The sequence below is a fragment of the Drosophila miranda genome, assembly GCF_003369915.1.
Source record: "Drosophila miranda strain MSH22 chromosome Y unlocalized genomic scaffold, D.miranda_PacBio2.1 Contig_Y1_pilon, whole genome shotgun sequence".
Lineage (NCBI taxonomy): Eukaryota > Metazoa > Arthropoda > Insecta > Diptera > Drosophilidae > Drosophila > Drosophila miranda.
Window position 1 is genome coordinate 18,462,319 of NW_022881603.1, and position 60,072 is coordinate 18,522,390.

At 45.1% G+C, this 60,072-nt stretch overlaps 8 protein-coding genes, 1 long non-coding RNA gene and 2 pseudogenes across 9 annotated transcripts; 5 read left to right on the top strand and 6 right to left on the bottom strand.

Moving 5' to 3' along the window:
* Positions 1–17,431: 17,431 nt before the first annotated feature.
* On the bottom strand, positions 17,432–22,479 carry LOC117190461 (major facilitator superfamily domain-containing protein 6-like). Its single transcript, XM_033395533.1, has 6 exons — positions 22,311–22,479; positions 20,643–21,056; positions 20,130–20,578; positions 19,796–19,992; positions 18,538–19,725; positions 17,432–18,483 (listed from the first exon to the last, which is right to left on the bottom strand). Exons 2-6 carry the CDS (start codon positions 20,876–20,878, stop codon positions 18,301–18,303), a joined length of 2,253 nt encoding a protein of 750 aa, XP_033251424.1. The 5' UTR covers positions 20,879–21,056; positions 22,311–22,479; the 3' UTR covers positions 17,432–18,300.
* A 1,791-nt stretch (positions 22,480–24,270) lies between these two features.
* Positions 24,271–25,162, top strand: LOC108159948 (attacin-A-like). Its single transcript, XM_017293606.2, has 2 exons — positions 24,271–24,624; positions 24,690–25,162. Exons 1-2 carry the CDS (start codon positions 24,320–24,322, stop codon positions 25,093–25,095), a joined length of 711 nt encoding a protein of 236 aa, XP_017149095.2. The 5' UTR covers positions 24,271–24,319; the 3' UTR covers positions 25,096–25,162.
* Positions 25,163–25,344: 182 nt separating this feature from the next.
* On the bottom strand, positions 25,345–27,318 carry LOC117190462 (26S proteasome non-ATPase regulatory subunit 11-like). Its single transcript, XM_033395534.1, has 3 exons — positions 26,780–27,318; positions 26,210–26,716; positions 25,345–26,146 (listed from the first exon to the last, which is right to left on the bottom strand). Exons 1-3 carry the CDS (start codon positions 27,092–27,094, stop codon positions 25,703–25,705), a joined length of 1,266 nt encoding a protein of 421 aa, XP_033251425.1. The 5' UTR covers positions 27,095–27,318; the 3' UTR covers positions 25,345–25,702.
* A 78-nt stretch (positions 27,319–27,396) lies between these two features.
* On the top strand, positions 27,397–27,852 carry LOC117190463 (annotated as a pseudogene).
* Positions 27,843–30,297, bottom strand: LOC108159946 (AF4/FMR2 family member 4). Its single transcript, XM_017293603.2, has 2 exons — positions 28,356–30,297; positions 27,843–28,289 (listed from the first exon to the last, which is right to left on the bottom strand). The coding sequence occupies exons 1-2, from the start codon at positions 30,115–30,117 to the stop codon at positions 27,916–27,918; spliced, it is 2,136 nt and encodes a 711-aa protein (XP_017149092.2). The 5' UTR covers positions 30,118–30,297; the 3' UTR covers positions 27,843–27,915.
* A 522-nt stretch (positions 30,298–30,819) lies between these two features.
* LOC117191251 (gametocyte-specific factor 1 homolog) lies at positions 30,820–31,922 on the top strand. The gene is made up of 4 exons (XM_033396170.1): positions 30,820–30,889; positions 31,201–31,481; positions 31,544–31,669; positions 31,733–31,922. The coding sequence occupies exons 2-4, from the start codon at positions 31,311–31,313 to the stop codon at positions 31,910–31,912; spliced, it is 477 nt and encodes a 158-aa protein (XP_033252061.1). The 5' UTR covers positions 30,820–30,889; positions 31,201–31,310; the 3' UTR covers positions 31,913–31,922.
* An 883-nt stretch (positions 31,923–32,805) lies between these two features.
* LOC117189992 lies at positions 32,806–33,478 on the top strand. The gene is made up of 2 exons (XR_004473618.1): positions 32,806–33,038; positions 33,104–33,478. It is a non-coding gene; the product is annotated as an uncharacterized LOC117189992 (long non-coding RNA).
* A 467-nt stretch (positions 33,479–33,945) lies between these two features.
* On the top strand, positions 33,946–34,459 carry LOC117189991. Its single transcript, XM_033395076.1, has 2 exons — positions 33,946–34,117; positions 34,192–34,459. The coding sequence occupies exons 1-2, from the start codon at positions 33,989–33,991 to the stop codon at positions 34,402–34,404; spliced, it is 342 nt and encodes a 113-aa protein (XP_033250967.1). The 5' UTR covers positions 33,946–33,988; the 3' UTR covers positions 34,405–34,459.
* LOC117189990 (trafficking protein particle complex subunit 5-like) lies at positions 34,365–35,263 on the bottom strand. The gene is made up of 3 exons (XM_033395075.1): positions 35,044–35,263; positions 34,668–34,977; positions 34,365–34,613 (listed from the first exon to the last, which is right to left on the bottom strand). Exons 1-3 carry the CDS (start codon positions 35,217–35,219, stop codon positions 34,515–34,517), a joined length of 585 nt encoding a protein of 194 aa, XP_033250966.1. The 5' UTR covers positions 35,220–35,263; the 3' UTR covers positions 34,365–34,514.
* Positions 35,264–35,598: 335 nt separating this feature from the next.
* LOC117189989 (kelch-like protein 40b) lies at positions 35,599–37,065 on the bottom strand. Its single transcript, XM_033395074.1, has 3 exons — positions 36,895–37,065; positions 36,164–36,833; positions 35,599–36,091 (listed from the first exon to the last, which is right to left on the bottom strand). Exons 1-3 carry the CDS (start codon positions 36,963–36,965, stop codon positions 35,816–35,818), a joined length of 1,017 nt encoding a protein of 338 aa, XP_033250965.1. The 5' UTR covers positions 36,966–37,065; the 3' UTR covers positions 35,599–35,815.
* Positions 37,066–37,165: 100 nt separating this feature from the next.
* On the bottom strand, positions 37,166–46,079 carry LOC117189988 (annotated as a pseudogene).
* Positions 46,080–60,072: the final 13,993 nt, after the last annotated feature.

Here is a 60,072-nt window from a genome sequence, read left to right on the forward strand (position 1 = left end):
CATATGCGCATGCAGCGGAATTCTTTCGTCTCCTTATGTCGCAATCTCTCGGACTCGGCTTAACAGCGTCCCCGAGCAGCTCTAACGCTCTCGGGCTATCATACGCTCTCGCTCGCGTCTAAGCTTGCTGCATAGGGCCCGGCAATTTGGCCCGTCAGCTCTTGCATGGGCAGTCTTGAGCTAATCGTCGCAGCTATTAGACTAACATCCTCGCATCAATCGTTCGCCCCAATCATCCCCATATGTACATACGCGATAAGTTGGTTTACATATGCAAATAAATTGTGAACTATAAACAGCCTCTCGACTTTCATTAACTTCAAATTGCAACAGTTGTTAAAAACCCTTAATAGCTAAACAGTATCTTTATAATGTAATAATCATAACTCGAAAATAACAATATCCTTTATGTATACAGTATTTATATAGATAGCTATAGATGAAATCAGTAAAAATATCTCCTAGGTACAGATACAGTGTAGTTTCCTCTTCGATTTTGGTTTCCTCTGCGACTCAGCGGAGCATGACATCTGGGGAAGGGCCTACAAGGTGATAATAAAAACGAGGGGGAACGTTGTGAGTTGCTGCGGACACCGCAACTCTACAGTTATACCCGATACTTAGTCAGTATTGCTCTCCTCCGGCAGACGCCGCTAATATTAAACGACACGACAAAGAGTGCGTGCGAGAGAGACAGAAAATCAGTCTGAGCGTGACGTCGGGCGCTGCGTAGCCACTGCAAATTGATTTGTTCCTATTGGTTATAAAAATGATCTGATCTGATCCAGATTCAGCAATCTGATAGATATGGTCATTATCTATGATTCTGCGTTTTTAGTTTTCTCGAATGTGCAATATTGTGGATGCAACAGATTTTCGTCCTTTGTGTGGGCGGAAAGGGGTGGGGCGAAATTTTGAGATACACGTTTTATAGTAAGATCTAACAGGAGTGCGGATACCAAATTTGGTTACTCTAGCCTTAATAGTCTCTGAGATTTTTGAATATCCCCAGATTTTCGTCCTTTGCGGGTTCGGAAGGGGGTGTGGCGAAATTTTGAAACAAACTCGTCTCGGTCCGATATATTAGGAGTGTGGATACCAAATTTGGTTGCTCTAGCTTTTGTAGTCTCTGAGATCTAGGCGCTAATGTTTTACTCTAAGCAAAGCCGCCTATGCTACGTGTGTGTTAGAGAGAGACAGGGCGAGAAAAAATGAAATTGTTTTCTTGATGCTGGCTATAATAATAATACGATCCAATTCAGATTCCGCAGTCTTAAAGATATGGTCATTCTCTACAATTCTACGTTTTTGGTTTCTCATATCTTTAAAATTGTGGATGCCACAGATTTTCGTCCTTTGTTGGGGCGGAAGTGGGCGGGGCGAAGTTTTGAAATATTTTTGTAGCAGTGACATATCACAGAAGTCTTGTTCCAAAACATCGTTGCTCTAGCTCTTATAGTCTTTGAGCACTAGGCGATGAAGGGGACGGACAGACGGACAGACGGACGGACAGACAGACAGAGCTCAATCGACTCGGCTATTGATGCTGATCAAGAATATATATACTTTATGGGGTCGGAAACGATTCCTTCTGGACGTTACACACATCCACTTTTACCACAAATCTAATATACCCCAATACTCATTTTGAGTATCGGGTATAAAAATTAATGGGGAGAGGGCAGTTCCAGAGAAGGGGAAAGAATAGGGAGAGCGAGCAAATTTGCAATATTCTTGCACATTTTTCAACTTTAACAATTTATTAAATGGGTCAAAAGCCACTAAAACTTCATTTATCATTGCATGAGCAGGCAATGCGCCACGCCCCCAGAGCCAACAGAACCACCCACCCACCCTCAATCCCACAGCCGCCCCCCTTCGAGGCCAACCGGCCAGCACGTCAGCCCGTTGAAATGCCAACAAATCGCAGAGACGAATGAGCTTGGCCAAACTTGAAGCGCTTCCGGAATGCCACAACTATTTTTTTCCACCTACCACTTAGCTGTAGGAACAGAGGTAAGCTGGCACTTTGGATACACACGTCGTCATGTGCAGGTTGCAGAAAAAACCATCCATTGATCCACAATGAATCGTAAGTATCTTTTATATTGAATCCTTTGGATATAGGATGATGATGAATACAGAGTATTTCCTGAGGCATGTACTTATCACCTTCATTTTTTATTTATATGACTTTTCCAGTCCACTTTTAAAAGAGAATGAAATGAAAAGTTACAGTCATGTGTCGGGGTTTGAAAAGTTACTAAGAATTCCACATCGCGTGATGACCCAGTATATATGTATGTAGATACCGTGATTCCCAATCTGAAAGCGAAGCATAGTTCTAAATTTACACGAAGAAGGCTTTAAGATGACATATCCTTATATCCCTTGAGTCCAGAACATCTACTGGCTTTCATTAGCTTATCCAATCAATCGATTGCCTTTTGAAATGCCAGTTGTTGGACGGTGCGTGGGTGTCCTTGGGGTATTGCCTGTGATGGGTGTTCGGTCGGGGAACAAAAATACGAGAGTCCTTGTGGATCGCGTTGTTCCTGGAACAAGTGAGCTTGTGGAAGCTCTTGAGGGCGCAACTGTCGGCTCCTTGAATATGAATTCCGAACGCCTTGTTGTGGACTTCAGAGGAGATCTGGCCCGTGCTGGGGTTGTTGGCTGGGATGGACGCACTTTCGGAACCATTGGACCATTGGATGGCACCCGTGGACGGATCGGTGATCTGGTCCTCAAGGTTGGACGGATTGTAGGTCGTACGTTCGGTCGCGTCGGTAAGAGTCTTGTGGGCATTCGCGACCAAATCAGAAACGTCCGCGTTGTCCGTATGGCAGTTGTGGGAGACCTTGTCGTTCTGATGCTGGGAATCGCCTGTCTTGTGGTGGTGGCTACTGAGGATCTTCTGGTTGTGCGCATTGGTTGAGATCTTGGTTTTGGTGTCGTCCGTCTAAGGCTCGGTCTTTGGTTAACTGATAAACGTCTCGTTGCTTTCAGTGCAACTGGGGTCTTCTGGTGAGTCTTGGAGCCGGTCTGAATGGCGCTGGAGCTCGCCCAAGTGAATCGGGAAGAGATATGGATTGTGCTGCTGGGGGCTTGGGTGGTGAGGAGGCCGTTCCATTTCGCTGAACAGCCAAGCAGAGTCCCAAGAACACGATCCCCAACGCGTAGCGCATTGTCAGTGTTTTGTGCGACAGGATTACGGATTTATTTATCTGGAGACGAGTCTGGAAAGGAAGAAGAGTCTTTCAGTTCGAGTAAACACAGCTGGGGAAAGGTAAGACAATAGGTGTCCGATTTGGTTGTTGTTTTCTTTGACTTATTTTCTTCACTCGGCTGTTAAACGTTAATTAAACATACATAAATACATACTCGTAATTACATGATTTCTTGTGTTTGTTCGGTTCGATTTTGTGGATCGGTATGTATATTTTTTTAATTTTATAGTATAGTATAGTATATCGTATCTATGTATATAGAAAGATATTTTGCTCAACAAACATAACGCGAGTGCCATTGTACAGTATGCATAATACTAAAGTTCATTTGCCCGAAAATCTGGTGCTGTACACAAGAACTAGCATAGGTATCTGTCGGGTCAAGCAGCTTAAATATTTTAAATTATTGCCAGTGGTGCGGCCCAAAGGAAGCGCATTTTGGTGTTGTCGTTTCCAATGCCCCCACTGCAAAGATCATTTGCTACCGCATATGCGCATGCAGAGGAATTCTTTCGTCTCCTTATGTCGCAATCTCTCGGACTCGGCTTAACAGCGTCCCCGAGCAGCTCTAACGCTCTCGGGCTATCATACGCTCTCGCTCGCGTCTAAGCTTGCTGCATAGGGCCCGGCAATTTGGCCCGTCAGCCCTTGCATGGGCAGTCTTGAGCTAATCGTCGCAGCTATTTTGGTTTTCTCATATCTTTAAAATTGTGGATGCCACAGATTTTCGTCCTTTGTGGGGGCGGAAGTGGGCGGGGCGAAGTTTTGAAATATTTTTGTAGCAGTGACATATCACAGAAGTCTGGATCCAAAACATCGTTGCTCTAGCTCTTATAGTCTTTGAGCACTATGCGCTGAAGGGGACAGACAGACGGACAGGGCTCAATCGACTCGGCTATTGATGCTGATCAAGAATATATATACTTTATGGGGTCGGAAACGATTCCTTCTGGACGTTACACACATCCACTTTTACCACAAATCTAATATACCCCAATACTCATTTTGAGTATCGGGTATAAAAAGGGAACTAAAACGAATAACCAAAGTAGAAAAACAAAAGTGAAAAAGTGAAGGAGACCCAATGATATTGTAACGAATGATATTATGAAAATCATTGCAATCAACTGTTGAATATTTTAATTTTTACACACAACAAGATATAGGAACAAAAATGATAGACAAAAATGTTGTGGAGACAGACGTACATATTTTCAAATACCTACGAAAGCAACCAGAATGCAAAAGATATGAAATATACATATATATATGTATATATGTATATGTATAGTATATGGAAGTTGACGCACCAAAATCGAAGAGGAAACTACACTGTATCTGTACCTAGGAGATATTTTTACTGATTTCATCTATAGCTATCTATATAAATACTGTATACATAAAAGATATTGTTATTTTCGAGCTATGATTATTACATTATAAAGATACTGTTTAGCTATTAAGCGTTTTTAACAACTGTTGCAATTTGAAGTTAATGAAAGTCGAGAGGCTGTTTATAGTTCACAATTTATTTGCATATGTAAACCAACTTATCGCGTATGTACATATGGGGATGATTGGGGCGAACGATTGATGCGAGGATGTTAGTCTAATAGCTGCGACGATTAGCTCAAGACTGCCCATGCAAGGGCTGAGACAGACGTACATATTTTCAAATACCTACGAAAGCAACCAGAATGCAAAAGATATGAAATATACATATATATATATGTATATATGTATATGTATAGTATATGGAAGTTGACGCACCAAAATCGAAGAGGAAACTACACTGTATCTGTACCTAGGAGATATTTTTACTGATTTCATCTATAGCTATCTAAGGGGATGATTGGGGCGAACGATTGATGCGAGGATGTTAGTCTAATAGCTGCGACGATTAGCTCAAGACTGCCCATGCAAGGGCTGACGGGCCAAATTGCCGGGCCCTATGCAGCAAGCTTAGACGCGAGCGAGAGCGTATGATAGCCCGAGAGCGTTAGAGCTGCTCGGGGACGCTGTTAAGCCGAGTCCGAGAGATTGCGACATAAGGAGACGAAAGAATTCCTCTGCATGCGCATATGCGGTAGAAAATGATCTTTGCAGTTGGGGCATTGGAAACGACAACACCAAAATGCGTTTCCTTTGGGCCGCACCACTGGCAATAATTTAAAATATTTAAGCTGCTTGCCCCGACAGATACCTATGCTAGTTCTTGTGTACAGCACCAGTTTTTCGGGTAAATGAACTTTAGTATTATGCATACTGTACAATGGCACTCGCGTTATGTTTGTTGAGCTAAACCTCTTTCTATATACATAGATACGATATACTATACTATACTATAAAATTAAAAAAATATACATACCGATCCACAAAATCGAACCGAACAAACACAAGAAATCATGTAATTACGAGTATGTATTTATGTATGTTTAATTAACGTTTAACAGCCGAGTGAAGAAAATAAGTCAAAGAAAACAACAACCAAATCGGACACCTATTGTCTTACCTTTCCCCAGCTGTGTTTACTCGAACTGAAAGACTCTTCTTCCTTTCCAGACTCGTCTCCAGATAAATAAATCCGTAATCCCGTCGCACAAAACACTGACAATGCGCTACGCGTTGGGGATCGTGTTCTTGGGACTCTGCTTGGCTGTTCAGCGAAATGGAACGGCCTCCTCACCACCCAAGTCCCCAGCAGCACAATCCATATCTCTTCCCGATTCACTTGGGCGAGCTCCAGCGCCATTCAGACCGGCTCCAAGACTCACCAGAAGACCCCAGTTGCACTGAAAGCAACGAGACGTTTATCAGTTAACCAAAGACCGAGCCTTAGACGGACGACACCAAAACCAAGATCTCAACCAATGCGCACAACCAGAAGATCCTCAGTAGCCACCACCACAAGACAGGCGATTCCCAGCATCAGAACGACAAGGTCTCCCACAACTGCCATACGGACAACGCGGACGTTTCTGATTTGGTCGCGAATGCCCACAAGACTCTTACCGACGCGACCGAACGTACGACCTACAATCCGTCCAACCTTGAGGACCAGATCACCGATCCGTCCACGGGTGCCATCCAATGGTCCAATGGTTCCGAAAGTGCGTCCATCCCAGCCAACAACCCCAGCACGGGCCAGATCTCCTCTGAAGTCCACAACAAGGCGTTCGGAATTCATATTCAAGGAGCCGACAGTTGCGCCCTCAAGAGCTTCCACAAGCTCACTTGTTCCAGGAACAACGCGACCCACAAGGACTCTCGTATTTTTGTTCCCCGACCGAACACCCATCACAGGCAATACCCCAAGGACACCCACGCACCGTCCAACAACTGGCATTTCAAAAGGCAATCGATTGATTGGATAAGCTAATGAAAGCCAGTAGATGTTCTGGACTCAAGGGATATAAGGATATGTCATCTTAAAGCCTTCTTTGTGTAAATTTAGAACTATGCTTCGCTTTCAGAGTGGGAATCACGGTATCTACATACATATATACTGGGTCATCACGCGATGTGGAATTCTTAGTAACTTTTCAAACCCCGACACATGACTGTAACTTTTCATTTCATTCTCTTTTAAAAGTGGACTGGAAAAGTCATATAAATAAAAAATGAAGGTGATAAGTACATGCCTCAGGAAATACTCTGTATTCATCATCATCCTATATCCAAAGGATTCAATATAAAAGATACTTACGATTCATTGTGGATCAATGGATGGTTTTTTCTGCAACCTGCACATGACGACGTGTGTATCCAAAGTGCCAGCTTACCTCTGTTCCTACAGCTAAGTGGTAGGTGGAAAAAAATAGTTGTGGCATTCCGGAAGCGCTTCAAGTTTGGCCAAGCTCATTCGTCTCTGCGATTTGTTGGCATTTCAACGGGCTGACGTGCTGGCCGGTTGGTCTCGAAGGGGGGCGGCTGTGGGATTGAGGGTGGGTGGGTGGTTCTGTTGGATCTGGGGGCGTGGCGCATTGCCTGCTCATGCAATGATAAATGAAGTTTTAGTGGCTTTTGACCCATTTAATAAATTGTTAAAGTTGAAAAATGTGCAAGAATATTGCAAATTTGCTCGCTCTCCCTATTCTTTCCCCTTCTCTGGAACTGCCCTCTCCCCATTAATTTGTATACCCGATACTCAAAATGAGTATTGGGGTATATTAGATTTGTGGTAAAAGTGGATGTGTGTAACGTCCAGAAGGAATCGTTTCCGACCCCATAAAGTATATATATTCTTGATCAGCATCAATAGCCGAGTCGATTGAGCTCTGTCTGTCTGTCCGTCCGTCTGTCCGTCCCCTTCATCGCCTAGTGCTCAAAGACTATAAGAGTTAGAGCAACGATGTTTTGGAACAAGACTTCTGTGATATGTCCCTGCTACAAAAATATTTCAAAACTTCGCCCCGCCCACTTCCGCCCCAACAAAGGACGAAAATCTGTGGCATCCACAATTTTAAAGATATGAGAAACCAAAAACGTAGAATTGTAGAGAATGACCATATCTTTAAGACTGCGGAATCTGAATTGGATCGTATTATTATTATAGCCAGCATCAAGAAAACAATTTCATTTTTTCTCGCCCTGTCTCTCTCTAACACACACGTAGCATAGGCGGCTTTGCTTAGAGTAAAACATTAGCGCCTAGATCTCAGAGACTACAAAAGCTAGAGCAACCAAATTTGGTATCCACACTCCTAATATATCGGACCGAGACGAGTTTGTTTCAAAATTTCGCCACACCCTCTTCCGAACCCGCAAAGGACGAAAATCTGGGGATATTCAAAAATCTCAGAGACTATTAAGGCTAGAGTAACCAAATTTGGTATCCGCACTCCTGTTAGATCTTACTATAAAACGTGTATCTCAAAATTTCGCCCCACCCCTTTCCGCCTCCACAAAGGACGAAAATCTGTTGCATCCACAATATTGCACATTTGAGAAAACTAAAAACGCAGAATCATAAATAATGACCATATCTATCAGATTGCTGAATCTGGATCAGATCAGATCATTTTTATAGCTAATAGGAACAAATCAATTTGCAGTGGCTACGCAGCGCCCGACGTCACGCTCAGACTGATTTTCTGTCTCTCTCGCACGCACTCTTTGTCGTGTCGTTTAATATTAGCGGCGTCTGCCGGAGGAGAGCCATACTGACTTAGTATCGGGTATAACAGTAGAGTTGCGGTGTCCGCAGCAACTCACAACGTTCCCCCTCGTTATACCCGATACTCAAAATGAGTATTGGGGTATATTAGATTTGAGGTAAAAGAGGATGTGTGTAACGTCCAGAAGGAATCGTTTCCGACCCCATAAAGTATATATATTCTTGATCAGCATCAATAGCCGAGTCGATTGAGCCCTGTCTGTCTGTCCGTCTGTCCGTCCGTCCGTCCGTCCGTCCGTCTGTCCGTCCGTCCGTCCCCTTCAGCGCCTAGTGCTCAAAGACTATAAGAGCTAGAGCAACGATGTTTTGGATCCATACTTCTGTGATATGTCACTGCTACAAAAATATTTCAAAACTTCGCCCCGCCCACTTCCGCCCCCACAAAGGACGAAAATCTGTGGCATCCACATTTTTAAAGATACGATAAAACCAAAATCGCAGAATCGGTGAGGATGACCATATCTTCTACAGTGCAAAATCTGAACCAGATCGTATAATGATTATAGCCAGAATCAAGAAAACAATTTCATTCTTTCTCGCTCTGTCTCTCACTAACACACAGGTTTCATGGTCGGTTTTATCAATTGCAAAATATGAGTTCAAGGATCTCAGAACCTATAAGAGCCAGAGCAACCAAATTTGGTATCCACACTCCTGTGATATCGGACCTTGACCGTTTCGTGTCCAAATTGCGCCACACCCCCTTCCGCCCCCGCAAAGGACGAAAATCTGGGGCATCCACAAATCTCAGAGACTATTAAGGCTAGAGTAACCAAATTTGGTATCCGCACTTCTGTTAGATCTCACTATAAAACGTATATCTCAGAATTTCGCCCCACCCCCTTCCGCCCCACAAAAGACGAAAATCTGTTGCATCCACAATATTGCACATTCGAGAAAACTAAAAACGCAGAATCATAGATAATGACCATATCTATCAGATTGCTGAACCTGGATCAGATCGGATCATTTTTGTAGCCAAAAGCAAGAAATCAATTTTCAGTGGCTACGCAGCGCCCGACGTCACGCTCAGACTGATTTTCTGTCTCTCTCGCACGCACTCTTTGTCGCGTGGTTCAATATTAGCGGCGTCTGCCGCAGGAGAGCCATACTGACTTAGTATCGGGTATAACTGTAGAGTTGCGGTGTCCGCAGCAACTCACAACGTTCCACCTCGTTTTAGTTTTTTATACCCGATACTCAAAATGAGTATTGGGGTATATTAGATTTGTGGTAAAAGTGGATGTGTGTAACGTCCAGAAGGAATCGTTTTCGACCCCATAAAGTATATATATTCTTGATCAGCATCAATAGCCGAGTCGATTGAGCCCTGTCCGTCCGTCCGTCCGTCCGTCCGTCCGTCCGTCCGTCCGTCCGTCCGTCCCCTTCAGCGCCTAGTGCTCAAAGACTATAAGAGCTAGAGCAACGATGTTTTGGATCCAGACTTCTGTGATATGTCACTGCTACAAAAATATTTCAAAACTTCGCCCCGCCCACTTCCGCCCCCACAAAAGACGAAAATCTGTGGCATCCACATTTTTAAAGATACGATAAAACCAAAAACGCAGAATCGGTGAGGATGACCATATCTTCTACAGTGCAAAATCTGAACCAGATCGAATAATGATTATAGCCAGAATCAAGAAAACAATTTTATTCTTTCTCGCTCTGTCTCTCTCTAACACACAGGTTTCATGGTCGGTTTTGTCAATTGCAAAATATGAGTTCAAGGATCTCAGAACCTATAAGAGCCAGAGCAACCAAATTTGGTATCCACACTCCTGTGATATCGGACCTTGACCGTTTCGTGTCCAAATTTCGCCACACCCCCTTCCGCCCCCGCAAAGGACGAAAATCTGGGGCATCCACAAATCTCAGAGACTATTAAGGCTAGAGGAACCAAATTTGGTATCCGCACTTCTGTTAGATCTCACTATAAAACGTATATCTCAGAATTTCGCCCCACCCTTTTCCGCCTCCACAAAGGACGAAAATCTGTTGCATCCACAATATTGCACATTCGAGAAAACTAAAAACGCAGAATCATAGATAATGACCATATCTATCAGATTGCTGAATCTGGATCAGATCAGATCATTTTTATAGCTAATAGGAACAAATCAATTTGCAGTGGCTACGCAGCGCCCGACGTCACGCTCAGACTGATTTTCTGTCTCTCTCGCACGCACTCTTTGTCGTGTCGTTTAATATTAGCGGCGTCTGCCGGAGGAGAGCCATACTGACTTAGTATCGGGTATAACAGTAGAGTTGCGGTGTCCGCAGCAACTCACAACGTTCCCCCTCGTTATACCCGATACTCAAAATGAGTATTGGGGTATATTAGATTTAAGGTAAAAGAGGATGTGTGTAACGTCCAGAAGGAATCGTTTCCGACCCCATAAAGTATATATATTCTTGATCAGCATCAATAGCCGAGTCGATTGAGCCCTGTCTGTCTGTCCGTCTGTCCGTCCGTCCGTCCGTCCGTCCGTCTGTCCGTCCGTCCGTCCCCTTCAGCGCCTAGTGCTCAAAGACTATAAGATCTAGAGCAACGATGTTTTGGATCCAGGCTTCTGTGATATGTCACTGCTACAAAAATATTTCAAAACTTCGCCCCGCCCACTTCCGCCCCCACAAAAGACGAAAATCTGTGGCATCCACATTTTTAAAGATACGATAAAACCAAAAACGCAGAATCGGTGAGGATGACCATATCTTCTACAGTGCAAAATCTGAACCAGATCGAATAATGATTATAGCCAGAATCAAGAAAACAATTTCATTCTTTCTCGCTCTGTCTCTCTCTAACACACAGGTTTCATGGTCGGTTTTGTCAATTGCAAAATATGAGTTCAAGGATCTCAGAACCTATAAGAGCCAGAGCAACCAAATTTGGTATCCACACTCCTGTGATATCGGACCTTGACCGTTTCGTGTCCAAATTTCGCCACACCCCCTTCCGCCCCCGCAAAGGATGCAAATCTGGGGCATCCACAAATCTCAGAGACTATTAAGGCTAGAGTAACCAAATTTGGTATCCGCACTTCTGTTAGATCTCACTATAAAACGTATATCTCAGAATTTCGCCCCACCCTTTTCCGCCTCCACAAAGGACGAAAATCTGTTGCATCCACAATATTGCACATTCGAGAAAACTAAAAACGCAGAATCATAGATAATGACCATATCTATCAGATTGCTGAATCTGGATCAGATCAGATCATTTTTATAGCTAATAGGAACAAATCAATTTGCAGTGGCTACGCAGCGCCCGACGTCACGCTCAGACTGATTTTCTGTCTCTCTCGCACGCACTCTTTGTCGTGTCGTTTAATATTAGCGGCGTCTGCCGGAGGAGAGCCATACTGACTTAGTATCGGGTATAACAGTAGAGTTGCGGTGTCCGCAGCAACTCACAACGTTCCCCCTCGTTATACCCGATACTCAAAATGAGTATTGGGGTATATTAGATTTAAGGTAAAAGAGGATGTGTGTAACGTCCAGAAGGAATCGTTTCCGACCCCATAAAGTATATATATTCTTGATCAGCATCAATAGCCGAGTCGATTGAGCCCTGTCTGTCTGTCCGTCTGTCCGTCCGTCCGTCCGTCCGTCCGTCTGTCCGTCCGTCCGTCCCCTTCAGCGCCTAGTGCTCAAAGACTATAAGAGCTAGAGCAACGATGTTTTGGATCCAGACTTCTGTGATATGTCACTGCTACAAAAATATTTCAAAACTTCGCCCCGCCCACTTCCGCCCCCACAAAGGACGAAAATCTGTGGCATCCACATTTTTAAAGATACGATAAAACCAAAAACGCAGAATCGGTGAGGATGACCATATCTTCTACAGTGCAAAATCTGAACCAGATCGTATAATGATTATAGCCAGAATCAAGAAAACAATTTCATTCTTTCTCGCTCTGTCTCTCTCTAACACACAGGTTTCATGGTCGGTTTTGTCAATTGCAAAATATGAGTTCAAGGATCTCAGAACCTATAAGAGCCAGAGCAACTAAATTTGGTATCCACACTCCTGTGATATCGGACCTTGACCGTTTCGTGTCCAAATTTCGCCACACCCCCTTCCGCCCCCGCAAAGGACGAAAATCTGGGGCATCCACAAATCTCAGAGACTATTAAGGCTAGAGTAACCAAATTTGGTATCCGCACTTCTGTTAGATCTCACTATAAAACGTATATCTCAGAATTTCGCCCCACCCCCTTCCGCCCCACAAAAGACGAAAATCTGTTGCATCCACAATATTGCACATTCGAGAAAACTAAAAACGCAGAATCATAGATAATGACCATATCTATCAGATTGCTGAATCTGGATCAGATCGGATCATTTTTGTAGCCAAAAGCAAGAAATCAATTTTCAGTGGCTACGCAGCGCCCGACGTCACGCTCAGACTGATTTTCTGTCTCTCTCGCACGCACTCTTTGTCGCGTGGTTCAATATTAGCGGCGTCTGCCGCAGGAGAGCCATACTGACTTAGTATCGGGTATAACTGTAGAGTTGCGGTGTCCGCAGCAACTCACAACGTTCCACCTCGTTTTAGTTTTTTATACCCGATACTCAAAATGAGTATTGGGGTATATTAGATTTGTGGTAAAAGTGGATGTGTGTAACGTCCAGAAGGAATCGTTTTCGACCCCATAAAGTATATATATTCTTGATCAGCATCAATAGCCGAGTCGATTGAGCCCTGTCCGTCCGTCCGTCCGTCCGTCCGTCCGTCCGTCCCCTTCAGCGCCTAGTGCTCAAAGACTATAAGAGCTAGAGCAACGATGTTTTGGATCCAGGCTTCTGTGATATGTCACTGCTACAAAAATATTTCAAAACTTCGCCCCGCCCACTTCCGCCCCACAAAAGACGAAAATCTGTGGCATCCACATTTTTATAGATACGATAAAACCAAAAACGCAGAATCGGTGAGGATGACCATATCTTCTACAGTGCAAAATCTGAACCAGATCGAATAATGATTATAGCCAGAATCAAGAAAACAATTTCATTCTTTCTCGCTCTGTCTCTCTCTAACACACAGGTTTCATGGTCGGTTTTGTCAATTGCAAAATATGAGTTCAAGGATCTCAGAACCTATAAGAGCCAGAGCAACTAAATTTGGTATCCACACTCCTGTGATATCGGACCTTGACCGTTTCGTGTCCAAATTTCGCCACACCCCCTTCCGCCCCCGCAAAGGACGAAAATCTGGGGCATCCACAAATCTCAGAGACTATTAAGGCTAGAGTAACCAAATTTGGTATCCGCACTTCTGTTAGATCTCACTATAAAACGTATATCTCAGAATTTCGCCCCACCCCCTTCCGCCCCCACAAAAGACGAAAATCTGTTGCATCCACAATATTGCACATTCGAGAAAACTAAAAACGCAGAATCATAGATAATGACCATATCTATCAGATTGTTGAATCTGGATCAGATCGGATCATTTTTGTAGCCAAAAGCAAGAAATCAATTTTCAGTGGCTACGCAGCGCCCGACGTCACGCTCAGACTGATTTTCTGTCTCTCTCGCACGCACTCTTTGTCGCGTGGTTCAATATTAGCGGCGTCTGCCGCAGGAGAGCCATACTGACTTAGTATCGGGTATAACTGTAGAGTTGCGGTGTCCGCAGCAACTCACAACGTTCCACCTCGTTTTAGTTTTTTATACCCGATACTCAAAATGAGTATTGGGGTATATTAGATTTGTGGTAAAAGTGGATGTGTGTAACGTCCAGAAGGAATCGTTTTCGACCCCATAAAGTATATATATTCTTGATCAGCATCAATAGCCGAGTCGATTGAGCCCTGTCCGTCCGTCCGTCCGTCCGTCCGTCCGTCCGTCCGTCCGTCCGTCCCCTTCAGCGCCTAGTGCTCAAAGACTATAAGAGCTAGAGCAACGATGTTTTGGATCCAGGCTTCTGTGATATGTCACTGCTACAAAAATATTTCAAAACTTCGCCCCGTCCACTTCCGCCCCCACAAAAGACGAAAATCTGTGGCATCCACATTTTTAAAGATACGATAAAACCAAAAACGCAGAATCGGTGAGGATGACCATATCTTCTACAGTGCAAAATCTGAACCAGATCGAATAATGATTATAGCCAGAATCAAGAAAACAATTTCATTCTTTCTCGTTCTGTCTCTCTCTAACACACAGGTTTCATGGTCGGGTTTGTCAATTGCAAAATATGAGTTCAAGGATCTCAGAACCTATAAGAGCCAGAGCAACCAAATTTGGTATCCACACTCCTGTGATATCGGACCTTGACCGTTTCGTGTCCAAATTTCGCCACACCCCTTCCGCCCCCGCAAAGGATGAAAATCTGGGGCATCCACAAATCTCAGAGACTATTAAGGCTAGAGTAACCAAATTTGGTATCCGCACTTCTGTTAGATCTCACTATAAAACGTATATCTCAGAATTTCGCCCCACCCTTTTCCGCCTCCACAAAGAACGAAAATCTGTTGCATCCACAATATTGCACATTCGAGAAAACTAAAAACGCAGAATCATAGATAATGACCATATCTATCAGATTGCTGAATCTGGATCAGATCAGATCATTTTTATAGCTAATAGGAACAAATCAATTTGCAGTGGCTACGCAGCGCCCGACGTCACGCTCAGACTGATTTTCTGTCTCTCTCGCACGCACTCTTTGTCGTGTCGTTTAATATTAGCGGCGTCTGCCGGAGGAGAGCCATACTGACTTAGTATCGGGTATAACAGTAGAGTTGCGGTGTCCGCAGCAACTCACAACGTTCCCCCTCGTTATACCCGATACTCAAAATGAGTATTGGGGTATATTAGATTTGAGGTAAAAGAGGATGTGTGTAACGTCCAGAAGGAATCGTTTCCGACCCCATAAAGTATATATATTCTTGATCAGCATCAATAGCCGAGTCGATTGAGCCCTGTCTGTCTGTCCGTCTGTCCGTCCGTCCGTCCGTCCGTCCGTCCGTCCGTCTGTCCGTCCCCTTCAGCGCCTAGTGCTCAAAGACTATAAGAGCTAGAGCAACGATGTTTTGGATCCAGACTTCTGTGATATGTCACTGCTACAAAAATATTTCAAAACTTCGCCCCGCCCACTTCCGCCCCCACAAAGGACGAAAATCTGTGGCATCCACATTTTTAAAGATACGATAAAACCAAAAACGCAGAATCGGTGAGGATGACCATATCTTCTACAGTGCAAAATCTGAACCAGATCGTATAATGATTATAGCCAGAATCAAGAAAACAATTTCATTCTTTCTCGCTCTGTCTCTCTTTAACACACAGGTTTCATGGTCGGTTTTGTCAATTGCAAAATATGAGTTCAAGGATCTCAGAACCTATAAGAGCCAGAGCAACCAAATTTGGTATCCACACTCCTGTGATATCGGACCTTGACCGTTTCGTGTCCGAATTTCGCCACACCCCCTTCCGCCCCCGCAAAGGACGAAAATGTGGGGCATCCACAAAACTCAGAGACTATTAAGGCTAGAGTAACCAAATTTGGTATCCGCACTTCTGTTAGATCCACCCCTTAAACGTATATCTCAGAATTTCGCCCCACTCCCTTCCGCCCCCACAAAGGACGAAAATCTGTTGCATCCACAATATTGCACATTCGAGAAAACTAAAAACGCAGAATCATAGATAATGATCATATCTATCAGATTGCTGAATCTGGATCAGATCGGATCATTTTTGTAGCCAAAAGCAAGAAATCAATTTTCAGTGGCTACGCAGCGCCCGACGTCACGCTCAGACTGATTTTCTGTCTCTCTCGCACGCACTCTTTGTCGCGTGGTTCAATATTAGCGGCGTCTGCCGCAGGAGAGCCATACTGACTTAGTATCGGGTATAACTGTAGAGTTGCGGTGTCCGCAGCAACTCACAACGTTCCACCTCGTTTTAGTTTTTTATACCCGATACTCAAAATGAGTATTGGGGTATATTAGATTTGTGGTAAAAGTGGATGTGTGTAACGTCCAGAAGGAATCGTTTTCGACCCCATAAAGTATATATATTCTTGATCAGCATCAATAGCCGAGTCGATTGAGCCCTGTCCGTCCGTCCGTCCGTCCGTCCGTCCGTCCGTCCGTCCCCTTCAGCGCCTAGTGCTCAAAGACTATAAGAGCTAGAGCAACGATGTTTTGGATCCAGACTTCTGTGATATGTCACTGCTACAAAAATATTTCAAAACTTCGCCCCGCCCACTTCCGCCCCCACAAAAGACGAAAATCTGTGGCATCCACATTTTTAAAGATACGATAAAACCAAAAACTCAGAATCGGTGAGGATGACCATATCTTCTACAGTGCAAAATCTGAACCAGATCGAATAATGATTATAGCCAGAATCAAGAAAACAATTTCATTCTTTCTCGCTCTGTCTCTCTCTAACACACAGGTTTCATGGTCGGTTTTGTCAATTGCAAAATATGAGTTCAAGGATCTCAGAACCTATAAGAGCCAGAGCAACCAAATTTGGTATCCACACTCCTGTGATATCGGACCTTGACCGTTTCGTGTCCAAATTTCGCCACACCCCCTTCCGCCCCGCAAAGGATGCAAATCTGGGGCATCCACAAATCTCAGAGACTATTAAGGCTAGAGTAACCAAAATTGGTATCCGCACTTCTGTTAGATCTCACTATAAAACGTATATCTCAGAATTTCGCCCCACCCTTTTCCGCCTCCACAAAGGACGAAAATCTGTTGCATCCACAATATTGCACATTCGAGAAAACTAAAAACGCAGAATCATAGATAATGACCATATCTATCAGATTGCTGAATCTGGATCAGATCAGATCATTTTTATAGCCAATAGGAACAAATCAATTTGCAGTGGCTACGCAGCGCCCGACGTCACGCTCAGACTGATTTTCTGTCTCTCTCGCACGCACTCTTTGTCGTGTCGTTTAATATTAGCGGCGTCTGCCGGAGGAGAGCCGTACTGACTTAGTATCGGGTATAAATTTAGAGTTGCGGTCTCCGCAGCAACTCACAACGTTCCCCCTCGTTTTAGTTGTGTTTAATGCTTTCTTTCGTTTAATTAGTAAATATTCCTTTATGGAGCTATGATTTTAATATTGGTTATTTAAGTGTTTCCTACTCTCGTTTTGTTTGTTTGTGTTACATGATTTATAGGTACTTTATGTGTGATTTCATGGGTGATTTGATTGGTGATTTTATGCGTGATTTGATTGGTGATCGCCCAACAAAAAGGTTGCACTGGCTGGTGGCGGCTAGAGCTTCCAGTGCGTTGCAAATGAAATATAACAGGCCTATAAATATTATAGATTGCACAGTGTTGTTTCTATATATATTGTATAGTATTACTTATGTATTTGTATTGCCAGCAGCTATGAAAAAATTCTTTCAAAATTGTATCTGTTTTATCAACTGCAATCACGGTGTCATTATAAATTAAGTATTATAGAATTTATTCTATACTTTAACTAAGAAATACATCAAAACTACAGGAAAAAGTACCTAAATGTTTGTATTTTTTAAAGAAAATATTGAATTAGCAATTGGAGTGTTTGCAACCGTAACCACCCACCGTTTAGTCGTACAATATCCATATTTATACCCGATGTGGATGCTTCCCTTCCTGCCCTGCGTATATGGTATTTCCTATATAAAATATATGTGTATGTGTGGTTTTTGTTGTATATTGTATTCTATGCTATTTGCAGATCGTATATTGATTGCACAACAAATCAAAATAAAGCGTTATGCGTTATGCAATATATATATTTTTTTTGCAGGCCAATGTCCAAGATATGTTTGCGGTTATATTTATTGTTGTTCTTTCGTTCATTCATTTTCGGATTACATGAGTGACTGTGACTGTACTGGGGGACTGCACTGTATTGTGTGTCCTTACTGCGCGAATGGATTGTGCGGATTGGCGCCGGGAATATCCAGATTGCCGCCAGTGGTCTGATAGGTGCCGTAGGGTCCGCCATTGGGATTCATCTCGTTCAGACGAGAGTTGGACAGGGCCTGTGGTATGGGATTGCTGGGCACCCCATGCGGCGCCAGATGCGAGGTTTCTTCGGCCACCTGGAGGCAAGACAGGATTAGCGTATTGGTAGCTCGGGCATTGGGTAAACTCACCTGATGCGGATCCTCGGTGACGGGTATGTCTGAGATGAAGCCCTGCTCCTTGCGATAGAAGTTGACGAAAATAAAGAGGCCGAGCACCAGGAGGCAGGCAATACCATACCAACGGAAGGTAGCAGTAGTACCGTAGTAGGTGACGAACATTCCCCCAATAATGGCGCCACAGCCGCGACCGAGCCCATGGTGGATGCCCTGGAGCACGCCCTGGCCGGAGGCACGCAGGTGCTTGGGCGTGTTGTGGGCAATGTACGAGCAGCAGGCAGCCCAGACGGCGGCATGGGTGATGCCCTGCATCAGCTCGAAGGGGAGCACCATCCAGGGATTGGTCAGGTACGAGATGTACAGGAATCGCAGGACATTGCCGATCAGGCCCAGGCAAAGGACCTTGACGTGGCCGATCTGGGTGATCAGACGGAAGCTGAAGAAGTAGGCAAAGATCTCGGACACGTGATTGATCACGGACGCCACACCGAAGAGGGTGGGCGTGCCGCCATAGTCCTGCAGGTGCCAGAACAGAAAGGTGAAGATCAGGCCGATCCCGAAGCCCATGAACCAGGCAACGAACAGAAACGAGGCCGTCTTCACGTCCTTGAAGTGCGTGAGCACCGTCATCCACTCGGGCAGCTCCTTGGCCGTCTGCGCGAACACCTTGGACTCGGCCCCAATGTGCGGCTGTGGCTGATGGCCGCCGGCCGGGAAACTACTGGCGCCCCCTGAGGCGGCGCTGCCGCTACCCACTGCCAGTGATGGTAGATTGAGCTGAGCGGCCAGCTGGTTCATCGACTCATCCTCGGCGGCCTTCTTGCTGGGGTCCACAAACTGTGCGGAGGCCTGCTGCTGCTCGTCCAGCGGATCGTACTTGAAGGTGATCTTCGAGGCCGAGATGATGGCGCAGGTCATCAGCACCGAGAAGATGGAGAAGCAGATATTGTAGTTCTTCTCCTTGTTGCCCGCACCGCAGGGATGGTTGGAGAACGAGGTAGAGTGGTCGAGGGCAATGCCCACCAGGAACATGGAGATGCCCCAGCCAAGCGAGCCGAACATGCGCTGGTGTCCATACTTGTCCGCATCCTCGCCCAGCAGCGTTATCACCGCCGAGTCCGCCAGAGTGATGGCCGGGGCACTGAAGAACTCCCCAATGAGGATCACCAGCAGCAGCAGAAAGAAGGCCTTTTGGATATCCTAAAAGAAGCGAAGATCAAGAGGTCAGTAATCATCGTGGCAGATTGTCTCTTCCTGTCTCTGTCCCCACCGGCGTCCTGTAGACCATGGAACTGAAGATGGGCGTCACATAGTCGCGATGGTACTTGTCGTCGTAGTTGCTCACAAAGTTGATGTGCACCGGCGAGATGCCCGCATCTATTCTGGGCAACAGCAGGGATCTCTTGCTCCGGCTGTGAGCGGCCTCGGCCTCCTCCAGGGCCTCCTCCGCGGGCATAGTGCCCTGATCTGTGGAAAATCATTCGATATTATCAAAGTACTAATATTATGCTCTGATATTGCAGGAAACTAGAGATCAGATATTAGCGGTATTATATTTAAAAAATACGAAATACATTTGGTAGGAAAGATGTAGATCTACCTACCCTGATCCCAGTCGTACATGGCCGAGAGATCGCGCTTGGTACGCGTGTAGGTCAGGACAAAGTCCGTGGCATTCCGGCGCTCGATGCAGTTGATGGCCTCCGGCCGGATGAAGCTCAGCGGAATGGTGAAAAGCACCCAGCAGGCCAGCGAGCCCAGCAGCACCTTCTTGCCCTGGCGACAGCGATCTGCGTAGGATCCCCAGAAGGGGGCCGACAGGAACTCGACGAACGGCCGCATGCCCACCAGGATGCCGCACTGGCCCGGATTCATGCCCATCTGCTTGAAGTAGACGCCCATCAGCGGGAAGAGCGAGCCGAAGGCCGCGTAGAAGAAAAAGTAGAAGCTCTTAACCGGTATCAACTCCCGTTCGGTGCTCGCGCCGAAGAACATTTCCAGGATGTCCGAGTGGCCGCGTATTTTGTGCGTAGATTCCTTGGCCTCCGGATATCTGCAATTGGGGAAAGTATCTTGTTCAGTATCTCGCGGAGCCGCTCTGTGGAGGGGGTACCTACAAATTGGGATCCACCTCGCCGGTCGCCTCCACATCCATGCGAGGCCTGGCCCCTGCAGGACCGTATCCAGCTGCCTGCTGCTCCCCCCAGTAGTTGCCCTGGTCGTAGCCACCTGTTGACTGCTGCTCATAGCCGTAACCCGCACCCTGCTGGCCATAGCCAGGTGCTACCGCTGATGGCGCCCCAAAGGGATTGGGTGGAGCTCCGCCTCCTCCTCCAGCATTGTAGGGATTCATTATGGTATTTAGTTCCTTGGTATTACCCTCGCTCTTTCCTCCCCTTCAACCGCTTTCCTTCAGTGCTCTCTCTTGGTTATTTGGCTCTTGCTTCCACTTTCTTCGTCCCAGTGGGTCTCGTTCTTTGCTTTTTTCCCCCACTTACAGTCTCATCATCACTTTCATTATCATTCGGCAGCTGTGAAATACAGAATACAATAGAGGAGGATGTCAAACGTTTTGTCTCTTTGCTGAACCCTGTTCCTCCCGCTACCCCCCACAGATCAAAGAGCGCATCAGCCTGCAATCCTTTTCCCATACTAAAGTACACCGGTGGGCAAAATAGTAGGCATGGTGCGCAGATTAAACATTCACAGATAGACAATTAGACTCAAAGGTATACAGGATCTATCCTGTGAGCCATTCCTGACACTCTTCTTTGTTTTGTTAAGCAGTGTAATCATGGCCTCTCAAATTTGGGATTAGAGGAACCCAAAACGGAAATAGCTCATGTCCTACCGACTTCCTTTGTCCTTTGTATGCAGAAGATGTCTGTAATTACAATTGTCAGATGCTTCCTTTTCACATTTCTCCCACTCTTTTGCTTTTCGCCCTTCTCTTTTCGCTTTTGAATGAGCCTCACTCTCCTTCCGCTTCAAATGTGAGCAAAAGACTCGGAGAATGGCTGAACCTGCAGCTACACGATACGTTTTTCCACCAGGGCATATTTTAAATGGGAAAATTTGGGCATTCTGGCAGACTCATTAAAAGTCAGCCATTTGATAAGGAAAACGTGCTTGTTTTTCCTCTATTTCCAGACCCATTTAATCACCATAGTGCCTTGAATATTTCCCTCTAGTCTTGTCGGTGCAAAACACATCGTGCAAGCACAGGTTGAGACTCGGAGAGAGCTAAACAAACCGCGCTTTCCCTCTGCCAAGAGAGAGCTCAATTCAGTTGAGCGGATTGCATTAGCTTTGAGCTTTTCCTGCGACATGAGCGAATGAGTAATTTCTATTCAATGGTGTCTGTATATACATATGTACATACATATGTATTTATAAAGAAAAGGGCCTTTGAAACATACATAATCTGATGAAATTAAAGCCTTAAAATCTCAAGTCGAAAGCTTTGTAGATTCAAAACAGTAATCAGAAAAAGCAGTTTTTTAAAATATGTTATTGCGTTATTGCGTAGATTAAAAGTCCTTGGTAACTTGTACAACAATTTACAAGGGATCTGGCGATATTCTAAATCTGTAATCCATTTTCTATGGCACACACGTGAGGATGTATCTCTGTCTATATACTCGTACATATACAATATATTTTTTCGCACACTTCTTTGAAGGCCAAAGCCAGAGACAGAGACACTTGAGACGAGCCTTGTTCCACAGATAATTATGTAAACTTTAAATCTTTAATTCAAGTAAATATAATAGGATTACACACACCCAAAATACGGTTTTTAATTGTTTGTAACTTTTGCACGACGACGACACTGGCCTTTAGGTTGAGGGGAAAATGTGTGTTACGTGCGTAATCGATAAGCAGAGTTTTCCTCGCGTCTGGCCTCTACACGAACGTTTGACGAGCTGCCCAAGAATTTTCCAAAAGAGCCCCCAAAAAGAAAATGTTGCGCTCAAAGCGGAAAAGCTCGCTCAAGCGCGTTTCGTTTCGTTTTCGGTTTCTGGTGCGAGCGTGTGTGTATGTGTCTGCTCCGTCTAATGAGATTTGACGCGGCTGGTGTTCCACACAGGAAGGACCTCAAACAGAGAGAATTTTAAAGAGAGAGAGAGAACAACCAAGCGAAAGTGACAACCAGGCGCCAAAATTAGTTGTATTTAAAAAAGACCAGAGAACTAAAGAAATGGTACATCGTACATCGATCGAGATGATTACTGATGGGAATCACTTACCAGACCACTATCTCGTCTACATCATTGACATTGTGCAAAATATGAGAAGATTTGCGCTGATGAACTTGTAGAATCCCCGTCGCGGAGGCGCCCAAAGTCGAATCGATGCAGCGCTATATAAAGTGAAGCATTTCCATCGATCGGCATTCAGTTCGATCTGTTCGCACCTGCCAAAATGAAGTTCAGCCTCGTTTTTCTGCTGCTCGCCTGCATCTGGGCCCTGGCCGCTGCCACTCTCGGAAAGCCGCGCCCCAGCAATCCACGCCCCACCTCCCATCCACGCCCCATCCGAGTGCGCCGCGAGTCACTGCACATCGCCGATCTTTTGAGACTAATCCAGCCCGCTGTCGCTGCCATGAGTCCCCCAATTCGTCCGGCTTGATGGTATGCCGCTAATCTCAAGAGGGGAAAAACCCAACCAAACATTGGTTTTGTTTGAATAAATTGTCCCCCAAAATATACCAATTTTTGCAAAATAAAAAAAAAAACCAACAAAATTAGTATAAAGTGAAAACTAATTTTTATGGGAAAACGGCAAAGATGCTGGGGACTAGGCGCTGATAAGAGCCGGGCCTGTGGATGCTCAGACCCTCAAAAGGTCACATCTGAGACATCAAAGCAAATCACAATTGAATGTAAGATCATTATGGATTTACTAGACTTTTCTACTCGTAATACGTATACACTCTAGGAATTTTAAGATCAATTAATAATTATCAGGCTATCAGCAAACAAAATCCTCATTTCTAAGAAGAGACAAAATAAACGTGACTTTTTATGCTAAAAACACTTACCAAACTATTCCCAACTATTCCACTTTGTATACTCCGTTTGTATATCTCCCATTAATCAAGGAAATTTTTCTCAGTGCAAACTTTTCGTTGACATCCAAGGCGCCAAAGTTTCACACGCCGCGCTCTCGGCTGGCATCCTTTCAGCCTGCTCCTGCGCACAGAATTCAATTAGGACTTGGCCGAAACTTCACTCAAGCGAGTACGCGTCCTACGACTCTCTTTCACTCATTATAAAATACCACCCACCACCACCCATCGCCCGCGATAAGAGCTCCTATATATTGATAAAACGGGACATCAATTGAGGAATGTGTTATGATATCGCTTATAACTGTCAGAATCTGTCGTGCGCAAGATAAAGCACTTCTCCTCCATTAAGCCCACAAAGGCAGTCACTTGAAGCTGTCAAGTCGGCCAAAGGGCCTAAGTGCTGAGATCGACACAAAAGGAGCAACAAGTGGCGTCGATGATGCGACCAGGAAGGAGGAGGTGTGGCGTGGAGAGGTCAGAACAGGCCACACAGAAATAATATGTAAAAGTAAATCACCAAAGAGACCTGAGGCGGGGAATTTCTAGCTGATAAGACAGATGGCGGCAGATGAGTCTTGTGAATCACAAGATGAGTGATTCCCCACTTGCGCTAGGGGTTTGCTTTTACGTTTGGAAGAACTTTTCGCTATAAAAGCGAAAGGTGAGCCGCGATCAGGCATCAGTCAGCGTTCGTTCGTTCCAAAGCCAATACAAGACAACATGCAGAAGGGAAGCATTTTCATCGTGGCAATCGTTGCCCTGGCAGCCGTAGCCGAGGCTGTGCCTCAGTATTACCAGTCCTTGCCCTACTATCCACCTCCGTCACCACCACCACGTCTTATTCGTGCCCGCCGTCAGGTTCTCGGAGGTTCATTGGCCTCCAACCCGGCTGGGGGCTCTGATGCCCGCCTTGATCTGACCAAAGGCATTGGCAATCCCGATCACAATGTGGTGGGTCAGGTCTTTGCCGCCGGCAACACGAAATCGGGTCCCGTCACCACAGGTGGAACTGTGGCCTACAACAAGTAAGTCAATCGGAAGAACGTATTAGTAGAAAAGTGACTAAACGAAATTCTCTCCTTCTATACAGCCACGGACATGGTGCCTCTCTAACCAGGACCCACACTCCCGGCGTGAAGGACGTCTTCCAGCAGGAGGTGCATGCCAATCACTTCAACAACGGTGTACACAATCTCGATGCCAAGGCCTTCGCCTCGTTGAACAAGCTGGCCAATGGCTTCGAGTTCCAACGCAATGGCGCCGCCCTAGATTACTCACACGTCAAAGGTCATGGCGCCAGCCTGACGCACAGCAATTTCCCCGGCATTGGCCGTCAGCTGGTGGCCGAGGCACGAGCCAACCTCTGGTCCTCGGCCGATCGTAATACGCACTTGGACCTGTCTGGATCAGCCAACAAGTGGATGAGTGGCCCATTCGCCAATCAGAGGACGGACTTTGGCGCTGGTCTGGGTCTTACCCATCACTTCCGTGGTTAGGGCTGCCTTCAACATTATTCAAATATTTATTTCTTAAATTAATAAAATTTTAAATTGTTTTAAAATATTTAAAATGGTCGATCTCCAACGAGAACAATGGGAGGCTTGATTGAAGCAAGGACTATCAAAGGAATCAACATTTCAAAATAGTGCGAGTACGTAGATCCCAATGAGGCCTAGTAGAACGATCAGGATCGAAATACACCCTCATCTAACCGATTGGAAATTTACTTTATATATTTATCGAGCTGCCTTTTAGATTTGTTTTATTAAGTAGTTAATAGAATATTTTTGCTTAGTATACCGCACGCGCGCAAACAATTCGATTCCATAAAATGATTAATAATTTGTCTTGTTAGATAATGGTTTCCGCTTTGTTTTCTGGTTGAGGTTGGGGTTGGGATTGGGGTTTGCTGTTGCTATTTTTGCCAATTGATTGATTTATATTGTTTGCGCAGAAACTGAAGAGTTGTTTGGCTTGGAATCGGCATGAGAATTGTTAATTTGTTGTAACAGAAAAAGAAAACCAAAAGAAACTATGAAATATCTGCTAGTTATGCTGATATCATGTTGAATTTGAATAATGTCTCCTCCACTACCAGCCAGTTTACGAAAGCTTCTTGGCCTTCTGATAGAGTGTGTCCACCACCTTGCCCATGCTCTGAATTGTCGCCAGCACACGCTCGTAGGTCTTGTCCACGGCCGTCTCCTCGAACACAATCAGTACACCTTCTCCCTGATCGAGAATGCCACTGAACTTCTTGTCGAGTATCATTTGAGACAACTTCTTCTCCACCTGCGCCTTGGGCAGCTGAATGCTCTCAGCGACGTGAGCAACCTGCACACAGGAATAGGGCTCAATGATGCGGCACAGGTTCTGCTCCAGCATGGTGTCATAGAGCGTTTCCAAATGCGCCTGCACAATCACATCCTCAGCCAGTTCCTTTTTGTACTCCTTGAGGGCGTTTTGGAAGTCGGCGAGGGAGCGTTTGTGTGAGGCTTCTGCTACCGCTTTCATGGCATCCACATCGCGACCCGAATAGGTAATGGCCTGGTTTACAGAAGAACATTTATTTAAGGATTATTCTTAATTATTTCAACTCAATTTACTTACCAGCTTGCCGCTGACAATCTGATTTACATCATCCGAGTGTCCTAGCATAATCTTGCACAGCAACATGTACTTTAAAGAGGTCAGGGCCTTGACGCTGTCAACGCTGTCGAAGCCTTCGAAGGATTCATAGAAATAGGAGAAGGCGGTTTTGAAGTCACGCTCATCGGCCGCATGCAGAATGCCTGACTGGAGATCGAGGGCACCCTGTACCTTGGGGGGACAGTAGATGGCATTGGCCGTGGTCCGGGCCGAGGTGAGGGCAGCTCTGGCCTTGGGCAGATTACTCAATGCATGGTAGGTTTTGCTCTCTAGCAGCTGAACTTCGACCAGCAAATTCTTGTCGTCCAACTTTTTGAGCTCCTTTAGCAGTTGCGAGCCTAATGCCAGAGCCTCTGTGTACAAAGCGGTGTCGAAGTACAAAGCAATCAGACGGGCCTCCAGAGATTGCCGCAGAAAGGTCCGCTTCTCCTGCTTGGCCCACTCAATGCAGTCTTTGCAAAGTTGCACCTTTGGGTAAATGGGATCTTGTGTAAGGGCAATGTTTTGCTAATAGAGAAACCCAAGACTCACCTCAATTCCAGTGCCCGCATCCATGTCGAGGAACATGTCTACCAATGAGCGCACCAGTTTCGCTGCCTTGGCCTTGCTAATCGAGCTAAAGACCGGACGCGTCACTTTGATGAGGTCGGCCAACTCTTTTGCCTTCCCCTCCTGTTTGTAGAGCTCACCCTGCTGCATGATGCCATGCTCCTTGATGCGTATGCGTTCTTCATCGTTCTCCGCACCTTCCTGATCCCGCACTATTTTATTCAGCAGTGAGCTGTCCTCTTCGCGATTCACACTGGACAAGGCCTGTGCACGCTCGAAAAGTGTAGCTCCGGCCATCTTGCGACTTTGAATATGGATAACGCTCGACTTTACGACAAAATTTTGTAATCAATCAAACAGCAAACTGTGTTACAACTACAGCACTATACGTATTCCTGTTTTCTCTTTGTGTATTATATGTATATCCAGTATTTAATGCGTACTAGGTGTTTTATTCTGACTTTTTTCACCTTTTCGTCGTTGTTATTAAGCGCCAGTCACGATTAGAGTTGGCCCGACTTCGATAAGTGTTATCGCAATGCAGAAAATATACTATCGATGTATCTTTATAAAAATATCGCAAACTATCGCGTGTGAAGTAGTGGAAAACTCCATCACACTCGAACAGCTGTTCCAATCAAATTCAATAAATTAAACAATGCCAGCCGAAGAAACAATCAATTCCACTCTAAACAAAACGCGGACGAAGACTACGCGTCCCAAGGCCGTTTACCAGTGAACGGTAAGCGACGTGCTGAAATGGTATCGTCGCCACTTTTTACATTCCAGCACGATATCACTGGGCGAGCTCTGCTACGCATTACGGACACCTCGCTGCAGCGCATGGGTGTGACGGACAATCGAGATCGTGAGGCCATTTGGCGCGAGATTGTCAAGCAGCGCCTCAAAACAGATATAATGGAGATCCGCGATATGGAACGTCTCAACATACGCTAGGACACCTGAAGTAGCAGCTCCTGGCGTTCGAATCAGTATTTAGTTCAAGCTTTATTATATAGAAGTCTTATTGTTAGAATAAACTACATTTAAGATGAGATATGGACTTTTAATGGAATATCATCGTTTCTTAAAGTCAGAGATCGCTCTTACTATATCAATTAGCCCTCCTTCTCCTGCTTTGGCGTGACTAGTTGAACATCACCGTCCGCTGCTGGTTTGGGTGCGGGGCCTCCCCCGACGATGGCAGTGCTGCTGCTGCTGGTACTGCAGTTGACTGGCGTGGAGGATGGGGCCGTAATCACCTTTGGCAGAGCTGTGGTGAACAGCAGCTTAGGCGGCTGCAGGCGCTGGGCAGTAGTTGATGGAGTAGCCACTGGGGCAGGCTGCACCAGGTTTGGGAGCAACGACAGCAGGCGATCCCCCATCGACCGCTCCCAGTCCAGACGCTCGCGCTCCAATGACAGGCGATTATGCTGGATCTCATTCGCCTCGTTCTGGGAATTAAGCAGCTGCCGGAGTAGGATTCTCATAGCTGTAATGGTGGATGGTAGGTTTATAAATAGCTGAATGGAGTTGGATGGAATTATTTTATACTAACTTGTCATGTGTCGCCTGGACTGCGATTCCTCTCTCTGCCTCTCTCGGCGGTTCTCGTCCTTCTCCTGTTGAATTCTCTTTTCCTTCTGTCGCTGCTGGCGCTGTTGCAGCTGTTGCTCCTGCTGGAGGTTTTGCTGTTGCAGTTTCTGTTGTTGCTGCTGCTGTTGTTGGTGTTGCTGTTGTTGGTGTTGCTGCTGCTGCTGCTGTGCTATGGCCTGAGCCTGGGCCGTGGCCAGTGGTAGCGTTGCTGCTGATTTCCCCACAGCAGCCACGGCTGCCGCTGCCTTGGCCTGCTCGGGATTCACTAGGACAAACTTAACACCGCCGGGAGCAGTGGCCACCAGCCCGGCATTGCTTGACTGTGCCGGGGCAGAGGCCGATCCGCTAATCATCAAACGGGCTCCCTGGTTGATGGCGCTCTGCAGCAGCTGCAGCTGTGGAGCAGATCCGTTGGCTGGCACGGGACTAGGTCCCACAGTGGCTGGCAGCTTGGACTGCATCAGGAAATTGGTGGGCACCAAGGAGATCTTGCCCGGCTGCAGCATGCCCGCATTGCTGCAAAGTGTGCTAGTGCTTTGAATGGGCACCGAGCAACTGGTCGAAGTGGTGCCGCTCGCTGAGATGATGACATTGCCTGTCGCGTAGGACATGAGATTACCTGGGTTCCTCGGCCGCTGCAAAATATTCGCCAGAGTGGATATGACGGGACTAGGTGACTTCTCGCTGGGTGAATCATCGCCAGCATCCACATCGATGGGCTCCTCCTTGGTCTGGGGCAGCAGCATGCAATCGTCGTCGTCGTTCTCCTGTTCGGACTCCACCGGTGGAGCAACGGGAGCAGGTCCTGGCTCATGGCCCGGCTCAGTCTTGATGCTAGGGGAGGCCAAGACCGACTGACCGATATCCACATCCGGCTCGGTTGAGCGTTTGCGTCGCTTGGAGGCGATGGCATCAAGGGTCGGCTCATTCAAATCCGGGTCCACCCCCAGGCAGGCGGCCTCCACTTCCTTACGGGGCGTGTCTTCCTTGCCTTTGGACACCAGAGAGGAGAGCAACATGTCGTCCTCCTCTTTATCGCTCTCGGACAACTCCTCGCCGTTGGCCAGCCGCCGGCTGCGCTGCTCCGCATGTTCCTCCAGGGCCTGCTCCAGTTGATATTTCAGCGATGGGGCTGGCACCTCATTGGGCCGTACACTGAAGATGGGCCGCGTCATGATGGCATCCATTTCGGCGAAATGCTTCCAGCTGGGCTCCGAATCGGAGGTGGCGCCGCACTCCTTGTCCTTCTTGAGGCGATTATAGAAGCACTTGAGATTCTTAATCCGAGTGGTTATCTCCTCCGGCGACCGGTGGTAGCCGTACTCTTGCATCTTGGCCGCCAGTAGGCAGATCACAGCGTGCTTCTTGTGCGTGGTGATGAGGGTGCGCTGCAGCTTGGGATCGCCCCACAGCTGAATCAGCAGCTTCGTCTCGTCCGTATCAAAGTTGGGATTGCGTCCCGCGTAGCTGTGCTTCTTGTGCTTTTCGGAGCTGCACAGGCTCTGGTTGCAGTTGTAGTTACTTGTACTTGGGGGGACGGTACTGCCATTTCCATTCCCATTACCATTACTGTTGCCACTGCCACTGCCATTCGCATTGCCACTTGCAGTACCATTCCCACTTCCACTTCCATTCCCGGTTGCAGCAGCAGCTCCAGTTGATAAGGTAGCGGCGGCCGCGTCCGAGCGGCGCTTCTTGATTCGGGCACTGGACTTGAGACTCATGCTGGGGCTGTTTAACAAATTGAAAATTTAAATGCACTTTTAGCAACAGAAAATCAATATTTCCTCAGCGTCTGTAAACTAATTCAATCGAGGCTCTGCCTCCCTCTGCTCTGTCGTCGTGTCCAGGTCCGTTCGCCACTGCAAAGCGTCTGCCAGTGAAAACGAAAGGGAAGCCACTGCGCAACTTCGCGGGCAACCATCGAAAGCAACCCCTAACAACCCTCCACAACCCCGGGCCCGGGCCAGAGAAGAGGCTAAGCCAAGTGTATTACCACCCAACGAAGCAGCCACATGCGCAGTGCAATCACTCTCTCCCTCAACTCCAATTGTCATGCGCACTATGTATATAGATGGCTTTCTCATTGATTTGTGCACCTTTTGAGCCTCTATCCCTACGGACAGTGCAATCAAATAGGAGGTCAGGCTCCTCCTGCCTGCAAGTGCCTCCTACTGGGATATAAATATTTCCTTTTTTTAAACCAGAAAATGGCACATAGTCGGCGTACAAGAGATACATAAGCGCAGAAAACTTTACAGGACATGCGCCATGGTGGAGAGTGTGGTAGACAGGGCAACGGGGGTAGTGAGTCTGTGTATATGTAGATATATGTATAACCCTGTATTGGCGGGGGTGGAAAACCTCCAACGAAGCAGCAGACTTTGCGGCAAGGTCGAAAAACAAAAAAATAATAACAAAGTAGACTGACAACCTACCAGACCTGTAGGTGTACACATAAGTACATTTATAGTAACCGGGTTGGATAAATCCATGGTAAGTGCAAATTGCGGCTTAAAGCACCAGCAGGTTATTCACGCGATCTGCGCACTTTGCTGGACATGCGCAGTGGGGGAGGGCCGGAGAATGTGATGAGGCCGGCGCATAGACGTTAGGGATGTTAGCTTATCGATATAGTGATTAGGTACTTTTGGAAAGCGCCAACCAGGAACAACCAAAGTTTAAATCTATTTTCTGTTTAGGGCCGCTGGTCCATATATGTACATATGTAAATATACAATATATAAACACGTCTTAGCAATATATATTTAGAAAATCAACAAATTTATATCGATTTCAATTTCTAGCCAATGTCACAGCACTGTCTAAAAACTAAACTGTACATCCTTGCTTGAGAAAAATGACAATTGCGATTTCATTGTGAAAGGAACTAAAGCGTAAAACGAACATTTTGAAAATGTCGAGAAACAAAGATGAAATGTTGATTTGTCCATTCGATGCGAGTCATACCATCCGTCGAATTCGCATAGCCACACACTTGGAGCGCTGCGAAAGGAATCATCCTGGCTCTAAGATGGTTCGCTGTCCTTTCAATAGCACTCACTTAATGGAGGCCGATGAAATGAAGGTAAGCGGTGCCATTCATCATTCAATTATAAAATATTTCAGAAGTGCTTGCATTTCACCTAGAAACATTGCGAAAACTGTCCAGACAGATTGATGTATGAAGATTTTTTAAGCCCGGACAAAAAGCCGAAAGTCGCACTTTGTCATCAGGTCTCCGGAAAAATCCTCTGCCCACACGACGAAGCTAAGGTAAATGACATTTGGCCATTTTAACTCAATTAGTATATATAATATATGTATGTATATATATAGGCTAATGGCGAGATACGTCAAAATCGCTCGGCGTCTACTCCAAATGTCGACATTGATCAAGAGAATAAAGGAGAAGTCGGGTACACTGAGAATTGGGACGACGAGCCGGATGTTCCCACCCATGATGCAATTATACAAGGTGGTCTCGTCGGCAAAAGTCAGTCCCTTAACGTACGCTAGCAATAAGTGCGAATGAAAGGCACATAGCATAGTGAGTGTGAGTGAGACGGCATATGTTGATGTTGATTAACCCTTAACAGGCCCGTGGGGTTTAAAATTTTAAAATCAAACCCGAAGGGCAATAGCCCTGCCGCCAAACGCGCTTTTCGTGAGAAAGAACGTAATCGTTTCCTGTCAAACGGAAAATTCTAGAAGACATACAAATGAAGAAACTACTTATAATCAATCGCAGACCAATGTGCTGCATCCAATCTATCTCTGTCCTCTCTATTATGCTACTAAAAAAATCAATAAAGACACCTTTATTAATTGAGGATTTTATGGTGCTATTTCCTGTTTGATTTTGGCAAATGATTTTATCGTTATCAAATTCAGTTCGATATATTGAAACTCGCTGTCTATCTAGTGATGGTCAAGTAGTCAAGGTTTCGATAAAATCGATAAGCGAACTTGAATCGGGTAAGGACCTCCTTTAACCTGTTGACAATTTGTAAACCGTGATTTAGTCAAAATACAATACATACAAGTACTTAAAAGTAGTTAATCTTGTAGAAAATGTAAAATTTTGTGGGCATGTTCTATCTAGCTAATAATATTTGTTGCATGCGAAGATATCGATAGGTGATATCCCATAGAAGCGGTGAGGAGGAAAGAAGTTCGAACATAGTGGCAAGGCCAAAATTTAAGGGGAAAGGGTTAGCAAGAGTGGCGCCACCTGGTCCTGGAGAGTGAGAGTTCCGCGCGCTCTCCGGAGCCGTTATGAGAGAGGATTTCCGATCTCATCCCATAACGGAGTCCCGAAGCCAACTCACCCATACCCCAATGAAAAGAGAGCCGCCAGCAGCCCGAATCAGGCCAGCGGCCCGGGAGCATTAAACAGAGCAGCCAAGCCAAGAGGGGGTTCAGAGAAAGAAATTCCCGCAACGGAGGAGCATGCGCGCCGGACATAGTGATCTAGTGATTTTTTTAGTTTTGAAAGAAAAAGTGAGTGGGATGAGGATGGAGTAGTTGCCATCACCCGATAAAAGATAAATAAATCTGTGATTCCAGGGGATCAAGATCAGTGAAACACCAGGAACTTTAGAGCTGACCAGCGGGACGGAAAGTAGACCCAAAAAGCACCAGAGTGAGTCCGCTTCAAAGGAGAGTAAAGAAACCCCAAATTTATTCTTTTTGTTGGCAAATCCATAGGGAATAGGCCACAGCTCCGCCATCCTGGCTTGGTTTTGCTGGTCTCGAAGAAACTATCCTGGCCACGTAGTGCGGGTCCCTCGCCCATTTAGGGAGAGAAAAAAAATCATCAATTAGCTTATTTACTCCCATTATTCATTTTTGTTAGACGTCTCCATTTATATGTATATGTTAATCCCCTAATTTAAGTCCGTCCATATTATATCTATATGTAACTTATCTATATTTATTATATTAATTATTTCTATTTATCTATTTATTTATTAACCGCCCGTAGTGATAAGATGAGGGGGGTATGAATAGGCAGGCTTAGTGTAGCGATGATACCGTGTAAAATTAGGAAATTGAAGTGAAAATTATAACGAAGAAAATGAATTGCTAAGCGTTTCATATGGGGGGAAGAGGAGCCACAGCAACGAGAGGGTAAGGCTGCTGCACATGGCAGGGAGATCCAAAACGTTGTTATTCAGATCTCAGGTAGGGAGGGTACGTCAGGGGTAAAAACATTGACACCTCGACCTGGTCCACGTCTGTGTTGAAGGAAGTTACTGTAATGTTGTTTGTCGAGTAGAGTCCGTTTGCAGTTTTTTTTGTCGGTTACTTTTGTTGTTTCAATTTTTTCGAGATGTCCAATTAGTTGGTATATTGTGCGACCTGAGGGCTTGGGAAGTACCCAGCCCTGGGATGACTGGCTAGCCGGCCTTGCCCCGAAGAAAACAAAGTTTCGTAACATATTCCACGGAATATCGAACTTGAATTCGTCAGTATATTTACGGTATATTTTTAAAATGAAACTGTATATTATGGTATATTTCTGAGGGTCGGACAGTAGCGATAAATCCGCAGTCACAGCTGTTTCAGATAAAATTTTAGTTTGCAAATAAAATGGTTTTAACCAAGGAAGAGGAGGCATTTATCCGCCGCAAGCATGAACATACTGTAAAACTGCGCAATGAGTATTTGAAACAGAGCTCGAATCCCTTCCGCCATGCCACAGGCGAAGGCGGCACTGTGGTAGGTGAAAGCCAATCTCCTTTCAATGGTTATGTCATCAGGCTGGGATAAATATTAATTTCCTCGTTTTGCAGTTCGATGCCGGCCTAGCCCGCTTCCAGGCTATGCGTGTGTCCAACTACGAGCACTTCAAGCCAACCGGAAAGTCTTTCCGCACGGGTCTCTTTGCCGTGGTACTGCCCATTGCCATTTACGCTTGGGCCCTAAAGAGCGAACGCGATGGTCGCGAGGAGAAATACCGAACCGGGCAGGTGGCCTACAAGGATCGCCAGTTCAAGTTTATTTAAGTAATTCCTCTGGTGATTTCGGATTTGTAGTGAAACTAAACAAAACACAAAACAATCTATTGTTAACTAAATGTAATTGTGTAAATTTATAAGTTTGTTGGGTGCTACGACTATTTCTCCTCCATTTGCTTGTCGCGGGCTATGACGAAGTCCTCAAACTTGACCATGTAGGTGGTGCCCTTGTGCCAGTGGGCGGTGACCTTGCAGGGCTACAATAATGATCGAATTAGTGAGAAAGTCTATTCATCATTGGTTCTCCTTACAAATCCGCAGTGTGTAAGCACAGCCTCCACAATTCCAGCCGTAAAGTTGGCACAGTTTAAGGAGCTCTTGTCTTTGGGCACACTTATAAATGTGTTCACCAGCGGCTCCTTCTCTATAATGTAATAGGTGCGCTCATCATCGTTGGCATGTTCCAGCTTCTCCGCCTCCTTGCCAAACAGATTCTTCCACACTGTCGTCTTGACGAAGAGCAGCATTTGTGTCAGCTTAGTCTCTCTCTTGGAGCTCCGCTCGCGCACAAAGTACAAGTCGATAATGCGGGTCCCCACATCCTGGCCGAGGTCGTGGAGCCTGCAAACATATCCACATTAGCTGATGCATTCAGTAGGAGTAGACTAAAGTAGCAGCAACGCGCACCTGGTCTGTAGTTCGGGAACTGTGAAGACACGACTCTGGGAGTACTGGACAATCTCGCTGAAGAGCAGAGCCACAATGCTTAAGGAGACCTCTGTTTTTCCCTTGGAGAGCGGCCGATCTAGAATATTACTGCGTGGCCGCATTGAGGATATTTTAAGTGCTTCCAGTTTTTCCATTGTAATAAGTCAAACAAAACACAGATAAACATATGTTGAGTGACTCAACTTGAGTGTGACGCGGATTTATCGTTAAAATATACCGTCAGAAATATACGAAAATATACCGTCTATATTTAAGTATACTGACGAATTCAAGTTCTATATTCCTCGTTTTGATATTCCGTCGAATATTACTAGCTAAAAAAAACCCCCAGCCCTGAACACATAATTTTATCCGATTAATGAATCAATTTTCTAGTCGACTGGCTAAGTTTGGGTACTCCCTTTTGTTGATTGTGCCTAAAATAATGTTAAAACAAAAAACCATTGAAAAAATAGATGCAATGTAACAAAGCAAAGTATCGATTCAATAACGAAACAGCTGCTGTTTTAGTGGGTATAGCAGCACTGTAAGCATTTTAGTGCTGTAAATACCGTTTTATTTTAATCTATTTAGAATCACTAAAAAATCTACTTCATGCAGTGACAAGGTCCGACAGTATTAAATTCAACGGACTTAAAAGTGGTCCAATGATCAACCGGCTTTTGCTGCAGCTTCCACATGTAGGCCTGAAAGTGCTCGTATCGGATCTCACGGCTATTGGGACATCCAATCAGATGATGATAATCACAGGATTGGTCGTGAATCCACTTGCGCTCATGCGGAGTGTCCTTATGAGTCGAATTGGTCCCAAAGATCTGGTCGTCGTCCCGTTGACTTCGTTGAGGTTCAAAAACTGCAGCAGCCGCTCATGGGTTTCGTCGCGGCGCACGAAAAGCATATACCAGAGTGGCATACAATTGAATCGAATGCATTCCACAATCTTCAGGGCGTACGCACGCCGAGTGCTCCAGTCGTGACTCATCCAACGCACCACCATATAGAGCACCTGCAGTGGGAATAAGGAAATATATATTTCTTAGATATATACTTCTAAAAGTGTTCAGATTTCCAGGCTAACCTCGCATTCCGTATTCAAAGCGATGCTGCTCGAGCTGATCAAGTAAATCAAGTGATTGTGTGGTAGTTCCAAAAAATCCCTTGTGGCCGCAAAGATGAGAACAAACTTTTGTATACGCGTGAGCATCACATTGCGGACAATATCCAGGGACGGGTGGTACCGCGTCTCTACATACAGAATGCACGCCGAGACCTCATTGAAACATTGAACATCGTCAAAACAAATCCAGCAATGGGCTAGAAGATGTTTGATCCTAAGGTAAGACGCCGCGATGAACAATTCGACAATGTGCGTGCGATCCAAGTAGGGCTCAGCGGTGAGCATCCACTTGTAAATTATCATAAAAGCCTTCGGCGTTACCAGATCCTCAGGCAGCGTCACCATCATCGGTATCTCTTCCAGCTCCATGAAGAACTGCGAGTACACCTGCAGCACCGGCAAGTGACAGTTGAAGTACGAGTTCCTGATTTTAATCACGAGGGTTGTCTTCAGGTGCAACTCCACCGTGTACTGCAGAATGGTGGCCAATTTATCCTTGGGCCACTGTTTCATCTTCGACCAGCCCTGCACATCCTCGAAATTGTAACCAAACTCGATGAGCGACCGATTCTTGCACTCTGCGGAGCTCGGTGTATCCTCGTTGCTGAATGCATCCTCGTTGAACCTAGGACTGGCGGAGGCTCCGGTTAATAGCTTTTAAGGATATGATGTGGAAGAGCAAGATAACCCACTTGGTAAAGTTCATGGTGAAGGTGGACCGGCTCTTCGCGGACTGTGCCGACAGCCGCATTAGTTCGTCCATTCCTATGGTTTGTTCTCCTTTTTCTGGAATTATGAGTATAATGGTTTAATGGTGTTAGATCTGTTTGGAGATATTGAATGAACAGGCAAAGCCCTATGATCCCCCAAACTCACCAGATAAAAAACACCAACGTTTATTTTACATTGTTTATTAAATTGTGTTTTATTTGTTGGTATTTTTCTTGATTTGTTCACATTTTCAAATACATTTACATGAATAAATATATCGTTTATTTTACTTTGACTTTCTCTTTGCCTTTACATTTCCCGTTCTTTTCGCCATACCATCCCTTCATAGATTCGTTCTTGTTTAAAATATGAGTATACATGTATATGCGGATAATTGGGCAAACGTCGTCGATGAATTCGGAAATAGCGGGGTGGTGGTGGTTGTGGTTTTGGTGGTAGTGGGGGCGGCATGGCATCTGTTTAATTCAACTTCAAATACAGAGAAGTTGGCAAAGGGCATTCAATCTCGATATGAGATAATGATTGAATAAATTGTGTGTGTGTTTGCAACAGTTGACACCTGCTATGATCGATCTGTCGATCAGTTCGTTTCGGTTGAGCTACATACAGATTTGTGTAAGTATTGAAAGAGTTTTGGAGAGTATTGGTGGCCAGCAATAACATTCAGAGGTTACCAATTTTGGAAGTAAATTACAGTAAATGTACACAAGGTAAGGTAATCGTAAAGTATATATATTCAACAGTTTGTACTTCTTGTTCTGTGTTTTGTATATTTCCTTTAAGTTATTAGTTTTTTTAGTTTTCCTTTCGTTTCGTCAAGTTGCGTAAATATTTTAAATTTTTCAAAGTTTCCAGACATAGGTTTCGTAAACGTTTTAAATGTTGTACATACATACATTAAATGGATACATACATACATACTTACAATTTTCCATTTATAGATTAATTTGTTTGTTTTTGTTTTAATATAATATTCTGTTGCTTTGCTTTAATGTGATTTTTTGCACAACCTTTGCTTATTTTTTTGGAATAAATATGCGTTTTTTGTTTTGTTTTCTTTTTCCATTCAAATAGTTTTTTGTTCGTCACTGACTTAGTACAACAATATTTATATAGTAAGAAATAAATTAAGTTTTCTTCCTATCATATTATACGTTTACATATATAGCTGCATAAAGAGTTTCCTCAATTCTTGTTGTTTTTGTTGTTGAAAACACTTACAATTGTTTATCGTTTATGTTGTTATGTTAGTGTGCGTCCGTTCCAGCCTTTCCGCAAAATGCCTTTGCTTTTGGCCATTTTATAAACGGAACAAAAGCGCTCAGCGTTTCCTTCAAAATTACAAATTGTTTTTCGTTCTACAACTATTAATATTAGATTTCAAAAGATTTCACATAGTTCAATGCTGCGGTTCTCGTATTCCCATACTCATTTTTCATTGATTTGGGTTTGTTTTATTCTGTTTTTTGTTTTTGTTTTCAACATAAACTTTTGTTGGAAATCATATTTTTTGTTTTTTGGCAAAAGAAATATTTTGAATCTTCATGAGCCCTAGAAAGAGCCAAAATCATTCTTTTCGAAGGCAAACAATTGGGTTAATGCTTTTTTATACAACTTAAGGCTTGTTTAAGTGAACATTTAGTCGAGCAGCCAGGGGACACGAGGGTTGAGCATTGAGCGTTGGGTCTTTTCACAGAGTCAAAAACAATTTGTAACTCTCGCTTAGATGGTGGAAAGGGTTTAAGAAAGGGTTATGTTAATGTGTCGTGTCGTGTAAGACGCATCAGGTTGAATTTTTCATGCTTATCGTGCGATTTGAGCGATGGACATTGTGAAAGTCTCATTCACCAATCAAAATATTTGTAAGTCCTTGTTTTTGCCGCTGCCTCGGCGTTAATACTGTTCTCCAAGTTCTCGAATTGTGCACAAATGTGAGTTCCTGTAATCCCTAATCAACTAAAACTAAAATGAAAAAAACTTAAGGTATTGTATGGTAGAAAAAAACACGATTCGATACGGATACGGTATACGATGTAAATGATACCATTACAATTAAAGTAAATTAAAAAGAATAGCCCGTTTTTACAAATATATAAGTATAATTTAGCGAGAGCGCACTAATAATAAATTACAATTACAATTACAATTACAAAATATATATAATATATAAAATACATGCGTCAATTCGCTTGCTATTGTATGTACAATAAATTATGGCAAATCAAATGGAGTACAGTGTATACAGGGATTCGCCAGATTAGCAACTCCCAAAATCGCACAAAAAGCGATACTTCTCATTTAGAACAGCAGGCGGCCGTAATCGTTTTGGGCCGCCTTGCTGGTACGCGGCTGCATCAGGTACGCCGGCTGCTGCTCCTGCTGTGGGGCACCCAGGCTGTGCGACAGTTCCCAGTTGTAAAAGTGGCGCTGCGATTGAGGGTGCGCCTGGGGCTGGGACTGGCGCGGCCTGGGGCGCCACAGCGTCTGACTTTTGGTGTCTCTGGTCTGCTCGTCTGTCTGACAGCGGTGGTGGTGCTGCTGGTTGTTTAGCTGATTTTTGCTTTGGTTTGCGTGGTTCGGCTGCTGGTTTTTGTGCTGGAGTTCGCTTCTGGGCCTGGGGTCGTCATCGTACTGTCCCTGCAATCTGGCCTCCAAGTGTCAGACATGCGGTTTGTGCTGGGCGCCGCAGAGACCGCACTGGATGCCCATCCAGTGGCAGGCTCGCAGCGGCGGATAACACCAGAGGCAAGGCACGAACAGAGAGAGCACCGCCAGGCCCAGCCAGCGCTTGGTGCAACCGGCCTCGGTGGCGCTGCATTCGCACGGATGCTGGGCCGTCTCGCCCTCGGCATCGCTCATGCAGTGATAGATCATGCACCTGGCACAGCCCATGCCCGAGATGCACTCGTAGCCGGCGCGAAAGGTGTCCGGGGCATATTCGCAGGCCCCGCGCCGATTGAACTCTTCGCTGTACAGCTCGTGACAGTAGCGACACCGCAAGCGCGTCTCCTTCTTGAGTATTTCCGATACGTTTTGCTTCTGCAGCGACTTCCCGCCCCCGCCTGTGCCTACAGTTTGGGCTGCCGCCATTGCCTGGGCCGCCTCCAACGCGTTGCGCTTTTTCAGTGCACTGATCGACTCGCGGCGTGCATTGAGCACCTGTGCCCCCACTGGCTGGTCCACCACTGGATAGTTGTAGTCGTGGTGGACCGCTGTCAGCGTCACATACGAGTAATTCTCGCTGGCCGCAATCTGGGCGGCGCCCGGTGCCGGTGCAGCAGACGACGGTGGTCCATCCTGGGTCGTGGTTGTGGTTGATGTCTTGTCCGTGGATATGTAGTGGATTGGTGCCGCTGGCAGCTTCTCCGAATCGGAATTGTTGCTGTAGCTGTCCTTGCTCTCTGCGAATGGAAGGTTTAGCACTCGAAATGGCAGACCGCGTCAGCGGAATATTGACGGGGAAGTACGTACTGTGACTTTTCTCGCTGCCCTCGGGGCTTGAATGTATCTTTTGTAAAATCTCGCTCTCCACAGGTAAATCCAGGGTCATGAATACATCATCTTCACCAACCGAATCATATTTGGTCAATGGTGGGCGTATAATAGTGGGATTCGATTTGGCCAGTCCTAAACGAAACAAAAAAGTTTACCAGATGGCAAAAAATCCAAATCCAAAAACAACCACAAGCACATATGTATGGATCTTATACATACATGTAAGCGCAAGAGGTACGAGTACGAGTATATTGGCATAAAGCAACGATTAGTTGAAGCATTTTTAGGTGAAAAGTTCAGCTTATATGTAGAAGAAGATAATAGTTGAGATAGAGAGAGCATAGAGCATAGAGAGATCTGGAAATTAAGAAGCTAGCAAATTGACAGACAGGACCCCAAGAGTGGGGATCTATTTATCTACATATGTACATATATCCGTGAATGAAGCAAATATTTAAAATAATTTCGAGTATAGCCTCATTAAACACTTACCAATTCGTTTGAATGAGACATTTAAATGATTAGATTGTCGATTTGTTTTGGTTTTTGAAACAAATCGATAAAATTCCAATGATTTGTGTGTTGTTTTACAAATTTTGGTTTGTTTGTTTGGCAAAAAATAGAGCATAAGACATACGAAAAAACGTTATATATTAGTAAACGAAAGCAAATTCGAAAGCAGAGGTAAAGAGGGGAAAAGGCATAGGAATCGCAGGCAAAGCTTAAGTTTAAATTAGGATTACAGAGAGCAGAAGATAGCGTGATAGAAAGCAGAGAGGCGGGAGCGTGGCATGGCGTGTGTCGGTTGAAGCATGCAACTACAAGTGTGTCCGGCTCAGTGTCGAGGGACTGGATTTTACCATCAATTAGTTCATTGTAGGCGCGCAGCACACCCTTATCGAAGGCTCGCGCATCGGCGGCCGTTTGAAATGTAAGGCCGTTGCGCTGCTTGCCGGCGCGCCAATGATGAAATGTTGGCATTACTTTGTAATACTTTAGATCACGATTGATGATACAGCTCAAGATGACCTGCAGAGAAGAGAAAAATGATTTAAATTTTGAGATCCTTCGATTATTTAAGTGTGCTCGAGTGTACTCACACTTTGATCGGAGATCCTCTGCCCATAGATGATGTAGTCATGACCCGATGCCAGTGGGGATAGTCTAGCCCGTTTCCGTATGGACACATTGGCCAGACCACCCCCGGCCAGCGGTAGCCAGCCCTCGGTACTCTCGTCTCTGGTCATTACCTGTGCGCGTACTGTAACTAAGAATTCGCTGTAAAAAGATACAAGAAGAAAAGAAGAAGAATATTGTTAGTTTCAGTTAAATCCAATCATTAAAACATACAAATGGAAAGATCCCATAATTCTAGATATTCTACCTGCTGGACCTGCGCTTCAAGCTCAATTTGGTGTACGAAACTGTAGCCATTGTGGTAGCCACCAATGTCTGGCAACGAATGTTGTCCAGCAGACCCTCAAGGCTGCCTCTATATCTGCATATATCCCTGACTGTATGGATGATGACCTAAAAGTGTCTCTAATTCGGCTAATTGAATTTTTCGGCCAGCAAAGGAAGCCAAAGCGAGACGGCGCACCTGCTTGCAGGACTGATTCATCAATGGACATGGGCATGGACAAGGACAAGGGAAAGGGCAAGGGCAAGGGCAAGGCAAGGGCAAGAGCAAACTCATGAGCACCGAAAAAAAAGAGACCAACTAGAGCCCACGGAAACTAAAAATAACTGCAAGTCCTTCGGTTTAAAAATAAACTGCACAGAGCAGAGCAGAGCTGAGAAGAGAAAAGCAACGGCGGGATGCAAAAGAGTGTAAATTAAGGGTAGCTAAAGTGCAAAACAATATTCGATAGTGGGTTGGGGCGTACTGGTTCTGGTTATGGTTACGGTCCAGGCATGCATGCATGTACATATTACAGCTTCCGGTTTGGAATTGAGATTCATTCTCAGCATTCATTCGCAGCACCAGCACCAGTACCAACTCCAATTCGAGTCTTATGAATGACTCCAACGGAAGGGGCCGACAAAACCCCGTCCAGCGACCTGCGCACAAGTTTGAATTCATTTTGTTGTTGAATCGAATGGAGTTCTACTTCTGGAGTTACTCAATGAAAAAAGCTTCAACGAAGTTTCAGCTCCTGAGTGTTTGTGTGTGTGTTCGTTTTCGTGTCTGTGCGCGCGTTGATGTGTCGCCATGCATACACATACTTGTCCTAGTTTCGTTAGTTCTACAGAATGAATTGAATAGAGTCCCCGGAATAGAGTGGACGTCACGGCACCCAGGGACATGTCAAGGACTGGCTGGCAGTGCAGTAGCTTTCATTCAGACTGCACTCCCATGGTAATGCGGAGGCGGGCAACGACGTCAGCAGACCCAAGGATGCCCGAGAGTGTGAATGAATTGGGCTGCAGCCAGTGTTGCATAGCAGCACAGAAACGAATTCTTCGAACGAAAGAAAGCCCTGAAAAATACATAATAGGAGTTGCCACCAAGGGTGTAGCGAAAAAACAGATAAAACTCCCCCCACCCAAGCTCATAAAATACATAGATATGAAACTACAAGTCCATCAATATTTGGAAGCTCTCCCCTCTAGTTGGCGCATGCGTAGGAAATAGAGCAAGCGAGATAGACACAGAATGTGGGGGCAGCTCCAGTTGCATGCGGGTGTGTGTGTGCGCATTCAGGCTGCGGGGGTTGTCACCCACAAATGTTCTAGTCGAAATAAATTGGACAAGATGCAATTCTATTCACCATTTTCATAGTCTATTCCAAATTTGCATTAATAAACATCTATTTTAGTTCATTTCCAAGCAAAAAAGCTTGTCCCGAACAGTGTTGCCAACTGCGTTTACTGCGTCGACACCCACACAACGGCGCACACACACACAGGTACAGGGCTGCAGCAGGAGCAGCTAAAGATGAATGAACAACGACGCAAGTGTGCGTGTGTGCATGTATTCAAGTTGCGGGGAAGGGGGGCAGTTGGCCAGTATGTTTGTGGTCTTTGACCACCCACTCAGTCAGTCTCAGTCTCATAGCTCGACGACAATAATAGAACCTTCCAATACACCAATACACAATACACAATACAGTTTACAGCTAAATAGTTGTTCGAAAAACAACAACAACTGCGTCAGCATCAATTTGCATGGTGTTGTTGTCGCGTGGTTGTCGTCGGTCATAGGTGCTCTGTGCTGCTTCTCCGACACCAATACCGTTGTCGTTACATTATTCAAATGGCAGTCTATTTCCAATGCAAAAAATACTTGTAAATTCGCATTCTGTTTCCGTTTGAAATGTAATACCCATACAGGGTGCTCCATGGAAAATACTACTAGAAACAGCAAAAGATATATGTATGTACATCTATGTATGCATGTGTGGCGAGGCAATGTTGCAAATTAATTCAGTATACTGTAGCAACGGGAATAGAAGGCAAGAAAGATATGAATGAAACTAGCTGGAGCCTTGGGTGTGATGTATCGTATAGTTTTTGTTGCGCAGGCTTCTTTCCCGCAACGGAAATGTGTACTTAAGAAACACAATAAAAGAGCAATAATAAGCAGACACAATGACATCATCTGCGGATATCGCCGACAATACTTTAAACTGTGGCAAGCAAAAGACAATAATACGACAGGGAAACCACCGCACATGCCATTGCCAGTAGTCCGGGGGCGTTCCATTTCATTCATTAAATGTGGCGACAGACAGACTATGTGGAGACTTGTCCGGCGCACCAGAAAGCACCAAGCAGCAAGCAGCCCAGGCAGACAATGAATCACACACACACACCACACAGTCCATTCATGTGGATGCCGCGCCGTGTCTTGTTCATTGAGGGAAAACTGCAACTAAGAACCGTTTCCATTACGAATTTCGTTCAATTGCAGCAATTAATTGGATACAATTGGAGACGTCGCATCAGGCTCGGCTCAAGCCTGCGCCTGCAAACAGTCTGGCAGCACTGGAATCTCGACTTAACTGTGAATGACCATCTCTTGAGGAGGGGGGGATGAGGGGGCAGGGCAGATGATGCTAAGGAACTGTAAAATATGTATGGGTATGTATGGTATATGGGAACACTTACCTTTCATGTCCTTCTGTCATGGTTCGTAATCAGAAAGATTTTAATATAGCAGCGTATTGTGTTGGTGTTGTTGTTGTTGGTGGCAAAATACACCATGATTAAAGCATAAAGACATTCAGAGCTGCTGCTGCACAAACTTCCAAAAATAAAAGAAAACCAAAAACAACAGCAGCCACGGCAGACGGGATGGGTAAAAACGGGGAGCACTTCTTTTCCTACTGGGGTTTTTGCAATCAGTTGTTCTATTTTTCTTTAACTTTTTTCGTTTAGATTTTGGCACACTTGTTTTTAGAACTGTTTAGTTGAGGTGTATACACTGAAAGAACATTACAAATTAATAAACTGATATTTATTAGGCTTCGACGAGGGCAGCGAGAAAGCACCAGCCAACAGCGCCAACTGCGGAATCACTTCTACTTTCCCAAATACACAAGCAGGGCCACTTATGTGGGCGTGTAGACAGGCACATTGGAAAACAGGCACACACACAAACAAATGCACGCACGGAGAGGGGATATTTCCAAGCAATAAAAGATGTAACAGGCATCTAAAATTGAGAGGAGAGCGTCCAACAAAAGCTGGTCTCTGGAGTCTGTGTGGAAGGAATTTGAGAGACGAGCAGCTGAAGATAAGGGAAAAACCTCGCAGAAAACTAGTTCAACACTTTTCTGATCATTATTGTCTATGTGCTATGTGCTGTCTTCCCTGAGCGCTGACAATAATTAACATAAAATTGGCAAAAGTGAAAATTCATTCATACATTTCCATCAAGGCTGGGGCTCTCTCTCTTTCTCCCTTTCTCTCTTTGACTGGAGCACAGCTCGCTCTCCCATCCGCCTCTGCGTCTGCCACCATCTCCATATCTCTCTCTCGCTCTTGCCTGCCCACTCAGGGCTGGCTTGCGCAGAAAGTTTTTGGGCGATTTCTCCATGTGTATATAAAGATTTTCACCTATGCTGCTGGTGGTGATGATGCTTGCTGTTGCTGCCTTTACATATTTCACATTTACATACACATATACATACATTCATGCAAAAATATTGCACTATAGCTACATATTTTTACAGATTTTCCATCAATGGTTAATTTAATTGTTTGCTGCAGCATCGCCTTTTCTTGTACTGTTTTTCTTTTGGTTTCTGATTTTCATTTTGCGTAGGTTGCAACTTGACCGAGCTCTGGTGCAAGAGCGGGGGCGATTTTCCTTTCGAAACGAGGCGAATGAACGTTTTGCAAAATATGTAACTTTTGCTTAATACTTTTGTTTGACTACTCGTACGCACCCACACTCACACACCAAGGCAGACACAATCAAATAATACAAAAAGCAACAAAAACGAAATTTCCAAACAATAATGTTCTGCCCCTCCACGCCTACGGCCCGTCCATTGGATTTGCTGATGCTGCTCACGCGACTTATTAATAATAGTTATTTTGTTTTATTTTATGGGCGTTGTAACACAATTTACACAAATTTTCCAAGTTTTATTGCGCCGCGACGCGCGATAGCGCCGATTCGAAGGGTTAAGGTTAGAAATGATAAAATATACATTGATGTACATCAATATATCGATATATGTATAATATATTTGTGGGTGATATTTCATTTGAGTGGAAAAATTATGAATTATTTTAATTAATTATATTATCACCGGAAACGATTTTGAGGTCAGGACTCTATTTTTCTGTTGTTTCACGTCGTTAGATCAGTTGTACCACTAACCATACAGTATATAGATGTGCCAGTTCATACAACGAAAGCGTCACACACTGGCTAGCGCGTTCAGTACCCCAGAGTGACGTCATCATGAGAGAGAGAGCGCAGAGAGAACATCTTTGCATGTGTTAGTACACACGCAATATGTTTCGAAAAAAATATGTGATTGTATGCTTTTTCAGATTTTTTGAACTCTCTCAGGTCTGGTTCTGTTTTGCCACCAGCATGTTTTAGTGTATGGGTGCACATGCATTCTCACGTACTTTGCGTGTGTGTGTTTAGTATTGCTGGCCGCTAGAACTCAAATTTGAGTTTGGTTCTTGTTTTGGGTCTTTTGATGAGCTGACCTACCGCCACAAAATAAATGAAGAATGGGCAGGGGGTGGGGGTATGGTACACTAGGGCGCGGTAAATGAAATAAAAGCTGTTATTTGTTTGATTTATACCACAAAATATAAAATATTACAATAATATTGTTCAGGCCAGCAGCAGACGATTGCCGCGCACTGTGCCAACTTCGTGCGCTCCGGTCTCAACTCGCTCTTGCGCGCTCGGAGGGGCGCTCGGGAGACTTTACGACCCACGATCCACCCGGCGCTCAAGCCATCATGGAGCATAGATCGTAAGGCCTAGTTTTAGTTACGTTTCCCACCCCGCTACAAGCTGTCGTCGTGCACATACGCGCACCTACAGTCCACATACATACATACATATATACCGAAATACAAGGAACATATTTATTGGAACAACTCTGACTTCTTCTTTTGGATATTTTCCCACTCGTCGCTAGAAAGCCGCTCCGGTGATCCGCCCTCCTACAAACATTGGTCCTTCGAGCCGGATCTTCGCCTTCCCCATAAGGAGAAGCTTACCCCAGCCAGCATCGGCGGATCGCTCTAGGTTCAAGATAAGTAAGCCCAACACCAGTGCAGTGATTTTGTGCGAGTTTTCCATCCCAGTCCGAGTACCCGTGGCATACATATGTACATATGTATTCATTTCTCGCTCTAGCTCCAAATTAAACCATACTTCGTTCTGCCAACGGTTGTGGCCACCTACTTCTCCAAAGGTTTAATTTGATCCGAGCAAGCTCCTGCGGTCAACCTCCGATCCAGTGTATAAGTTAACACAATCGATCGAAAAAATATATAAAAACAAGATCAGCCGTTATACAGGGGATGTTGCCCAGCGACACCGGAGTTTTGGGTACGCAACAATGTTGCAGAACGAGCAGTGAGCGTCGGGAGTGCTGGGAACTTACTTGTAAGCAGTAGAGTAGTTCGGGGGGAGAAATCAACCGCGTCGGCCGTTGCCACGCCTATCTCAAACCGAATAAAATAAAATAAAAATTGAAAGAAATAAAATTAAAATTGGCGCCCAACTAATTCGAACCCACGGCAAAACCTGAACCAGCGGCAAAAATAAAAAACCAATACACGCAATTGAACATAAAAAAAAAAAACAGATCCAGCAGCATCTGGAAGACAAAGAAGACACCATACTACCATACACCATAAACCGTACACCATACACCACCATACACCTACCAACAAGAAGACATCAAGAAGCAGCTATACTAACATAGTTTATGACAAAGAACATGTGAGTAGAGTGTTCATTAAAAAAAAAAAAAAAAAAAAACTCAAAACCCCACATAAAACACAATTTAGTCTTGCAAGTTGATTGATAGTGAAATAAATAAAAACAGGTGCATTTTTTGTTTAGGTTATGAGTGATAAGGAAGTACAAGATTTGGTAAAAGAATTTCAGAAACTAAAAGGAACAAATTATCAGGAAGACGTAATAGAGAACATAAATTTAGAAATGAATATATCAAACGAGCAGCTCAGACTCATGATAGAGGCCGCGGTTTCAAGCGCACTAGCCGTACAGGAACAGAGCTTCACTTCAAAACTACAGGGTATTCAGGAGAGCTTAAATAGTGTACAAATTAACGCTCCTCAAGTGGTGGCGTACAAGGATGCAGAGATAAGAACAGACGTTGTCTGTAATGAGACTCTTGATATTATGAAATCCCTGCCCGACTTTGAGGGAAAGAATGAAACCTATGTCTCATGGAGGAAGGCTGCGCATACCGCATACAAAGTTTATGAGAAATTTGACGGTAGCTCAAAACATTATCAAGCTTTAGGAATACTGAGAAACAAAGTTAAGAACTCAGCTGATATGGTACTCTCTTCTTTCGACACTCCCCTTAATTTTAAAGCCATTATAGATCGACTAGACTTTACGTACGCAGACAAACGACCAATATACTTAATTGAACAAGAGATGTCAACGCTCCGGCAGGGAAATTTTACATTATTACAGTACTATGACGAAGTAGAAAAGAAACTGACCCTCCTTATAAACAAAACAATTATGACTAACGAAACCACTGTAGCTTCTTCATTGAATGAGAAATACAGAGCGGACGCTCTACGAGTGTTCATCTCAGGAATCAAGAAGACTTTAAGTGATGTTCTATTCTCGGCAAGACCAAAAGATCTACCCTCTGCTTTGGCATTGGCTCAAGAAGTTGAGGCTAATCATGATCGATATATGTTCGCTTCAAACTACGCCCGTAGCATAGAAGAAAAAGCTCAGAGAACTGAACAAAGACAGCATGGCAGAGAGAATTTAATGACGGACACAAGGCAAAGACAACTAGGGAAACTCCCACAGTATAGGAAACAAGAATTTTTACCAAAATCAGAACAGGGCCAACCAATGGACGTGGACACATCCTCACGTTTTAGGCAGACTACTCAGTATCAACAAAATAGCGCGCTTCAGAGACAAAACCAGTGGCAAAGTCAGCAACAAAACAACCAATCGGACTACAACAACCAGGGACAAACAAACAAGCAACCGAACAATAGTAGCGCACGTTTTACGGGACCGAAACAACAAAGAATTAACCACGTAGAAGCAGAAGATACCCTACTCGATCAGGAAGAACAGGATTACCAAACTATAGCAAACGCCGAAGTTGATGGCATAGAAAACGACCTTTCAGATTATGACCAGATTAATTTTTTTGACATAACTCCTTGCTTCCGTTCATAGAAAGGACAGTAGCAGGGAGAACAATCAAATTACTCATAGATACAGGAGCTTCTAAAAACTACATAAAACCATTAAAAGAACTAAAAGAACTAAAACATATTACCCTAGTAAATAAACCCTTCCGAGTGAAGTCAATCCATGGCTATAGTGGCATAGACAAAAAATGTATAATGCACCTTTTCAATACCAACTCAACATTTTTTTTACTACCAAACCTCACGACATTTGACGTTATAATTGGACTTGACCTATTAAAACAGAGTGACGTTCTACTGGACTTAAAGAATAAGAAATTAATAACAAACTTCGGTTCCGAAACAATCCAATTTTTAAAATGTGCAAACATAAATTTCAAAAATGTCGAGGAAATACAGGTCCCTGAGACTATATCCCAAAAGTTTCAGGAAACCGAACAGGGGTTTTCGCAGACCCAAATGAAGCACTCCCATATAATACAAATATCATTGGGACTATCCGAACAGAAAATGAAGATCCCATATATTCAAAATTGTACCCATATCCAATGGGCGTTTCAGAATTCGTAAATGCAGAAACTCAAGACTTGTTGAAAGGTGGTATAATACGACCGTCTCGGTCACCATACAACAACCCCGTTTGGGTTGTAGACAAAAAAGCTACCGATGAACAGGGAAATAAAAAAAAAACGTTTGGTCATAGATTTCAGGAAACTAAATTTAAAAACAACAGATGACAAATATCCCATTCCCAATATAGTTTCTATATTATCCAACTTGGGTACAGCTAAATACTTTACAACCCTAGATCTTAAATCTGGATTCCATCAGATTTTACTTGCAGAAAAAGATAGAGAAAAAACAGCTTTCTCCGTAGCAAGTGGGAAGTATGAGTTCTGTAGACTCCCCTTTGGCTTGAAAAATGCACCTAGTATTATTCAGAGGGCCATTGACGACGTGCTCAGAGAGCAAATTGGGAAAACTTGCTATGTTTATGTCGATGATGTAATCATTTTTTCCGAAAACATGGAAAGCCATGTCAAGCATATCGCATGGGTCTTAGACAAACTGTACGATGCCAATATGAGAGTTTCGCGCGAAAAATCGCACTTTTTCAAGGAGAATGTCGAATACTTAGGATTCGTCGTCTCAAGTAATGGTACAAAAACATGCCCCAATAAAGTGGAAGCGATTCGTAACTACGAACAACCAACCACTTTGTTCAACGTCAGATCATTCCTTGGACTTGCAAGTTACTATAGATGTTTTATTAAAGACTCCATAGCTAAACCCATAAGTGACATCCTTAAGGGCGAAAATGGCAAGGTAAGCGCCGGACAGTCAAAGAAAATACCAGTCAAATTAGACGAAAGTCAGTGCGCGGCATTCAATAAACTAAAATAGATTCTGGCATCCGAAAGCGTAATGTTACTCTATCCTGACTATAAGAAAGCATTTGACCTAACAACAGATGCTTCGTCCTTCGGTCTGGGAGCCGTCTTATCACAAGACGGGAAGCCAATTACCATGATATCAAGGACACTAAATGATAGGGAACTTAACTTTGCAACAAACGAAAGAGAGCTGCTCGCTATAGTTTGGGCTTTGAAAAACCTCAGAAACTATCTATACGGAGTAAAAAATTTAAATATTTTTACAGACCATCAGCCTCTAACGTTTGCAGTTTCTGATCGCAACCCAAACGCAAAAATAAGACGTTGGAAAGCTCTCATAGACGAGTACAATGCAAATATCTTCTACAAGCCAGCAAAAGAAAACTTCGTCGCTGACGCACTATCACGACACAACATCCATACCTTAGAAGATGATGCATAGTCAGACAGGGCCACAATACCCAGCGAAATATCACTTACATACACTATAGAATCAACAGACAAACCAATCAACTGTTTTCGAAACCAAATTATAATAGAGGAACATGATGTAGCTTCAAATCGCACAACCATTTTGTTCGGTGAAAAGATCCGACATACAATATATTTCTCAAGTAGGGACTCGTTAATTAAAAAAATAAGTGACGCTGTCAAAAAAGATGTCGCAAATGCAATCCACTGCGAATTACCCATATTAGCATTCATTCAACATAAATTAATAGAAACATTTCCAACAACAATATTCCGATACACAAAACATATAGTAAATGACATTTTGGACAAGAACGAACAAAAAGAAATAGTTATTACAGAACACAATAGAGCCCATAGGGCGGCACAGGAGAATGTAAAACAAATTTTACAAGACTATTTTTTCCCGAAAATGACCAAATTAGCAGTCGAGGTTGTTGCAAATTGCAAAATTTGTCAAACGGCCAAGTACAACCGACACCCACAAAAACAAATACTTGGGGAAACACCCATACCCTCGTATGTGGGCGAAATGCTACATATCGACGTATATTCAACCGATAAAAAATATTTCCTCACATGCATAGACAAGCTTTCAAAATTTGCAGTTGTCCAACCCATCGCTTCAAGAACAATAGTTGACATACAATCAGCAATTTTACAACTTATCAATTTTTACCGGAACACCAAGACGATCTATTGCGATAACGAACCTTCCATAAAGTCCGAGACTATAAAATCATTATTAAGTAACCAATATAACATTCAAATTATAAATGCTCCACCACTTCATAGTACTTCCAATGGACAAGTCGAAAGATTCCATAGCACCCTTAATGACATTGCGAGATGTTTAACAGCCCAAAGGAAGCTTACAAATACTGTGGAAACGATACTTCAAGCAACTATTGAATACAATAACACAGTTCACTCCGTAACGAAGAAACGTCCGGTCGATGTAATTCACTCGTCCTCCCCTGAACTTGAGGTGGAAATCAGGAATAGAGTTCATAAAGCACAACAACTCCAAATGAAAAAACTGAATGAAGTAAGACATGATAGACAGTTTCAAGTAGGTGACACAGTCCTTGTAAAAGCAAACAAACGATTAGGAAACAAACTGACACCTTTGTACACCGAAAATAAAATCGAGGCAGACTTGGGGACAACGGTCCTAATAAAAGGAAGGGTGGTCCACAAGGACAATTTAAGATAGACATCAGTTCATAATGAGTTCATATTCCTCTTCACTATTCAATATACAACAATAATAGAGGATACAGAAGAGTTAAGAAACCAATTCCTACAATCGCAAATGAGACATTACTTTCAAGAAACAGAATAATTATTTCAGAATTAAAAGCATTAATGTTATCAGTTACACTTGCAAAGATAGGAATTGTTAACCCTTCCGTATTAGACTCTCACGATTTGAGAAGAATAATTAATGAACACTCTACGAATTTAACTATTACTGATTTAATAGAGGAAGCTAAAATCAAAGTTTTATTTAATAATGAACAATAGTTCACATACAATCAGCAATTTTACAACTTATCAATTTTTACCGGAACACCAAGACGATCTATTGCGATAACGAACCTTCAATAAAGTCCAAGACAATAAAATCATTATTAAGTAACCAATATAACATTCAAATTATAAATTCTCCACCACTTCATAGTACTTCCAATGGACAAGTCGAAAGATTCCATAGCACCCTTAATGACATTGCGAGATGTTTAACAGCCCAAAGGAAGCTTACAAATACTGTGGAAACGATACTTCAAGCAACTATTGAATACAATAACACAGTTCACTCCGTAACGAAGAAACGTCCGGTCGATGTAATTCACTCGTCCTCCCCTGAACTTGAGGTGGAAATCAGGAATAGAGTTCATAAAGCACAACAACTCCAAATGAAAAAACTGAATGAAGTAAGACATGATAGACAGTTTCAAGTAGGTGACACAGTCCTTGTAAAAGCAAACAAACGATTAGGAAACAAACTGACACCTTTGTACACCGAAAATAAAATCGAGGCAGACTTGGGGACAACGGTCCTAATAAAAGGAAGGGTGGTCCACAAGGACAATTTAAGATAGACATCAGTTCATAATGAGTTCATATTCCTCTTCACTATTTAATATACAACAATAATAGAGGATACAGAAGAGTTAAGAAACCAATTCCTACAACCGCAAATGAGACATTACTTTCAAGAAACAGAATAATTATTTCAGAATTAAAAGCATTAATGTTATCAGTTACACTTGCAAAGATAGGAATTGTTAACCCTTCCGTATTAGACTCTCACGATTTGAGAAGAATAATTAATGAACACTCTACGAATTTAACTATTACTGATTTAATAGAGGAAGCTAAAATCAAAGTTTTATTTAATAATGAATTCTTTCCTAAGCCTTAAATATTCTGTAAGATTAATCTGTAATCACCCTGTTGAGCACAACGGCATCACAATTAACTTCGCCGAAGACGAAAAATTGCCGACGGTGGTAACCATGTTACAGCTATCGGAAACTGCGCTACCACTCTTACAACAACATTCTGTAAAAAACTTCCCTACACAACTTGTGCGCAGCAACTACACTCCGGTGTCATCGCGCACTGTCCAACTCGGCCCAGCCATCTCGAACCTGTAACACGCATCGATGATGGCATAATCATCATAAACGACATAGTGGATACAATCGATAAACAGAACTACGCGAGGAAGTCTCCAGGATCAACAGTATCCACATTCCTCGACATAACAAACCATGAAGACGTACCGAGCTTGCCGTACTTATAAAGGTTAAGTATGGAAACTTACGACACATCGACCAACTGGAATCAGGACTCGTAAGAAGACCGATAATATCTGGATTGGCTCCGAGAAACAGACGCCAACGTGACCTCCAAGTGCTAATTGACGGCTTAAAGGAATCCGAGGACGTCTTCCACTTAAGTGAAGGAGGAGTTAACACAATCGATCGAAAAAATATATAAAAACAAGATCAGCCGTTATACAGGGGATGTTGCCCAGCGACACCGGAGTTTTGGGTACGCAACAATGTTGCAGAACGAGCAGTGAGCGTCGGGAGTGCTGGGAACTTACTTGTAAGCAGTAGAGTAGTTCGGGGGAGAAATCAACCGCGTCGGCCGTCGCCACGCCTATCTCAAACCGAATAAAATAAAATAAAAATTGAAAGAAATAAAATTAAAATTTATATATTCCTACCTCTCCCAGCTACCAGCTGAGCTTTGGTTGCTGACATATGCACATGCATACAAGCACATGTACACATCGCAAACGCAATCCAAGCAATTGGTTTGTTGTTTTTTTTTTCCATGCTCAACGCTCCATCGGTTTTCGGTTTTATAAATAGAGAAAATAAATCACTGCGTCTCCGTATTTAACTAATTACATATATTGCCAACAAAGATAAGACACGATCCATACATACGGCACCACATATATATTTATCTTACATATACATACATACGTACGCATTTTAAAATTATACATATTGCATATAAAACGGTCATCCACCGTTTTAACCGTTGTTTTACATCTCGCCAAAAAGTTGGGTCGTCAACCCAAGCCACTGTACATAGCACTTACATCCATACGCACACACATACAAGCAGCAGCAGCGGTGCATTCGTTTCGTTTTTCCTTTCGCTTTCGCTTCTCCACCGTTTGCTTGCGCTGTTGTTGGTGGGAGAATATTTTTCGGTGCCGCGCTTGACCGTAACGGAACGCCAAGTGTAGCGCTACCCAGCACTTCGAGGGTATATTGTTTTCAACATTCGTTTGCAACCGACTCTATATAGGGGTACCTTGTGCATCCATATCATTGCTCATCCTTATTAGTCGCTCTTGGTTGGCCCTTTGTTTTTTATTTGATCGTAGTATTTTATATTTATATATTCCGGCCACGGTGCCCGACTTCTACTATATAAATACTCGCGATAAATCCCGCCAAGGCCACATAACCACGGTTCGTCGTTCACAACTTCCACTTCTCCATTTCCGCTCACCTGCTTTGCGACTCTGATACGCGCTATCGCAAATCCATCAGCCAACCATGCGGGGGAGTTCGCTGAGTTTGACCCATCCACCCAGCTCCAAGGGCTCAATCACTACGCCCACAGCTTCCCGTCCGGCCCCAGCTGAGCGAGGTCCGACCACGTCCAGGGCTCACACACCACATGCCTTTGAGGCCTTGTTGCTCCCCTCGGTCGTCCCTCGCACGGTTCCGAGCACTATGGCCCAATCGGTCGCCAGTTCCGCACGGTCTAAGTTTGCCTTGGCTGCAAGCAGACTGACACGCTTCGACCAGAAGCTCAGCGCTCCAGATGCTAGCACACCAACCCGCTCGCTCTCCCAAGTCCATCGAGATCAACTCCGAAGCCTGTGGGCGAAGGTGGACGCGGAGTTCGAGGCCTGTGTGGAGGCGATAACGGAAGTAGATCCAGAGGGGGCAGCTGACGTCCAGGGGATGTACGATGACTGCTACGCGGTCTACGCGCAATGCCTTGCCGAACTGAACGATCAGCTCGAACCCCCGACTGTCCCTCACACGCCTCAACTGGCCATTCAAGTGCCGACTTCCGGCGGTTGCCGTCTTCCTCCATGTGACACTGATGTTTTCAGTGGGGACTACCAGCAGTGGCCCACGTTCCGAGACCTGTTCACCGCCATATATATAGAGAACCCGAGGTTGGCTCCAGTAGAAAAACTGTTCCACCTCAACAAAAAAACAAGCGGTGAGGCCCACGACATAGTGGCACAGGCTCCACTCACGAACGAAGGGTTCGCGTCCGCATGGAGCGCCCTCCGTGAGCGTTTCCAAAACAAGAGGCTGATACTCAAAGCCCAGCTGAAGATCCTTTTCAGTCTGCCCCAAATCCGCACCGAGTCAGCTGCAGCGCTAAAAGAGCTTCAGAGGGCCGTCCACAAGTGCCTTACGACACTCAACCACTCCGAGGTCTCCACAGACAGCATTTTCGCTGACGGAGTGTTTGTGTACCTCATATCCGCGAAGTTGCCGAAAGCGACTTTGGAGCTTTGGGAGCAGTCCGTGACACACAAGTCCGAAATTCCCACCTGGCACGCTATGGACAAGTTCCTGGCGGAGCGGTACCTGTCTCTCGAGGTGACCGAGGATGGCCATCCAGGCATGGAGACTCAGGCCCACTCCAGGGCGAGTCTACCCATGTCAGAGAGTTCAAAGGGCAATCCCAACCCATTCCGTTCCCAAGGGAGCCCTGTTGCAAGGCGGGTTCACTCGTTCGGAACAACTGTGGATCCGAAGCGGAGAACGTGTGATCTTTGCTCCAAAGAGAACCATCCGATCCGGGTATGCCCTCAATTCCTTCAGATGAGACCTGATGCTCGCTCCAGCTATATTAAGCAAAAAATGATTTGCTTAAACTGTTTCGCAAGAGGTCACCAGATTCGTGAATGCCAAAGCGCCCACAACTGCAACACGTGTGGAGACCGGCATCATACGCTTCCAGCCAATCCGTGCCCAACTCCGTACCACTTCCGACTCCTGCCGAAGCTCAGCCTAGCGTTCAGAACTATTTCACCTCGGGCAAGAGGGCGGTACTTCTGGGCACGGCTATTATTAATATTTGCCACTTGGGGACAAACTTTCGCGCACGCGCTCTAATCGACCCGGGCTCCGAGGCGACGTTCATTACGGAACGTCTCTTCCAGATCATTAAGTTGCCATTCCGACTCGCCCAGGCACAGGTCTCGGGCCTCAATCAGACCATATCCGCTCAGTCCAAGAAGCTCTGCCATTTTTCCATCCGCTCCCCGACTAAGCCGGGCTTACACTTGGACGCCACAGCCTATGTCCTGCCGGAACTATCAGGCGGCTCACAAACGAACATCTGTGGATCTCTCCTCGGACAGGAGACCATTTTCGGATGGGTTCTTACAGGCCCAGTGCCAAACACGGTACAAGGCAGGGTCGCATCCTTCTCCACGCAAATTTCCACCGAGCTAGAGACTCCGTTAGACAAACTGCTCACAAAGTTTTGGGAGGTGGAGGACATTCCTACTAAAATAGAAAGCGAGTCGGATTCGTACTGCGAAAGAAATTTCCTCCGAACTACGTCAAGAACGCCAAGCGGGAAATACGTCGTCACGTTACCGTTTCGCGACCCAGATCATCTCGGATCAGATCTGGGGTATTCAAGGGCAACCGCGCTGGCCCAGATCCTATGAAACGAAAATCGCTTGAAAAGAAACAGTCCCCTACAAGAGCAGTACGACACCGTGATCCAAGAATACCTAGAGCTTGGACACATGACAGAAGTTCTTCCGACTCATGGGTCCTCAACCTACTACCTGCCGCACCACGCTGTCTTCAAGCCGGATAGCACCACCACGAAAGTCCGCGTTGTATTTAACGCATGCAGCCCGTCGACTAACGGTATCAGCTTGAATGACCTTCTGCACCCCGGCCCTGTTCTCCAGTCCGACTTAACCCTTCAGATCCTGAAGTGGCGCTACTACCGGTACGTCTTCAATGCTGACATCACCAAGATGTATCGGCAGATTTGGGTAGATCCGAAGCACACCCCCTTCCAGCGAATTTTGTTTCGCAACAAGGAGGGCGAGATGACTATGAGTTGCAAACTGTCACCTTTGGAGTCAATTGTGCTCCCTTTCTCGCCATCCGGGTGTTGCAACAGCTTGCAGACGATGTCCAGTCCCGATTCCCAAGAGCCAGTCACATCATTCGGTCCTGTATGTATGTCGACGACGTCCTAGCGGGAGCAGACTCTCCCACTGAGGCTCAACTAGCTATCCGCGAGTTACAGGGCGCCCTGAGTTCTGCCGGGTTTCCACTGAGAAAATGGACGTCCAACCACAAGGATATCCTGACTACCATTCCGAATGACCATCTCCTTCACCCCGACTTCCTTGAACTCGAGGCAGAACGCACAGCCAAGACTCTCGGAATTCGCTGGAAGGCGACAACAGACGATTTCTTCTTCGTTCCGCCAGAACTGGCATCTACGGCATCCAATACCAAGCGAGCGGTGCTTTCCCAGATAGCAAGGTTGTTCGACCCTGCGGGCTGGTTGGCGCCTTTCATTGTCCGGTCAAAGATCTTCATCTGGTTGCAAGAAGTGGGATGGGACGAAGATCTTCCGACCGAGATGCGTCAGCGCTGGCAGAGTTTTCTGCGGAGCTACTCCGCTCTCGACCAGATCCGCATTCCAAGGTGGATTGGCTCCGAACCAGCTGTAAGGGTCGAGCATCACGGATTTTGCGATGCGTCCGAAAAGGCGTACGGTGCGGCGATCTACGTACGCATCGAGACTGACCACCTGGTCAAGGTGCAGTTGCTTACCGCGAAAACACGAGTCGCACCCGTTAAGACTGTATCGCTCCCCCGGTTAGAGCTGTGCGGCGCCGTGCTGCTGTCCGAAATGGCGACGGCTATCCTGCCAAATATGCCAAGCGCACCTACAACCTGTTACTTCTGGACAGATTCCGCTATAGTCCTGTCCTGGCTGAAAAAGCCTGCTTGCCACTGGACTACCTTCGTGGCCAACCGAGTGACCAGAATTTCGCAAGCCACCGGGGTCGAGAATTGGGGTCACGTTCCGTCCGCACAAAATCCCGCCGACCTCGCCAGCAGGGGCGTATCCTTACAGGAGCTCGTCGAGAACCAACTCTGGTGGCACGGACCAGCGTGGTTGCAAGGGCCCCGGCATCAATGGCCAGCCAAAGGCGGGGACGATCCCGTGATAACCCTCGAGCAACGTGCTCTGAAGGTTCATTTTGCACCGAGCCCATCCGAAGACTTCCTCGATCGGTTCTCCAATCTGGAGAGAGCCCTGCGAGTCCGTGCTTATGTCCTTCGCTTCACAAAACGCTGCCGGAAGCTGGTCACCGGACAAGAGGACCACCTTGCAAGCGAAGACATTACCGAAGCTGAGCGCACTCTTATCCTAGAGACTCAGCGCAGGGAATACTCCCAAGAGCATCACTGCCTAAGCGAGAAGCGGCCAGTGCCAAGGTCAAGTTCTATCCTGAATTTGAACCCGTTCCTAGACCAACATGGGCTCATAAGAGCATGTGGCCGTATCGCAACTTCTACCTTTCTGAAGTACGACGAACGGCATCCCATTATTCTGCCGTACCGCTGCCGGCTATCCCGCCTTCTCGCGCAATTCACCCACCGGATAACTCTTCATGGCGTGAACCAACTAATGGTGCGACTTATCCGATCCATGTTCCGGATTCCCAAGGTTCAGAAACTCATGAAGGGGGTGGTAAACTCCTGCAAGGTATGCGTCATCCACAGACAGAAGTTGCAAGCCCAAATGATGGGTGATCTTCCTACGGAACGAACGTCCTTTTCCAGACCGTTCACGCACACCGGAATTGACTACGCGGGTCCCTTCGAAATACGGAATTACACAGGCAGAGCGTGCCTGATAACCAAGGGGTATGTGTGTGTGTTCGTGTGTTTTTCCACGAAGGCGATCCATTTGGAGCCCACGTCGGATCTCACGACCGAGAAATTTCTTGCAGCCTTCGCTCGTTTCGTCGCACGACGAGGGTGTCCGCAGCGCATTCACTCCGACAATGGCAAAACTTTCGTTGGTGCCGCCAAGGTGCTTTCCCGTGACTTCCTAGAAGCATTCAAGGGCTCGATAACTGATGCGTACAGCCATCACCGGGTTTCGTGGCGTTTTATCCCACCAGGAGCTCCACACATGGGAGGACTGTGGGAAGCCGGGGTGAAGAGTTTCAAAACTCTCTTTTACAAAGCCACGTCCACTCGGAAGTACACTTTCGAAGAGCTTTCCACGCTTCTCGCAAAGATCGAAGCATGCCTTAATTCCAGGCCGCTCTCGCCGATGTCCGAA

What these genes read in the sequence shown, in the direction of transcription:
- LOC117190461 (XM_033395533.1), bottom strand. Translation starts at nt 20,878, where the DNA reads ATGAATCCCTACAATGCTGGAGGAGGAGGCGGAGCTCCACCCAATCCC. An exon ending in CCATGGTCTACAGGACGCCG is followed by an intron (nt 19,726 to 19,795) that starts GTGGGGACAGAG and finishes CGCTTCTTTTAG; the next exon opens with GATATCCAAAAGGCCTTCTT. An exon ending in TCACCGAGGATCCGCATCAG is followed by an intron (nt 18,484 to 18,537) that starts GTGAGTTTACCC and finishes TCTTGCCTCCAG; the next exon opens with GTGGCCGAAGAAACCTCGCA.
- LOC108159948 (XM_017293606.2), top strand. Translation starts at nt 24,320, where the DNA reads ATGCAGAAGGGAAGCATTTTCATCGTGGCAATCGTTGCCCTGGCAGCC. An exon ending in GGAACTGTGGCCTACAACAA is followed by an intron (nt 24,625 to 24,689) that starts GTAAGTCAATCG and finishes CCTTCTATACAG; the next exon opens with CCACGGACATGGTGCCTCTC.
- LOC117190462 (XM_033395534.1), bottom strand. Translation starts at nt 27,094, where the DNA reads ATGGCCGGAGCTACACTTTTCGAGCGTGCACAGGCCTTGTCCAGTGTG. An exon ending in ATGCGGGCACTGGAATTGAG is followed by an intron (nt 26,717 to 26,779) that starts GTGAGTCTTGGG and finishes ATTTACCCAAAG; the next exon opens with GTGCAACTTTGCAAAGACTG. An exon ending in AGATTGTCAGCGGCAAGCTG is followed by an intron (nt 26,147 to 26,209) that starts GTAAGTAAATTG and finishes TCTGTAAACCAG; the next exon opens with GCCATTACCTATTCGGGTCG.
- LOC108159946 (XM_017293603.2), bottom strand. Translation starts at nt 30,117, where the DNA reads ATGAGTCTCAAGTCCAGTGCCCGAATCAAGAAGCGCCGCTCGGACGCG. An exon ending in GTCCAGGCGACACATGACAA is followed by an intron (nt 28,290 to 28,355) that starts GTTAGTATAAAA and finishes CCACCATTACAG; the next exon opens with CTATGAGAATCCTACTCCGG.
- LOC117191251 (XM_033396170.1), top strand. Translation starts at nt 31,311, where the DNA reads ATGTCGAGAAACAAAGATGAAATGTTGATTTGTCCATTCGATGCGAGT. An exon ending in TGGAGGCCGATGAAATGAAG is followed by an intron (nt 31,482 to 31,543) that starts GTAAGCGGTGCC and finishes CATTTCACCTAG; the next exon opens with AAACATTGCGAAAACTGTCC. An exon ending in GCCCACACGACGAAGCTAAG is followed by an intron (nt 31,670 to 31,732) that starts GTAAATGACATT and finishes GTATATATATAG; the next exon opens with GCTAATGGCGAGATACGTCA.
- LOC117189991 (XM_033395076.1), top strand. Translation starts at nt 33,989, where the DNA reads ATGGTTTTAACCAAGGAAGAGGAGGCATTTATCCGCCGCAAGCATGAA. An exon ending in CAGGCGAAGGCGGCACTGTG is followed by an intron (nt 34,118 to 34,191) that starts GTAGGTGAAAGC and finishes CTCGTTTTGCAG; the next exon opens with TTCGATGCCGGCCTAGCCCG.
- LOC117189990 (XM_033395075.1), bottom strand. Translation starts at nt 35,219, where the DNA reads ATGGAAAAACTGGAAGCACTTAAAATATCCTCAATGCGGCCACGCAGT. An exon ending in GTTCCCGAACTACAGACCAG is followed by an intron (nt 34,978 to 35,043) that starts GTGCGCGTTGCT and finishes ATATGTTTGCAG; the next exon opens with GCTCCACGACCTCGGCCAGG. An exon ending in TGCTTACACACTGCGGATTT is followed by an intron (nt 34,614 to 34,667) that starts GTAAGGAGAACC and finishes TCATTATTGTAG; the next exon opens with CCCTGCAAGGTCACCGCCCA.
- LOC117189989 (XM_033395074.1), bottom strand. Translation starts at nt 36,965, where the DNA reads ATGGACGAACTAATGCGGCTGTCGGCACAGTCCGCGAAGAGCCGGTCC. An exon ending in TTCACCATGAACTTTACCAA is followed by an intron (nt 36,834 to 36,894) that starts GTGGGTTATCTT and finishes AGCCTCCGCCAG; the next exon opens with TCCTAGGTTCAACGAGGATG. An exon ending in CTTTGAATACGGAATGCGAG is followed by an intron (nt 36,092 to 36,163) that starts GTTAGCCTGGAA and finishes TTCCCACTGCAG; the next exon opens with GTGCTCTATATGGTGGTGCG.